Source organism: Miniopterus natalensis, chromosome X (genome assembly GCF_054644295.1).
Source record: "Miniopterus natalensis isolate mMinNat1 chromosome X, mMinNat1.hap1, whole genome shotgun sequence".
Taxonomy (NCBI): Eukaryota; Metazoa; Chordata; class Mammalia; order Chiroptera; family Miniopteridae; genus Miniopterus; species Miniopterus natalensis.
In genome coordinates, this window is record NC_142103.1 from 17143180 (window position 1) to 17215268 (window position 72089).

At 42.9% G+C, this 72089-nt stretch overlaps 1 protein-coding gene and 1 pseudogene across 3 annotated transcripts; one reads left to right on the forward strand and one right to left on the reverse strand.

Moving 5' to 3' along the window:
- Positions 1-210: 210 nt before the first annotated feature.
- Positions 211-33124, reverse strand: LONRF3 (LON peptidase N-terminal domain and ring finger 3). Of its 3 annotated transcripts, XM_087813599.1 has the most exons (12): positions 32280-33124; positions 29542-29660; positions 26547-26669; positions 22343-22498; positions 20013-20274; positions 19146-19236; positions 10163-10277; positions 7808-7929; positions 5506-5664; positions 4681-4843; positions 3252-3401; positions 211-366 (listed from the first exon to the last, which is right to left on the reverse strand). In XM_087813599.1, exons 1-12 carry the CDS (start codon positions 33103-33105, stop codon positions 211-213), a joined length of 2442 nt encoding a protein of 813 aa, XP_087669725.1. In that variant the 5' UTR covers positions 33106-33124. The 3 variants fall into 3 exon arrangements, with proteins under 3 accessions (XP_087669725.1, XP_087669726.1, XP_087669727.1); XM_087813600.1 differs by lacking the exon at positions 22343-22498; XM_087813601.1 differs by lacking the exons at positions 22343-22498; positions 26547-26669.
- Positions 33125-66386: 33262 nt separating this feature from the next.
- Positions 66387-68322, forward strand: LOC107529326 (polyadenylate-binding protein 2 pseudogene; annotated as a pseudogene).
- The last annotated feature ends 3767 nt before the right edge of the window (positions 68323-72089 follow it).

Here is a 72089-nt window from a genome sequence, read left to right on the forward strand (position 1 = left end):
GTTGTGTAGCATGTCAAGAAGTATTTTAACACAGTTTCTAACAGGTCACATTCTTTGGTCTTTTTACTCAATTTCTCTCTGTAATCAACAGTAGGGTAATGCCTCCGATACTTCCTTCTGTTAAGATGTTATTGCAATTAGATATATTTACAAGATGACTCCCCTAGGCAGTGGGGAGGGTGGTTGCTCCTCTTCATCAATCCCCTCTCACTAGTTTTGGTTTCTGGAAATAAAGGCCAGGATTCGCCGAATACCGTTCAATCTATCCTTTAAGGACCTCATCGCTAGGAACGGGAGCTGAGCTCGGCTTTCCAGGGGAAGAACCGCTAATGTCCACCAGCACCAGGCTGGACCATTAGGGTTAATCTGCAACAGAGAAACAAAATGGGTTCATGCTACTCTCACAGGAAGTGATATCAGTGTGTGCAGGTTTCTAAAGTAGCAAGGTCAATATCTCAGGTGAAACTGTGTGTGTGGCAGAGACTGATAATTGCCCCTGTATCTATTTCCCCTTATCTTAACTGGGTATATAGCCACCCAGAAGATTATATTCCTGAGCCTCCCTTGCAGCTAGGTGAGGCCAGGAGACAAAGTTTTGGCTAATGAGATGTAAAGGGAAGTGATATGTGCCCTCTTCCTTCCTCTTTCTCTCTCTTTCCCCTAGCTAGAACGTGGACATGATGATCAGGAGGACCAGGGCAACATTCAAAGGATGGTAGAGCTTTGTGAGGAAGAAACCTGGGTCTATGAATGATCTCATGGAACAAAGCTGCCCTAGCCCTCCAGGACACATATGCCCGCTATCTTGTTTAAAGCTAGTTATTTTTGGTAGTTGTTAAAGGAAGCAAATCAATATCCTAAAAGATTCACTATACTTCCTACCTAGCCAGTGTGATTTTACGAGCTGGAATATACACTACTCTGTCTCTTCCACTTCTAAGATTCTACTTAAGGTCCTCCGGACTGATGCATACAACTTGTGGGCCTTCAATTCCCCATGTCCCCTTAGGCTTTTCATGTCTCTTAACTCCCCCTTCATTTCCCTGCTGCTGGCTGAAGACACTATAGTCCCCATATGCTATGTCACTATATAGGGCCACAGCTAGCTTTTCCTCTGAAACTAAGCCTATGATGCACAGCCCCAAAGCCCAGCAGTCCCACTTTGCAAAAATTCCAATTAGAAAACACATTCACATGAGAAATGTATTCCAGCCTCAGGTTTCCTTTCACCAAAGAGCTTTCTTATCCCACACAAATCCTTCACCAAAATTATATTTGTCAGCAACTGCCCAGGCACACATTTTAAACATTGGTGACTTATTTCCTACTAAGCCTGAAATGAGCTTTCTGCCCCCAATTTCTTAAAGGTTGGTTTTAGGTCTATAGGGAACCACATTCTGGTCAAACCACCTACACATGTGATTATTTGCCTCCAAATTGGTTCACTTAATTCTTCCCCAAACCTCAGTGCCCTCCTGGCTTCCCTGTGTCTCCAGCTTCATCTGGGTTCATTTTTATCCCTCACTGCAGTCTACAATATGTTCTCCCCCCTGTTATCAGTCTTGAATATTAGATTGACATATTCTGAACTTTCTTTCCCAGGCTGATTAATGAAGATATTTAAGCTGATGTTAATATCTGTGGCTATTTCTAAGAAGCCTCCTCCCGAAGCTTAGAACATTCTTATTAATGGAACCACGGGGGCTGCAGCATTGAATGGATCAAACTGGATGGAATTTCGGCTTTTTGTCTGCTTGTTTGCTAGTGCTGCTGCTACCATGGCAACATGATAACAGTCCTAATAAGAAAGGAAATGAAACCCCAAATTTCGGCTTTGTGTCACTGAGCCCTTATGAATCATTCTGTGGCATCTGTGTTTTTTCTTGTGGAAGATGCTGTTACCGCTGCTGATCACTATCTTCTGCCTGACTGGGGGAGAGTGCTTTCCAGAAGGTGAAGGGGAACATTAAGCTCGATCATGAGCTTGCTCAGGGTTCTGCAGTAGTCCTGAGTCATAGTGGCGCAGAGCCAGGAGCTGGGTTATTGGGAAGCACTACTTGGCCCTCTCCCCTTCAACATTCATGACGCTTTTGCATGAGGAAAGGCAGCCACCTTTGTGGTCTGGAGAGAGCAAGACATTTCAGCCCAGTAGGAACAGACTGGTGTTTTAAAGCCTCAGAATGCAAGAGGAAGAGACTTTAGAGATCTCTTCGTCTACCTGCCTTAATTCAAAGATGGGAGAAAAGCGCAAAAAGGGGAAGGAACTTACCCAAGGTCATACAGCTAGAGAGGTAAGCAGGACTCATCTTTTGGCAGAGAAGTCGGAATATATATATTCTATTTTACTATTGTGACAGGGTCAGGAATAAGTGTGAGTAAAGAATCCAGGAAGTTCTGGAGGTGGTGAGGTAGGAGAGCCAGCTCAGAACGTGGGAAAACTGATTGTGGGGAAATATTTGGCGAGGATATCTCCAGCCTTGTCCTAGAAAGAGAGTGTCCTCTGATTTATACCAGGCAAGCAAAGCTTGCTCAAACTTAACTATCTCCACTTTCCTGGAGAGTTTCTGATCTACAGCTTGATCTTTCAAAGGGACCTGTCCCCCTAGGAAATAGACTGACCCAGTAGAACCCAATGAACTGCTTTTTAGTATAACTCAGCCAATGGCCAATGGCAAATTTAACTATTGGATCAGTTTGCTCAGGTCCTGCTCACCCGGACGACAATGACAAGGGTCTAGACGTTCAGGATTAAACATGGAGGGACCCAGGAGTGAAAAGTTTCTGTGGTCTTGTAGTTGGAATCCTTTAAGGTAGCTGGCCCTATTTCCTAGTTCCTGTAGCAATGGGGGAGAAAATTATGAAGCTCCTTGGAAGCAGGAGCCTTTGGTCTCAGCTCCCAGGATACCCTTTCTCTTAAGCCTGGCCTTTGTATGAATCTTATCACCCTAACACATGACCACAGTGTGAATCTGGACTGTCGATGGTGTCTGTGTTCCCATCTCTCACCTGACTTATCTCTCAAAACCTGTCTTGGATCCAAGTTCCTACTGCTGTGCTTTAGTTCCTCCAGTTCTGACCTGGAGTCCTTTTCCTCTTACCCTGATGCCCATTGCCCAGCCACACAATACCAGATCAGATCCATCTTGCTCTCTGCATTTGATTTACTAGATGACCACACATCCATATAATCACAAACCCTAGGCTCTCTTGTCTGCTGCGGGCAACCAATTACAAAGAGACATTTTATATACCTGGGGATCCGCATCTTTTTCTGGCATTGGACCAAAGTGATTGACTATCCGATTCTTCAGAGATGATTTGAGCGAATGAAACCACAATGATGCTTGCTCATAGACACAGTTATGTAAGCCCATGAGCTCAGCACAATCCTCTCCTTCAACCTGAAATATAAAAGTGAAGTGAAACGTTCTGTACCTTCTCCGTCACCCTTAGACCCACTGTTGGTACCTGACTCTCTGAGCATCCATCCTGTCCCCCTATGGGAAGGCTCACCCACCTAGCTTTCTTTTGTGTGGTATATGAAAGGCTCCTCAGCCAGATGATGGACTGTATGCAAATACTGCTGAGGGCGGAGGAAGGAGAAAGATTCAGCTGGGTAAACTGGCTGAAACAGCAACACATATAGAAAACCAGGAATGCAAACTGGCCTGAGTGGAGGAGTGCTCTTAAACTAGGTTATGCTGGTTTATGCCTCTCCCCTTTTCATTTTTATATCTGCTTTCTCATTGCTCACTGGGAAGAGACACGAATGTGTCTGTGTCTCATTTTATAACTCTACCTTCCAAGTGGAATACATTTTCTCGTTGATCAAATACTTATTAATAGTGTTCCATGTAGTGAACGTAAACATAAGTAAACATGAGATTATTTACCTCTTCAGCCTCTTAGTCCAGAAAACAAAGGATTAACTGGGCATGCCATCTTTCTGCCTTATGGGATGATGTATTATTGGGAAGGGCTCTTAATTAGGTTCCCATTTAAAAATACAAATGCTGCCTTGGCTGGCTGGCTCAGTGGTTAGAGTGTTGCTGTGCACACCACAGGGTTGCAGGTTTGATTTCCGGTCAAGGGCAGTACTTGGGCTGCAAGTTCATCCTCACCCCAGTGGGGATGCATGCGGGTGGCAACCAATCGATAAGTCTCTCTCACATCGATGTCTCTCTCTCTCTCCCCTCCCTCCCTTCCACTCTCTCTAAAAAAAAAAAAAGCAATAAAAAAAATTATCCTTGGTGAGGATTAACAACAACAAAAAGTACAAATGCCCATGTGAATCTCCAATTATCTCAAAAGGAAATGTTTTAAAATCTAAATTAATCAATAAAAACAATACATATGTGTAAACCCCGCTCCAGATCTATCCCTTGGTAACCCTGGCAGAGACGTAACTCTTAGCTGAATGGGCCCGAGGGTTGGTCTGGCTTGGCATTTCTTATCCATAAATATAACTCAGAAACTAAGCAGGGAGAACCAGGACAGGGAGTGCTCTCCCTGCCGTTCTAGAATCCAATAATAATCTGGTACCATTCAATGTTACTGTATCAATTCCATGAGAAGTCCCAAGGCCCCCAGTGGTGCTGAGAAATCTTTTTGCAACCATCTCCATCTGCCAAGCCACAAGAATAACCTGGCTTTGGGATTCTTGGCACTAGCCACCCTTACCTTTTGGTCTTCTATGTATTCAATATCGGCTGTGTTGTAACCATCCCGCTGGCCCTGATTGAGGACCCTGAAGCGCCTCTTGCCTACGCTGTCAATCACCGAACGGCCGTCGGCAAAGAACTGAAGATTCCTGATCTCCAGGATGCAGCCATATTCTGCAAACCTGCTTATTGGAAATAAAGTCAAGAAATTTAAATCTTCACGAGTTGTTTCCCTGGCCTTGCCAAGCTATTTCTATAACACCATGCTATGCCTCGAGAGACTTCTGCCTGTTCACCAGTCCCAAGGTCTACAGCTATAGCTATACAACAGGCAGTGCATGTGTGAAAAAAATCTTGATGTATTACTATAACTGCTACCATTTATTGAGCACATACTATGTGCTAGATACTGTGCTCAGTGCTTTGTGTGCATTAACTCATCAGTCCTCCCAACAAACCCAATGATGTAGGCATTCTTATTGTACCTACTTTACAGATAAGGAAACTGAGTCACAGAAAGGTTAAGGAACTTGCCCAAAGTCAAACTTGTTCCAAAGCTGAAGCCAGAATGTGTCAGGCAGTTTGACTCCAGGGCCCAAACTCAAAAGAAGTTTTATAGTATACACCACCCATTTAACAAAAGAGTAATCCTGGGGTTCCTTTAAATAGGCAGCCTCTCACATGCTAAACTAGGGGCTAGAGACACCCTGATCCTTATAAATGCTTACGGTTACGACCTGGCTAAGTCTCATGAGCTGTACCTCCCAACCTCCTGGGAAAGCCCCAAGGTAAAACAAAAACCTTCTCCACCCACCTTCCTTGACTAGCACAGCTCCTCACTTACCCTTTGACGGGATCTCCAAGGCACATGCCAAACTGTCTTGTGCCTGTCTCAATGCACCTTCGAATCATCAGACGGTAACAAGGCTCAAATATGTGCAGGGGACAAGGAACGGTGGGATAAGCCATAGTACATACAAAAATAGGCACGTTCTTATTTAAGCTGTCAGGAAGAAGAAATGACACGGTTCTCAGTGCAACGGAGCACAACACAGAAAGGCTGGTCAGACATCACCATGTGGTCCCCCTCCCCACCAGGAAGGCAAGGAGACATCAAGTTTTGATGGCTGATAAAAAATTACTGAAATGCAAGTGATGCTGTGGACTAAGTCCCACAGTGGAGCTAGCCTAAGGGCTCCAAGGTGAAACAGACATTGTACGCAATCTAATTTGGCTAAAGTGTTCTAGTACATTAACATGTTAGGTGACAGTTATGTTTCATATTTTTTTCTTTCTTTCATTCTCTCCACTCAGACAATCTCTGTCGGTGTCTTGCTGGCAGTATGGGGAAGGGTACTCGTGGTGTAAGTGGATCCAGATCTCCAGAGGAATGGTGGGAAATTCTCTGCAGTCACCATGAGCATCTCAAGTTTGCAAAGCCCCTAAAAGTCCTGCATGGCAGGTCCAGCTGGGAGGAGGAGGGAGCAATGGAGAGGCAAGAGTAATTTAGCCTAGTGATGCTCAAATACACCTGTGCATCAGAATCACCGGGGGCCCTTCAATCCAGACAAGCAGGCTGCAGCACCTCAGAGACCTTGGTGTACTAGCTCTGAAGTCAGGACCCAGGAGTCTGCCCTTCAACAAAGGCCCATGAAGATTCACACAGTTTGAGTGGGTACCAACAACTGGGCCAGCTCCTCCTGGATCCCTGTTCTCTTATGTGTCTAGTAAATCCAATACAGGAACAGCTGAACCTATCAATAGATATAAGGCCATTTGCCCCAAATCGCCAAAGGATTAAGTTTAGGATGCTTTAAAATAGAAACCCTTCTAGTATATTCCAGTTTTTGTTAATAAGACATTAAATAATATTTGAGATGAGGGCTCAGAGAGATTCAAGACAAACTTAAGAATCAGAAATAAAGAGAAAGCCCTGGCCAGTGTGACTCAGTGGTTAGAGTGTCGGTCTGCAGATCAAAGGGTCACGGGTTCAATTCCCAGTCAAGGGCACATACCTCAGTTTCAGGTTTGATCACCAGCCCTGGCCGGGGTATATGTGGAAGGCAACCCATCAGTGTGTCTCCCTCATGTCGATGTTTCTCTCCCTCCCCCTTCCTCTTTCTTAAAAAAAAAAAATCAATGGGGAAAAAATATCCTCTGGTGAGGAGTTAAAAAAAAGAGAGAGAGAAAAAAGGAAAAAGATAAAAGTGCCCTGAGTAGATCTAATATAAGTCAATGAGGAAAAAAAGGATTTCATTTCTAGCTTCCCAGGAAAAACATGTTCAAAGTGAGAGGGATATTCAGACAAGCTGGTGGCAGTTTAGAAATGGTTCCCTACAGGGCAGGCATAAAACCAGGACAGCTTTTGCCATCAGGAACCTCGCTCCCAGAAAGCTGTGAGGATCCCACTGGGGATGAGACCGGAGGGCAGCAATGTGAGAGGCAGAAATTAGTGATCACCTTCTGCTTTGTCCGCTAAGTGAGCTGTTCTTCCAGCCAGGCAGAGAGCCTAGAGCCCTACTTGCACCCCCATCCCTACCTTTCACCTCTCACAACACCTGTGCATGGCAGGGGAAGCAGCACTCTTCCTATTACTGTTTATTAAGTGCTTACTAGCCACTAGCTCATTTGATCTTCACAAGTCCATGAGGTAAGGACGACTATCATCCCCAAACTACAGATGAGGAAACTAAGGGCCAGAGAGGTGAAGTGGCTTGCCTAGAGTCATGAAGCACATTCACTTTGTGGCAAAACTGGGTCATAAGCCCAGGTCCGGCCAACACCAAAGTTCTTAACCTCATAGCAACTCCTTATGTATTTGAAAACAGCATTCTGGACACTTGAGCTACTCCAACCTACTCCAGGCCAGTGACACCCAGTTACTAGTGCCTAGATCTGACCTGGTCAGTGGTTTGGCTTAAGCTTCTTCAGCAGTGTGCTGAAAAACTGACTTGCTTGGGCAGGGCGGAGGGGGGATTCCCTGGTTTACGGCATTTGCCAGTTTCCATGGTGTAAATACTCTCACCATGGCCAATTCCAAGCTACCGACATGATATCACTGAACAAGGAGTTAGGAAGAAATGTGCACATTCAGCTCTATGAGCTGGTATGAGTGAAACTGAAAACAGAAACATGCATATACATACTTAGAAAGTTCTTCCATTTCTTCTTCATAAAGCCTCCTTCGTTCTTTGAATTCTTCTGGAAGGAATTTAGCTATTAGTTCTTCCATTATGATATTTTTGCTGTACTTTTTTGATGCCAAGCACTATATGAGGAATGAGGCAATTAGATGTTATGCAGTCATCAGAAAAACACAAAGCACTTCTTATGCAACCAGCAGAACAGTCAAATGACCCACATAGTGGAGTAATTTGGGCCCACACATTAGCAGCTGATACTATCATAATGTATGTATTCTCTGGATGTTAGAGTTTTTTTAAAAAACAGACAACAGTCTGGTGATTCCCAGAGGGGAAGAGGGGTTGGGTGCAGGTAGAAGAGGGTAAAGGGGGGATAAATGGTGACACAAGGAGACTTGACTTTGGGTGGTGAACACAATACAATATACAGATAGTGTATTACAGAATTATACATTGAAACATATAATTTTATTAACCAATGTCACCCCAATAAATTCAGTAAAAATGGAAAACACATGCAGTTGATTATTCTTACAATTAGAAAAAATATTCTAACAAGGGGAAAAGTCCTGTATTTATGTTTTTAAAATCTCATTGTTTTCCCAGAACACTGAAATCGAGACCATGGTCTTGTCCAAGAAGGGGAGAAATCCTTCCCTGTCCCTTTTCTGATTATCATATTTACAAGTTCACAGAAACGGTCTCCATCTGGGACATGCTGAGTGTCCATGGTCAAAAGGTTCAGGGAACTAAAAAGTAATTTTCAATCATTTATCTTTTCCTGCCCTGCCCCAACCTCACCCCATCCCAATATTTGGCTTCTGGATATTTCAAGTGCAAGTATTTTTTTCTTCTCTTAGAAAAAAACCAGCTAAATCTGGGTGATTTTGTTCGTCTATTTGCTATTTTAATATACCATTTAGTTATCACTGAAATTATGTTATAAACCATGACTTCAGAACTGAACTCAGGCTCAGTTGTCACTATTACTCTCCTCCCAAACACCTCCACCCCATGCATATCCAGGCATCTGTAAGTAGGGGGCATTAAACTGTGTGGACCAGGCAATAAGGCATCTGTGGAGAATTGCTCACTATGGAAGCTACCCACATGGGCCCAGCAGGGGGAGCTCCTGAGTATAAAATTGCTACCTTCAGACAGTTTTTCCTTTCCCAGTATGGGGCTATGTCTGTCTATTCTGCAGTGAATATGATTGGAATAAGATATTTATCTCTCTGGGAAAAGGTGTAAGTGTGACCCTGTGTGAAAACAAAGACATCGATAAGAGTGTCTTCTAGCCTGTAAGCTGGGACCCCACAGCACCTGCCTCCAGGATGCCTTATCACCCTCCGCACTGCAGGAGAACCAACTGCTTTGCCCAGTCCCAGTCTTGGGAAAAAGCAATGGCTCAGGAGGTAGTCAATCCAAGAAGGAGGTGACTCCTCTGCTGACGCTCAAACAAAAACCCAGGAAAGGCACATACTAAACCACTAGCGGTGGTTTTCTCCAGGGAATGAGCATAATGATAGACTTTTGTTTTTCTGTTTATCTGAGTGTTGCAGTGTTACCATAACACAAATATATTATTGAAATATAAAGGATCATGGGCATCTTGCCGACAATCAGGCCAGCAAATCCCACCCCTTTACCTAGGCAAGGTATGATGCTGACCCCCCCCCCCCAATTCACACCCTCAGGATTACCACGCATGATTATTTCACTCCATTCCCTTAGTTTAAATGTTAGGGTGCTGGGAAAGCTCAACATGTGACTCCTCTAGACGTACATTCACCTACGATAGTCTCCTGGATGTTCTTGTGCTAAAGAAAATTCTATCAGGTGTGATTCATTTTAGAGGATCTGGAAGCCCCAGAGCTTTTCAAGTAGCCAAGGATCTGCTGATAAATAGAGTGGCTTCTGAGGGGCGGAACAAGGACCCCACTGAAGGTCCGTGAGGTTTCTGCAGCCTTGGGAATGATCTCTTCAAACCACAGGATAAACACTGACATCAGAGCTCGTCTAGTCCAAGCCCATAGAGGACACAAAATTCACCCAACATTACAGTGAATTGGGTGCCATGATGGGATTAGAACCAGGATCCATGTTTCTCATCAATCTAATGCTTTTGTTTTCAACAGGAATTTTCATTGGCAACAGTTCATAAAAAGCTAGATGTTGCCTCATTTTTCTGAAGGACTTTGTGCAGAGGGGAGGGGTAGCTATGAGAGGAGAAAGAGATAGATGGTTTGAGGGGGTATTTTGCCCTAGCACAGTGCAGTGGCTTGGGATCCAGCAGGAACACCCTCCTAAGTACCCAATAGCAAATAAGCAACCCAACCAAGAAAGAAACTGTTTTACCTGCGAAAGGGCGTCTTTGCACAGTGGACACTTCGCATTGTGATCTAGGCATCTTTCGAGACATTTTAAGCAAAAGGTGTGCCCACAAGGTGTTGTAACTGGCTCATAGAACAGTCTGAAATTTAGGAATCAAAATGGAAGAAAACTGCAATAAGACCAAAAATAAAAGACAGAGCTACTGAAGGTTAAGATTTTATAGTATTATTTGGAAATTCTGCGTGTTGGGGGGAGTTCTTTTTTAAAAATCTATGCTGCTGTTGCACTTCAGGAAGGCATTTGCTTTTTATTTCTGAGCTGAATTGTAAAATAAAGCATTTATTAAAGTTGAGGACATAGGCAGTTCATTTTGTAACAGTAGTTCTAGTCAGTCTCTTCTGGAACATCCGGATTTTTTCACTGTTTAGAGATAAATACCCAGAGTGTCTGAATAGATTCTATTCTAAAATATTTAGCCAACTTATTTACCTGGGTATATGTAAACATGCAGAGAGATAAACACACACACATTTATATGTTTACTCATTTAAGTACTTTGTATCACATTACAATTTTAACCTAAGCAATGTCTACTCCCTGAAGGATTTTGAAATTGCACCTGTAAGAAACATATAAATGCCTGTGTCTACGGATGAATCATTTTCCTAGGGGTGGTATAATAATATTGTTAATGTGTTTACTGATAGGTACATACATATATATGTATGCATATACTTCAATTAAATCCTATTTTAATTGTTTTGTGGGGGCTGGATATTTTCAAAGTGATCTGGGGGTCTTTTAAAAAGCTATTCTGTACAATAGCTAAGATCTGGAAACAGCCCAAGTGCCCATCAGCAGATGAGTGGATAAAAAAGCTGTGGTACATTTACACCATGAAATACTATGCAGCTGTAAAAAAGGGTCTCTTACCCTTTGGGACAGCATGGATGGAACTGGAGAGTATTATGCTAAGCTAAATAAGCTAGTCAGAGAAAGACAAGTATCACATGATCTCACTCATATGTGGAGTATAATGAACAAAATAAACTGATGAACAAAACAGATCCAGAGACATAGAAGCATGGAAGGGACTGAGGGATCTCAGAGGGAAGGTGGGAGTGGGAGAGTGGGTGGGGAAAGATTAATCAAAGAACTTATATGTATATATGCATAACCCACGGACACAGACAATGGTATGGGGAAGGCCTGGGGGGGGAAGATGTGGGGTGCAGGGGATCAATGGGGGGGAAAGGGGGACATCTGTAATACTTTCAACAATAAAGATAAATTTTTAAAAAAAGCTATTGATGAACAGAATAGATTCAATGACATGGAAGCATAGATGAGACTCATGAATGTCAGAGGGATGGAGGAGGGCGGGTGGGTGGAGGGAGAGAGAGTAACCAAAGAATTTATGTGCATATATACACAACCCAAGGACACGGACAATGGTGGGGAGAGGGACTGGGGAGGGGGAAGGAACGGGGTGGAACAGGTCATTGGGGAGAAAAAGGGACACCTGTAATATTTTAAACAATAATAAAATTAAAAAAAAAAAAAAAGCTATTCTGTACATTGAGAGATTCATGGATTTACTTTGCTTAAAGAAAGGCTCACCTGCAGCAGAACCAGTATGTTGGGGCAGCTGAAAACGATGGTTCAGAAGTGGGGATCCCACTCACCAAGAAGACAGAAAGAAGGGAAAGGCCCTGACCTGGCTATTTTGACCTCTCAGGAGTGTCAGCTGAGAGCAAAGGGCGGCCATTTGCGCAGCCCCCTCGTGTGGCCGTGGCCGGGAAGTGCATCAGCAGCCTGGCCCGCGCTGCCGGGCTGAGCAGGAGAATCAAAATATCCGAGCTGAAAAGTACTTGGGGGAAAATGAAACGCACCAACCGGAATGACGCTGAGATCTAGGGGGGATTCAGTTGCTTATCTACGTGAACACAACCAACTCTTGGCAGATGACAGGCCCTCCAGCTTCCACTCCCAGTCGTGTGCTCTTTCTAGGAGGAACGGTGATTCTCAAACGGTTGCTGTGCGCGAGAATCACCTGGGGAGCTGTTTCTTTACACGGCTTCACTGATGTGTAATTGACGTGCAATAAACCGCACGTGCTTAAAGAGTACAATTTGATAAGTTGTAACATCTGTACACACCTGTGAAATCATTTCCACAGTCAAGATTGTGAACATACCCGTCACCCCCAAATATCTCCTCATGCCCCTTTGTGAACCCTGCCTCCTGCTCCTCCCATACCCCCATTACCTGGGGGACTTTCAAAAACTACAGATGCCTGGCACCAGGGCTCTTTAAAGCTCCTCGGGTGGTTTTAATGTGCAACTAGGGTTGACAATCACTGTACTACACACTCCTACTAATCTCTGCAGAGATTAGTCTCCAAACTTAATTGTCAATGTCACCTGTGGAGCTTTAAAAACACAGATGTGGGGAACCCCGAGGGATAAGGGGAGGGGCAGAGATATTTTTAACAAGCCAATGAAGGTCTGGAGTAGAAGACTTTTCCTACATTCACTTTTTTCTACTTTTTGAATGTTACAAGCCTGTTTTAAAAGTAGCTAACTTAACAAGGAATACATTTTAGTTGTTAAATTGGCCAAAAAGTAAAATTAATTTTCAAAAAACCCTCTTTACTGGTGCACTAAGGCAAGAAGAAAAATAAAAGTTGGAGGGTTCGGAAGAAAAAACCTAAACCTGCCATTACTCACAAATGGTATGATGGTGAACTTAGAAAAATCTAAAACAATCTACATGATGATGATTAGAATTAATAAGAATTAATAGAATTAGCAAGGATGCTAGATAAATACACATACACAATTGTGTTCTACATACCAGCAACAAACCTGAGAAAATAAATTTTTAAAGATGACCCTTACAATTGCTTTAAAAAATCAAGTACCCAAGAATAAATCTAACCAAAGTTGTATGTCTGAGACTTCTATTGGAAAATACTATAAACACTTCATTGAAAGAAAGTACAGAAGACCTAAATAAGCACCAATACAAATCCCAACAGGTTATTTCACTTGCTCGTTTGTTTTTGTGCAACTTGACAAGTTGATTTCTACACTTTATAAGGCAAGGCAAAGGGCCAAGAAGAGCCGAGACACTTCTGAATAGCAACAATGTGGGAGGACTTGCTCTACCAGACATCAAAACTTATAAAAGTGCAGTGATTAAAACAGTATAGGATTAGCACAAAGACACACAAATAGAATAGAAAGCCTAGAAATAGACCCAGACGCAGATTCTGATTTATGACAAATGTGGCATTTCAAACCGGAAGGGGGATTTTCAGTACATAAATAGCATTCTCAATCAATGCTATTTGGGATAGCTGGTGATCCATAGGGGGAAATGAAGTTAAACCACCTCTCATACCATACATAAAAGTCAATTCCATGTGGGCTGTAAAAATAAATGTGAAAGGCAAACAGTAAAGCTTTTAGAAGATAAACAGAATATCTTTGACCTCGAGGTTAAAAAATAAAGATTTCTTAGACAAGACACATACAATAAAGACACTAACTATAAATGAAAAGATTGGTAATTTTTACTTCATTAAATTAAGAACTTGTAAGTTCATCAAAAGATGCCATTAAGAGAGCAAAAAGGTGAGCCACAGAGTAGGAGAGGGTGCCTGCAGCATACATGACTAAGGACTTGTATCTAGAACATACACAGAATTCCTGCAAGTCAGTAAGAAAAAGAGACAACCCAATCAAAACTGGACAAAGACTTACTTGCCCAGTATACATCAAAACTGGTCAGAGCAATGTTCTTCATAATAGCCCCAAACTAGAAACTACCCAAATATCCATCTATAATAAACTAATAAATTGTGGTAGATTCATTCATACAATGGGGCACTATATGGACACTAATGAAAATAAACAAACTTCACCTACCTGCAGTAACATGAATAAATCTTAATACTGAGGGAAGGAAGCCAGAACAAAAGAATACATTCTAGATCATTCCATTAATATGAAGGTGTTTTTAAAAATAGGCAAAACTAAATCACACTGTTTAGGGATGCATACATGCTGGTAAAACTATTTTTTAGAAAAGAAGAGCCCTAGCCAGTTTAGCTCAGTGGTTAGAGAGTCGGCACTCGGACTGAAGGGTCACGGGTTCGATTCCAGTCAAGGGCACATACCTTGGTTGCATCGATGTTTCTCTCTCTCTCCCCGCCCCCACTCTCTCTGAAAAGCAATGGAAAAAATATCCTTGGGTGAAGATTTAAAAAAAACAAAAAACAATTCAGTAAAGGAAATTTTAAAAAAAGGAGATAAAAGTCGAGATAGTGATTTCAGGAGGAGGAGGGAATTGTGATTTAGAAGTGGCATCTGGGCAGCTTCTGGGGTTCCAACGCTGTTTTATTTCTTGAGCTGAGAGGGGTTGCATGAGTATCCTCTTTAAAGTATTTTAAGAATATACATTTATATTTTTATGTACCTTCCCACTGTGTATATTTCACAATTAAAATGTTTTTCAAAAGTGTGATTTGCAGGCTGACTGGGGAACCATGCTATAATCTAACTATTAGAACAGCCAAACCGGAATATCTCACTTCCTCAGTAATGTCAGCCTCGTGAAGCTGAATGCTTTTTACACATCATTCAATGACGCTAATGATGAGGAGGATTCATGAATCTGCATCTGCAAAACTATTTTTCCTGAGAATTTCAAAGCTGGGCCCTTAGTTCATTTAACAATGTAATCCATATAAACTAACAATGATATAGCCAGTCAATTAATTGCAATAAATACTGACATCTAATCAGCAGATGAGTAAAACAGACTCAAAAGGATACAGCAACTCTTTCTAAGAGCTACGATTAAAATGCCCCTGATCTGAGTGGTCACAAACAAAAATGCTGCCACAGATGGTGCACAATTATTGCTTTGAAATAATTCAAGGTTCAAATGCTTAGAATATATCACCTTTCAATACTCAATTCACTTCTGTATTCAGGGTGACTCTACTACAGAGGTTGACTGAGTGAAGTGATTAGGAACAGATAAAATACATTTCTCTTGCTATTCTAATGTGTGTAATACTTTTTCACATAAATTAAGTTTCGATATTAACAGGAGGTAATTATGATTAGCTCCATTTTCCTAGTGAGGAAATTAAGACCCAGACAGGTTAAATAACTTGCCCAAGGTCACACAGCTAGTTAGGACTTGGATGTGAATTCACATCTGATTCCTGACAGACAGATAACTCACCTGAGGATATGCTTTTATTGATTTTAGAGAGAGAAACATCAATGTGAGAGTGAAACACCGATCAGTTGCCTCTCATATGCGCCCCAACCTGGGATTGGACCGGAAATTTGGGTATGTGCCCTGACCAGGAATTGAACCTGCAACCTTTTGGTGTACGGGACGATGCTCCAACCAATTGAGCTACCCAGCCAGGGCTATTTACCACTTTTGATAATGATTTCAGAAAAAAACTTCAGGGAGACATTTATAAATCAGAGTAGGGCCAGATTTTTTTTCACAAGAAAGCATTTTACATTGTCACATGAGGGATTAAACAATAGTAAGAATAAATGTTTTCAGTTAGATGTCAGCCTGGATAAAATGTTTGGCTTATCTGAAAATAGCTATCTTTTCCCACCAGTTACATCCTTGTATTGTGTTCTTTTGCCGCTATCAAATGAGAGCAGAGGGACCCAAGAAGGGGGGGGGAGATAGAGAGAGGGAGAGAGGCTAGACTAGACTAGACTAGAATGAACTGATTCCCTAAAACCCAGGTAGTTGAGTAGCGAAATCTAGGTTAAATATAAAGTTTTTTGTTTCAATTGACAAAGAGGTCACTAGGCCATTAGGTAACTGGTTCAAATATCAAGCATTCTTTGCTCCACATCTCAAAATATCCTTGTTACCCCCAAAGGTGCTTCTCCATATCAGCCCCAGAGGTGGCCCCCAATATCTAGGATATCGGTATAGGTAAATCTTGAGGGAGGACTTTCAGTCACTAAAGACTGAGGGGGCAGAGGTCTGAGGTGTTGGAATTAGGAGGAAACCTCCCTCAGCAGAGCTCCCCCAATCCAGCAAGGGAGCCTTGGAGCCTGGAAAGCTCCTCATGAATGCAGCCGCCAATTATTGCTCCATTCACTTTCCACCCTTTCCCTTGGAATTTATAAACTGCTCCTTATTTTCTTCCTAGAATCGGAACAGATAAATTCACATTCTGTCTTCTATCAATGGAGCACCACAGGACTGAAATTCATTCTAGAAACTCACATAGGAGATACAGATGTTTAGTTTATGACCCAGCAGATTGTTTAAAAATATCTGTACCCTTGCCCTGGCCAGTTTGAATCAGTGGTTAGAGCGCTGGCCCGCGGACTGAAGGGTCCCAGGTTTGATTCCAGCCAAGGGCACGTACCTTGGTTCCAGGCTCGTCCCTGGCCCCGATCAGGGTGTGAGTGGGAGGCAACCAATCAATGTCTCTCTCTCTCTCTCTCTCTCCCTCCTTCCCTCCCTTCCACTCTCTTTGAAAAGCTATGGAAAAATATCCTCAGGTGAGAATAAAAATGTCTGTACCCTTAGACCCTCTCCCCCAAAGACACATTAGGGTCATAATACAACCTAATAATAATCCTACCAACACTAAAGAGAAGAAAAAACACTAAAGAGAAGTGAAAACAGGAACTTTTTCAAGACTACAATAATTCCAGCTAAAGCCTGTATATGAAATAGCCCGTCAACATCTGATTTCTGACTTAAGAGACAAACCTTGTCGGAAGGGGAACTACATGCTTCTGACCAAGGGCTACAGTTTTAAGAGCCTTGAGATCAGAAGTGCTCTCTGGACTTGGCAGCTGTCCTTTTGCCAGAAAGCAGCTCGATTCCCCTTCAAACTTCCCGGCCTGTACAATAGCTACTCCAGGCAAAGATGGCTTTTTGTTTTGAAGTCTCCCTCATAACAGAGGGGCAGGATAAGGAAATAATGGCTTTTAAAGTCAGAGCAAGCAAACTAAAAGGGGTCTTATCCTCTTGGTGTTTATTTCTTGGACGAGATTTCTAACCCTGCTCTGAAGCCCCCTGTTGAGATCAGGGACAAACAAGATGAAAGGGAGAAAGCAGAGGAAAGGCGACAAAAGAACTTCAACCTCAGGGCTCTTAGTCCTCAGGGAAAACACAAACAGGATGAGTCTGTGTGTTTGATTTTGAATCCCCTGGATGTCAAGAGAAGCGATTAAGTACACCAAGGAGCTGGGCTTTCCGAGCAAGCTGAATCAAAACTCTTAAAGTTGCCATCTGAAAGACCAAGCTCATCTCCCAGGCTGAGAGCCACTGTGGTGTTCCCTGCGGAGGCCCATTTCTCTGTTGGGAAGCGGTTTCTCTGTCCCTTTGGCTCTGGCATGACCCACCTGCCATTCTGTTGTGGAGGAGATGGTGGTGCAAGGAAACAGACTCCTGACAGTGTATGGAAGGCCTGCCTTGAGTGCTCCTACATTCCATCTATTGAAGTGTTCATTATCAGGTCTGCCTGAGCTTCTGAGCAAATCTGCTAACTCTCCCTTTTTTTAAGGGAAAGAAAGGTACATGTTCAGGTAATGGCTGCCTCACTTTTATTCGGATGACAGGAAAAGTCATTCTGAACACAAATGCATGGGATTGATACGGAAGGCATATGCACTTGTAAGGGGCAAGACAACCTCTGAGGACCCTCTGCTGGCTGGATCCCACTGTGTGGTGGACCAGAAGACTTTTCTTCACATATCTTCTTTTTGCTCAACCATCTAAACAACTTTTGTGCAACTATCTCAGCTTCCTTTTAATGATCTTTTGGAAGAAAGACTCACCTGAGAATGTACTGAAAGCAGGGGACCTGGTCCCGGAAACACACACACACACACACACACACGCGCGCGCGCGCGCGAGACACTTTTACATACAATGTCAGGGAATTCATAGGTCTGTTAGAATGTATACATGGAACCTCCTTATGGACCTAAAGTAAAGAACCTCTGGTTTAGGAGAAAAAATAATTAACATTGATCAGGTACTTGCTATATGTCAGGCACTATTCTAAGTGTTTTAAGTAGATTTTCTCAATTAATCATAACCACCCCATAGGGTAGGGACTACTATTTTCTATTTTACTGATGAGAAAACAATGACAAAGTCACTTGATCTAGGTCAAGCAGCCAGTAAGTGGCAGAGTCAGGGTTCAAGCCCAGGCCATTTGGCTTTGGAGTTCCTCCTCTTAGCTACAAAGTCACAGCTGTGAAATAAAACAAATGAAAGTAATTTTTTTTCACACAGACCATGATTGTAGCAGCTTCTGTTTTTGCTTTTTGTGGGGGGTTGGGGAGGAGACATGGATAATTTGCCTCTCTAGAGATCTGAGAAAGCGGATAAGGCACTGGGTGAAGGAAAGATGCTTGACCAACTAGTACAGGCCCACTACTGATCCTCTTCATGGCACAAAACACTAGGCAGGCCCTCTACTTTGCTTCCAAATAGACCTGTGGCACTGATGTTAGCCCTTGAGCTCTGAGATCTTGATCCAGTAGTTGGCATTCGTTTCAGGGTCACAAACCTAGATACCTACAAAGGCCAGGAAAGTGATGCAAATGTGAGATGCAGGCTAATGTAAGACAGTGAGGGGCAGAGGGGCCATGACCAACTGGAGAGTGCATGTCCTGTGTAAAGACATTCACATTGAACAACAAAAACTCCCATGAAGACCAAACACAAGACATTCAGACTGTGGGTCACCAGTTTGTGGCCTCTGAGTAGACCATTTCCTTCCCACTGTGTAGGTATTTCCAAGTCAGGAGCAATCTGTAAACAGGGGACACAAGCTAGCCCGTGTGACAATCAACATAATTTCCATCTCGCTAGAGCCATGCTTTTATGTGCTGACCAATGGAACAGTAGGTCACTAGCAGAAAGATCCACGCACTGGAGAGGAAGACCCTTCAGGCAGTAAGTGAATGCACACATCACATACCTCATACACAGGGCGCACTCCAGGTCCGCTGCATCGAAAGATGGAAGGGGAACACTGGGAGCAGGCTTGGCCTCCAGATCAACGGGAGCATCTGCAATTTAGAAAACAGTAAGTCAGAGCTGGACCAATCTTGGTTTCACAGGCAGAACTTGTAAGGCAACAGGGCTGAATTACTTTTTCAGTTTGCCACTCTCACCCCTTTCCAGAGAGTTGATTTAGTTGCCACCACACTCACAGACAATGGGATACCCTGAAATAGTCTCTCGAGGTGTCCAGGAGCCCCAGACAAAGAGAAGTGCAAGGCAGGGAATGTCCAGCAGCCCTAGGGACTTCATTCAAGTTCAACAAGCACCTCGTGTAGCAGGAGCAGCAGCGGCAACTCCAGGGACTGAGCCAGGCCTTCAAAGCTGATACTGAATCCTGGCACTGCTCACCTCTCTTGGAAAGCTATTGGGCTGCAGCTGCTGCTTCTCAGATGCCTACCTACAGAAACACAACTGGGAAGGAGCAGAGTGTGGCCTGATCACACGGCTCTGGTCCTCTGTTCCTGGAATAGGGATGGGGGTAGGGAGAGGTTGGCCTGGCAGGAAGTGACACCATCAAGGGCATTGGATATCATCACTTGAGACTCTGCTTGACCTTATGCCTTGGCTTTCCATTATAATTATTCTTGAGCACTGGCAGTGCGCTGGGAACTATGCATGCTCACAGAAACTTCATAGCAGCCCCTGAGGTGCCACAGTTCAGTGCCAGAGCTGGGCCACACACCCCGAGCCCGAGGAGCCCTCAGGTGGAGAGCAAGCAACCTGCACACACTGGGGAGCCCAGGCATCTCCAAGCCCCTTTCCCGCTGGGTAGAGTCAGTACCTGGCTTAGAGACTTTATGAGGCACCTCTGGGTCTTGGGGTTCAACTTGACAATGTTTCCTTTTCTTTTCCTGGCATTTGCCAGTCTTGGAGGCAGCTTCAGGAGAGGCAGCGCACCGGCTGTCCTCCTCTTCCCCTTCCTGGTCGTCGGCGCTGCCGTCCTGCTCGCCCTCCTTTGCCTTCTCTGGGTTCCTCGGGATGGCGCAGTCCCCGCTGGCTGCTGCTTCCTCCCGTCTAGAACAATGTGGGAGCTCCTCGTTTTCCTGGGGGAACAAAGAGCTAAAACGTTGGAATCTACTAGGGACCAGTACTGTCCTCTGATATTCCCACCACAGGGGACAGAGAGAGAACTGCACAGCTCTGATCATTTAGTGGACACATGGCTTCACCAGGGGGTGGAGGGCAGTCATAAGACATTATTTCCCATTTCTGTCCACACAGCATCAGTAACAAAGGCATGCCCAGCTTGGGCAGAGTGGGGGGACTTCCCCAGGCAAGGACAGAAGGGCACGTAGGGGAGAGATTCCTTGGGAAGTGGTGAAGGGGAGAAATGTAAAATGTTGCACCAGTCCCCTCTCCTATCCAGGTTGTTCCCCAGTTACTCCATTAGGGAAACCAAGGCTAGATCCTGCCCCTCAGTGCTTCCTCTCACCTCGCTGCCATTCCAGGCCAGCGCATGCCCCACAGCCCAGCTCCGAAAGGACTTTCAGTAACGCTTTGGCACAGGTGCGTCCACAGGCCTGCGAGTTACCTCATGCTCCAGAGCTAGGACAGTGCTCCACTGAATTAGGGCCAAACCGGTCCCTTTACTAGATTTGGGAGAGGGGGGTGTCTGAAAAGGAGACAAACTCATTTGGCAAAACAACCAATAATATCTCTAGCTTTTTAAAGAATGTTCGTCCAGGAGAGGGATATTTGAAAACAGATCTAGAAATAAATCCAATGACAAGGTGTTTATGCAGATTTGCCTGGAGAACCCCTTTCTATTCTAACCCCATAGCCTACAGATCAAAATGCCCATGTTCTTGTTTCCCCTCCAACCCCTACCAAAAATACCTGGTAGACGGATGAAAAATGAGTGCCATACAGTTGGGAGAAAACAACTAGTTGAGGAGAAAAAGGAAGTGGGTTTTCTCCATCTTCAACCTGGGGATTCAGTTTTTCAGCACCTTAACAATGCTGTGTCCTCACCTTTCCACGAGCCCCAGGTGCTGCCTACATGGGAGTACACTGCTTTGCAAAGCCAGGTTTGGATGGAAACCCTATCCCTGCTCTTCCCCAGCCGGCTCTCACTGGGAAACCAGGGGTGCTCTTTTTCTTCATTTTTGGAATGAGCTGCAATTTGGAGTCACTCCAGGCATTCAGTTCAGTGTTAGGGTTCTCAATCATGTAATCGTGATCTCAAACAATTATTGAAATGCACTAGGGGCTCTCTGATTTCAGGAGATACTCTTTGAGTTCTGCCTCTCCCCCCTTTCTGAGTTGAACACACCTGCATTTTCTTCCTTTTCCTGAGCAGGGAGAGAAGCTGGGCAAATGTAAGATTTCCACCTGCCAGAGAATCCAGGAAACTACAGGGATCCCAGGGCTTACATATGGGGAAGAACACAGGGGGAACAGCAGCCCCCCCAGGGGCTGAGGTAGCCAGCTCTAAATTCTGCCTTCAGGGCTGGACTTCTGAACCTCAGCTGCTGCCCACTTGCCCTCTGCTGGGAAAGCCAGGGCCTGGAGCCCATCTCTCCATGGTTCTGTTCCCTGGTTTTCAAAGAAAGGCACAAATACCTATCTTCCTCCCAGGATTTTAACCCCTCCCCAATTGCTTCCCTCTTCTCAGCCTCCAATAGGTACGGAAAGTCTACTTCTGTGTAAGACACGGTGCAGGAGTAGGAAATTACCTCCACTTGGGGATCAAATGGAGTTGTCTTTACACAGGGAACTCAGCTGGTGCTCAAAGACCAGCAGCTTCAACAAAGGGCAGGAAAGGACGAGCTGTCAGGCCCTCTTCCCAGGCCCCACCCCTGGGCTGCTAAAGCCACTTCATTGAATGGCTCCAGTGGAAGTGGGCTGATTCCTTTCCAGTTCTGTCAAATCTCCCTCAGCTGGATTTGACCAGGCACTGAAAAATGAATGTGACAGATCATAAACCCCAGGACTATGCCTGAAACCCAGTTTTTATCATTAAGAAAGAACTTACTAATAGAACATAAGCACTTCATTTCTTCTTTCTCAGGAACTGAATGAAGCAGGAAGGAGAGGGCTCACTCCCCAGATTTGCCCACAAAACAGCCAAACTTGAAGCATCACAAACAAGCTGGGTGAGTTGAGTTTTACCTGTGACAACTTGGGTAGATTATGGCTGGTGACTTCAGAAGCCATTGACTCTACGTGTTCCTTTAATCTAGGGTGAGGTGCCAACAGCTTCAGGATATCAGGAGAATATTCCTGAGACTCCCCTGGGACTGATGGTGTAAAGAAACTAAGGAGAAGCTGTGACATAAAACAGAAGACTTCACTACTTAAGTTTCTACAGGTGCTCAGGTGAAGGGGGAGGGGGAGGAAGGGGCACAGGGCAAAGCTTTTGGGACAAAACTCCAGGGAGGAAGCCTGGAACCGGGCAGACCAAGGCAGACAATGGCAGGAGGCCTCACTTCAATGTGCATCAGAATCACCTGGGAGCTTATTCAAAGTCCAGGTTCCCAGTTCCCATGCCTGGCTCCCCAGGTCTAAGTGTGGCCCAGGAATCTGCATTTTGAAAATGCCTCTGTCATTCTAGTCAAACTTAAGATCTATCACTCCAGTGCTATCATCCCATAGAAATACCTGCAGTAGGATTTACAAACCTATGTAGGAAGGAAGAGACAAAGAGGTGAAGGCAGGAGACAAAAACATCAGCTGGGGGACCTGGAGCCATGTCCGTAACACCCCAGTGGGTAGACATCTACAATTGTTTTTTAAGTTCTGATATTTCTTTCCTCTGCCTGCCTATTTCGCTCCCTCTTTCCCCAACCATCATTGCAGAAGCCAACCTTCCTCCCTTTTCCCAGCCTCTCCTCCCCCATCTGACCTTCACTTTCCAGAGAAAAGTAACTTCAAGTACTAGTACTACTACTGGGGCAGGCAGGTTCCAGTGTATGGCTGGTTCCCTTGCAGATGCACATGCCCATTGAGTGAGAGGATCCAGAAAGGACTGGAGTCAACGATGGGTGTTCTAGTGCAGGCTGCACCACTGGCTGCCCACCTTCTTTCCTCAATTCACCCTGTGCCAGCAGGGATTGTGAATACATATGTGTATATGTTGTATGTAACGTGTAACGCAGGACAGGTCACTTGGCTTCTAAAACATTCAAGATTTTACACTAAGAGACCCCTGCAGTGTTTGGAGACCCACTAAAGTATGTCCCACCCCTTTGCTCAGTAGGGCTGCATAGTCAGGGTATTAATTGATCAAGAGAGCCTGCCAGAAACTCTGACCAAACTCTCTCCAGTTTGATTTGTTCCCTGCTGGCTCCCCACCAGTTCCTTCCCAGTGTTCCTTCAGATGTTGGCACTTGCCACATAGCCAAACTCTGCTCGGCCTTCAAGGCTCAGCTCCGGTGCTGCCTTCCCCTACTGCTCCAGGCTCCCTGATGTCACCTGTCCTTTCATGTTCTCCACTGCACCATAATATAGTGCCTCACACTACACCATCTTGTGTTAGCCTCAAATTGTATTGCAGATGTAAGTCTTTCTCTCTAACCAGATGATCAGCTTCTGGAGAGCACATGACAGATGTCCAATAGATACTCATCATGCTGGATGGAGCTGAATTAACACACTTATCCACCCCAGGGCCCAGGCAGAGGCCTTGGGTTCAGGCCCAAAGTCCTCAGACAGAACCCCGTTTCCTGGAAACCTACTTCTCAGGTCTAAGTTGGTAAGAGAGTGGGGTGGGAAGGCACTCACAATTGCCCAGGGTCATAAATTCCAATTTTCAGAGGCCTCTTCTCCACAGAAGCCAAAGTTGGCTCTCTGAAGCCCAATAGGACCAACCCATTTCTGAAGCAATCTCCCTTGCATTCTCCTAAAAACAGTGGATTCACACAACATCCTAAGGTGTGAGGATAAAAGTGTAGAGCGTGGCAAGAGGTAGCAGAGGCAGAAAGGGGAAATCGAAGGAAGCAAGGCAGAAACAACAGCAGAGCTTCACTTCTTCCCTTTACTGCCTAAAATCCCCTTCTAGGCCTTCCCAATGACTTTGGAAAACAGAAGGTCGTGTCCACTTTCAGTGAGAGTAATCATTCCACGTAAATGAAAGTCAAACCCACTTCAGTGTTAGCCTTTAAAAGGCCCAAATGGGTCAAGAAGGGAAAAAATAATCTGAGGTCTGTGAGTGTCTAAGGTAACTAATTAATGCCAAGTGAACCTGGACCATCTCTGTCACATCTGAAAATGGAACAATCCAGCACTCATTTAAGCACTCAGTGTCCCTAAATGGCCACCATGTCCTTGTTACACTTAGTGGAAATTTGCCTCTAAATTCTTGCGTCAACTTCTAAACTCCAAAACACTTATTACAGGCATAGGCTCCTACTGTCTGCCATTTATACTGCCTCATGTAACACATGCAGGGCTGTAAGGTCCTTGAGGACTCACACTGTGGCTTATGCCCCTTCGGGTCTCCAGAGCTTAGCACAGTGCCCTGCCCCATTCACTTAGGCAGCTATGATAAAAGCAGCTGGAAGGAAAGGTCAACCCAACTGCTGATACCAGAGCTTCTCAGGCCATCTGAGAAATGGGCAAACGAGAGTAAAGAAACCACTCACGACCCCGGCCAAGTAGCTCAGTTGGTTAGAGTGTCATCCCAATATGTCAAGGTTGCGGGTTCAATACACCCAACCAGGGCACATACAAGAATCAACCAATGAATGCATAAATAAGTGGAACAACAAATCTCTCTCTCTTTCTCTCTCTCACCCTCTCTTCCTGTCTCTAAAAATCAATCAATAATAATAATAAAAAATCTTCCAGAAACCACTCATCCTTAGGACCTGACACCTGCCTCTGTTCGCCTTTGCACTCTGTCCACAAAATCAAGGTTCTTTTAACCGCCTTTGTCCATCCACTGCAGAACTGGATGGTCCCAGAGCTACTCGCTACCCAGCCCCAGCAATGAGTGCTGAGACTCCTAGCATGTCCTCACAGGACAGCAGGATGGTGAGCCAGCTAGAAGGCCAACTCCAGAAGCAGGTAGAGTTGGGTTTGAATGCTCTTCCACCAATCACTAGCTGCGTGACCTCAGGAAAGTCACCAAGCCTCAGCATCTTTATCCATCTCATCTGTGACATGGAGACAAATTAATAATACCTACTTCCATAGAGATGTTGTGGGGATTAAATTATATCTTCCACAGAGAGCCCTAGCACAGTGCCTGGTGTGCATAAGAAATGCTCAATCAGTGTTAGTAGCTTTTATTATTATTATTATTATTCATGCTACGGACTACACTTAAGATTTGGGGGAGGGTCCACAGCTTGGAGGATCCACCAGTGCTTCTCTCAAGGACACCTTGTCCACATTCCCACACCAGGTCAAAGCAACTCCCCAAAAAAGAAATGTCAGAAGCAGACTATCCAGAGCTCTGCTTCCCCTAGTTCGTTGATTTTTCTAAACATTCATTTCTGAGCCGTCAGAAACCAGTCCTGTCTCGTTCCCTTTATTCATCTCCTGTTCTGCTAACCACACTGGAACAGAAGCACTTGGGGTGTGGTGGTGAATGAGGGGGCAGGGCACAAAGCAAGCAGAGGCCACCACTGACGGTCAGCAACCAACTTCAGGCCAATTAGCCAGGCACGCTGAGAGCCCATTGCAGAAGAGTGAGCAACAAAGTCTGGGAAGCGAGGATGCTTGAGCCTTCACCAATACTCTCAGCACATCATGCAGCTTTTAAAACTAACCACATTCTCCTGGGACTCAGGAGCTGGAATGATTGCTTGGATTATGTTGTAATGGTCACTGACTTCTATTTGAGAGACAGTCTGTTTTATTTCTAGCAAAGGAGCTGAAGGTTGGAGTTGTACATATGGCAAGTGGGCTGGGGACCAAGCATCCTTTGAGGAGCTGGCTTCCTGATGTGGCTGGTGAGGCTGTGACTTGGTCCAAGTCAAATTCTACAACTGTAGGCAGCCCCACACCCCTGACCTCTTGTCAGCAGTCAGAATCTCCTCAGTGCACCTCCATCCCAATGTTAACTTGTTTGCATTTATTTTGTCTTGTTTTTTGTCTGATTGACAACCCAGACCCTGTGTCAAAGCAGCAAGAACATTCCTCACAGGTTCCCACGGAAATGCAGCAACTGCTCAATCTGATTGTACACACCAAGAAGATGGTGATTTGGGGGCAGCTGGAACTTGTGTCTCCCTCCAGTCCCCTTAGCCCAGGGAGTCACCCACTCAAGACCCCAAATGCCCTGGAAGGCAGTTCCTCCACTCCCCTCGCTGGAGAAGAGAGCAAGGCGGGAGCCCACTGGGCAGCTGGACCTGATGTCATCTCAACTCACCCTTTGGGCTTCAGATCTTGCTCTTTTGTTCTTTCCATCCAGTGACACGCAGTACAGAAACTCTCTTAGTGCTTCCTCCACCTTGCCTAGTGTGGCTAAGGCTTGCGCCTTTCTGAAGTGCGCCTGGAAGAAAACATTAGCAGTCAATCCCACTCTTACCTACCTTCCTGACAATGCTTTTCCCAACACTAGCTGAACACTTCATGGATATTCACTGTCACCTGAAGTGTTTCAAAGAATTATCTTTTTTTAAAGTATGTTTTTATTGATTTCAGAGAGAGGAAGGAAGAGGGATAGATAAACATCGATGAGAGAGAGTCATTGATCAGCTGCCTCCTGCACGCCCCCTACTGGGGATCAAGCCTGCAACCCGGGCATGTGTCCTGACCAAGAGTCAAACCGTGACCTCCTGGTTCATAGGTCGATGCTCAACCACTGAGCCACACCAACCAGGCAAGGATTATCTTATATACAGCCCTATAATGTAGGCAACTTTTCTGAAACCCAGTTTAAAGAAAACACAACTAAGACTCAGAAAAGTGATTTGCCCAAAGTAACACAGCTGATAAGTTCTGAAATCAGGGTTTGAGCCTGGGACTGACTGATACCAAAGTTCAAGTTCTTAACCACTGGGCAGTACTACCTCCTCCTCCCCACTGCTCCACCATTGTTTTGGAGGGATCACCAAGTAGCAAGAAATCCCACTTGAACACATACTCACCAGCTTTTAGGACCTGCCTTCCTACTAATTAGTCTGTCAAGCAGAGGCCTAGTCCACATTACTGGCTTGAGTGACCACTTGCACTTACTGATCATTTTTCAGAAGAGGCCCAAGAGGAGGGATGTGACCTCTCCAGGACCTTGACAGCAAAACTAGAACTAGAACTTTGGTCTAGTCTAAGATCTCCAGAAAGTTCTTTCCCACAAAGCAGACTGCCTCTCCACTTACCTGTGGGGAATGGAAACTCCTATATAATTCTCCCATCAACCCTTTGTTCACTGGGGAAGACACTTTTCCCATTTCATCCAAAAGGGTCCACTGCTTACTCAGGCCTGTGTCCCACTGCACTATCAAGGCCCCCAGTCTTAGGCCTTAGGTTAAGGGTGGGAGCAGAAAAAGTTGCAAGAGAGGCCCTCCTACCCCCCAGGGCAGCTCCCTGACTTGCACTGCTACAAGGCCTGAAATGCTACCACTGGAGCTCCTTTGGGTTGACACTGGTGACTTTCATTTTTTATTTATCTTTATTGTTGAAAGTATTACAGACCCCCCCATTGATCCCCCCAACTGCCCCACCCTCAGGCCTTCCCCATTCTATTGTCTGTGGACACTGGTGACTTTTAATAAACTGTAAATGTGTTCCTTGGGAAAGAGAACATACTAACCCATCATCACCCATGGAAACCTTCTCATGAAAGAACACATAAGATTCACTTCAACATCAGTGGCCCAGTATGCAGGTCCACAATGCTTTATCTGAAGTTCCCAGATAAAAAAAAAAAAAAGTCTGATAATCCGATATTTTCATAAGCCTGAAATCAAAAGTCATGAGGTGGCAAAACCTGACCTAAAATGATATAAAGTGTATCATTGTCTTTATCTCAGTGTGAATTTTCATGTAATACAGTGCAGAAATATTAGTGTTTGATTATGGGACACTGTCCAAAACTCACTGACAGTGTTACTTCATATAAGGTCTTTTTGAAATTGAAAACATTCTGGATTCTGATCACATCTGGCCCAATGAAATTCATAAAGGGATCATGGACCTGGACTTGGGTAAGTTGGGTGTCCGAGGACGGCATCCTGGGGTTGTGTAGAGTGAGCACTACACCAAGTCCCAGCAAGTGTTAGAGCTCACAGAACGGCTTTGCTCACCTGTGACCCTCACTGCATCCCTGTGAGGTGATCAGGACAGATAGCAATAGCTTGATTTTACAAACAAGGACACTTGGGGTCCAGAAAGTGAAGTCACTTCCCCATGGTTACTTAGTTGGCAAGTAGTAGAGCCCAGGCTCAAATCTAATCTTCTAAACCAAATATTGACATGTGGCTGAGGGCCAGTCCTGAGGCCAGAGATGCACAAAGTGACACTTTGCATCCTAGCATCCTGAGAGATGCCTAGCCTGTCTTTCTCCCCACCCCTCTGTGTGACCTAGATGTTTGTGGACACTGGCAGGCTGACTGATGACTATATTAAATACTTGAAATGGCAAAACAAGCCAGCAATCCTTCTCCTACCCTCCCTTTTCTACTGTCCCTGGAAAATAATGGTGATGATGATGGCAGCAAACACTTATACAATGCTATGTGCCCAGGCATTGTTCTAAGCATCTTACATGTTTTAACTGATGTAATCCCCACAAAAAACCCTATTTGAATATCCCCACTTTATAGATGAGAAGATAAAGCACAGGGAGGTTAAGTAATTTGCCCAAGGTCACACAGATTCTAAAAGTCGAAGAGCTGGGCACGGCCGGGCATGGCTCAGCGGTTGAGCATCGACCTGGGATCCAGGCGATCAGGGTTCGATTCCTGGTCATGGCACATGCCGGGGTTGCGGGCTCGATCCCCAGTCGGCGGCGTGCAGGAGGCAGCCAATCAATGACTCTCTCATCATTGATGTTTCTGTCTCTCTTTCCCTCTCTCCTTTCCTCTCTCTGAAATCAATAAAGATATATTAAATAAATAAATAAATAAATAAATAAATAAATAAATAAGTAGAAGAGCTGGGACATATACTCAGGCAGTTCAAGCTTCCAAGTCCATGTTCTGGAGTGACAAAGCCCAGGCTGCTGTTCAGGTCATCAACGGAAGATCAAATTGGGGAAGAATCCAATTCCCTTGAAGACCCCTAAGTCACCCTTTGTCAAGGGACCCCAGCTCCTTTGCAAAGCCTGCTTGAGCTCTAGTGCCCCTACCCCCCCACCCCAGGCAGCAGCCCTTCAGTTCCTTCTACAGTATAACTCCTGCCCATACCTCCCATCCCATACTCACCTTAAAACCCATTGGGCGGAGCTTACATGCTATTTCTGCATCATGCAGTGCGTCCTCATGAAACTCCAAGGTGAAATAAATTTGAGACCGGTTGCTATAAAGCAAGTGGTCATTTGGAGCTGCCAAAATGAGGAAAAAAAAAGCCCTCATTAATGACCCCCAGCAGAACACGGGATAAGTCCTGTATGAGGATGGATCTTGAGCAGATGGCAAGTTTTCTAGGACTTTTCTCCTGGGGACCCAAAAGGTCAGGCTCAAATTCTAGCCCTAATATTGCCTTACTGACCACAACCTCCCCCCCCCCCCACCCCAGCTGTAAAGAAGGAGTTTTTGCCTCTCTCTCAAGCAGTTCCTTAGAGGGCCTGTGGTGTCAGTGGTGCATCAGTGACTCTGACAAAGAAAACCTTGGCACCCTGCATCGTAGCTATGCAGGGACAGTAACTGGCACCTGGCTTCTGAGTGAGGTATCACCCTCAAGGAAACAGGCCAGAGAGTGGGGAGAGGGAGCTGGCCAGGTGTGACCCCCATCCTGGCCACCGGGAAGACAAGTTTAAGTTATTCTTCTGATGGCAACAGCAACATCTGTTTAGAAATCCAGCACGTATGAAGTTTCTCTAAGAAAATGGAAATGTATTAGCAATGCTCCAGCCTCTCATTACAGAGGGCCAAGTGGGAATGAACCCAGACAAGGCTTCTGAGGATAGTGAGGCTGGTTCTCACTAACACTCTGAATCACTAGATGCCAGGGATGGACAGACCTTCAGAAATCATCTGGCTCAACCAAACAACCCATTCTTCAGATGAGGAAAATCAAGCCCAGAAAAGGGAAGGCATCTGCTGAAAGTCACACAGCTAGCTGGTCAGACTCTTTGTTAACTAGCTAGACTTTGTATCTGGGGTGAGGGGCAGGTTTCTTTTTTCTGAAGGAGGGTAAAGTATTTACAATAATGAGGAAGAGAGCCTGGCCATCTTCCAGCACAAAGATAGTGTTTGCTGGGGAGGCTCCTTTCCTCCTAGAATGGTGAAATATTGACATTTTCACCCTGGCTGTTCTGACTGTGAAAGGAAAAACCCCCAGGGAAAACTGGCCCTCCTGGGATGGTTGAAAGGAATGGAACCTCCTTTGGAGAACTGGGTTTAAGTGGCCTCCATCTCTCTCCTTCATATTGCCCTGCTCCTCCCCAGGGACCCAGCTCCAGCTTGCGTTGAGGAAACAGGCTTTTTTTTTTCCCCCCTGGGGGGTGTGCCAAGGGTTTGCCTGGGTGCCCATTACTTGCTCTTAAGACATTAGCGAAGAGTTTAGTCTTCTGTCCCTTCTTTTCTGCAGCACATGCCAGCCCAGTGGCAGTTCAGTGTGTTTGTGTAAGCACAGGGTGTGTGGAGGGAGTCCCCACCTCCTTGAAGTGCCAGTCTTGCCCAGTCCTCCCTAGTTCCTCCCCTTTCCCCAACACCTGTTGCCAGTTCTGGTTCAGGTTCAACTCCTGGAGCCTCCAGGCCCCTCCCCCCTCCACCCATTAGAGTCAGGCTCGGGGCACCCTAGAGTTCCAGAGCCCTGTCTGCCCAGCTCTGCTGCCTCCCTCCCCTGCACGCTTTGTCAGACACTGCGCCCCACCGGCCGAGCTCCTGGCAGTCAGCCAGACTGGGCGACACAGGCCAGTGGGTCTGCGGTCACTTCCTGGGTCCAGATGTGGGGAGGAGAGGTTAGGGGAGCTTTTCTTGCGGGAACTCCGGCACCCTAGTAGGTCCGCAGGCACGGTGCTGCCCACGTTGCCCTTGAACCCACCAAGCCCACCCATCGTGTCCAGGCAACAGAGAAAGCGGGACAGAGGCTTGTTCCCTTCGCAGCCAGCCCACAGCCCCTGGGATCCCGGAGCAGTCTCTAGGCCAGGGCGCATGCAGCAGGCTGGATGGGGGGGGGGGGGCATCTATTTCAGCCGCGGATCCTGTGATAGGAAGCGGTGACAATGAGTCACAGGGCAGCGGGGCGCGAGCGCTCCCCCCCCCCCCCCCCCCCCCCCCCCGCCCAGGCTCTCGGGATGGTTTCCGAGGCGAGCGTGGCCCACTTCGGTTACCTCAGCCGTTACACAATCCCGCCCGCCCGCCGGCCCGCCCGTGCGAGGGAGGGGCCGCCCGGCCCGGGCCGCTCGCGGCCCTTATGCAACCAGTGCTCTCCTGACCTAATTCCACGCCGGACCCACCCCACCCACAGCCGCGGCCCCGGAAGGGACACCTCCCGGCCGCAACAGCGGCCCGGGCCGGGCGGGACAGCAGACGCAGGCGCCTAGGGAACACACCTCGGGCTGGCAGGAACCCAGCGGAGCCGGTGCGAGGGTGGGAAGGGTGCGAAGTTCCCCTCCCGGCAGGGAAGCTGCAGGCAGGTGTAAGAGGGAGCCCAGGCGTGCAGAGGCAGAAAGAGGGGGAGACAGAGGGAAAGAGAGTCGGTGACACCGAGCAACAAACGGAGTGACAAAGGTGCGAAAGACAGAAAAGGAGAGAAACACGAGTGCCACAAACAGAAACAGATGCACAAACACAGAAAAACGCAAAGAGCAATAGAGACAGAAAAGCACAGACAGAGAAAGAAAAATTGGTAGGGGCAGAGAAAAAGTCAGACTGAACTCCAGAAACCCCTCCCCCACTCTGGTCCTGGTCCGCCCCACGGTCCCCCGCGCGCTCCTCGCCCCGGTCCATCCCCCACCTCCCTGCGGGTTCATTGCCCGGAGGTGCGGTGGGCTCACCTAGTTTGACTGCCTCGTTGTATTTGAGCAGCGCTGCCTCCACCTGGCGCTCTCGGTACAGCCGGTTGCCCTCGTGCCGGAGTTGCGACGCCCGTGCCGGACCAGGGAACAACTTGCTGAGGAGACCGCTGAGCACCACGTTGACACGCAGCGGCGGCGGCGCCTGCTGCCCAGCCCGCCGGGCTCCGCGTGCCCGCCCGGCGGCCACCATCAACGCGGAGAGCTTGACTCCGCACAACGCACAGCGCCGGTCGGCTGCCCTCCCGCGTTCCAGGCACAGTTTACAAAAAGTGTGGCCGCACGATAGGGACACGGGGTCCGACAGAAACCCATGGCACTTCCGGCACTTGAAGCCATCCCACACCTCCGTGGCCTCGGCGGCTGTTGCCACCCCTACCTCTTCCGCCGCCACCACGCAGCTCGTCGCGCTGCTCCGGTCCGCAGGCACTGGCGCCAGCGCCTCTCCTCGCGGGATGTTCTCGGCCAGGCAGCGCACCAGCTGCTCCAGTTGCTCGGCCACCAGCTGCTGCCGCTCCGACAGCTGCCTATACATCTCAAGGGCTTCCCGGAGGCGCCCCTCGGACGCCAGGGCGTCGGCCTGCGTGAGCAGGACTTTGCACTCCGGCGTCGAGGCCGTGGGAGGCTGCTGCTGCTCCGGCTCTGGCTGCGACTCCGGCGTCGGTAGAGGTGCCGGACCTTCTGTAGTCGCCTCCGGATTATCCGTATCTACTCGGGTCACTGATGCCTCCGGCTCCGCCAGCTCTAAGTTGTTGCTGGCGAGCTCGGCAGGCAAGCTCAGCATCTGCCTAATTTGTAAAGAATCCATTGAGGGAGGGACAAGCGCGGGAAGAGGCGTCTAGGGGCCGGGGACCCGGAGCAGGGAGCGGCAGCTGGAGAGAATTGGGGCTGCCACCGTGGCCGTGCGGCCGCACACCGGTCCCAGCCGCGCCTCCAAAAGCTCCATGCCGGCTGCTCCGCGCCGCCTAATAACTGTCTTGTCTCAGCAAAGCGTTATATAAAACGGCACCACGTGACACACCGCCACACTGCTCATTGGCCGGTGGCGGGGAAATTGTTACAAAACCAGACAGTTTTGTAACAGTGTTGCGCTTACTTCTTAGGGCTTAGCTTTTCTTGGCTTCTTTTTGAGGTTGTTTGTGTTTACTCTCTGTCTTATTTCCCCCAGGAAATGTGGTTCCATTTCGGACGAGGGGGAGAGAAAAAAACCCCAGTGTTCGCTCTTCGGGCTCTTCCGTCTCTAAACCCAACCCCATCCCACCTCCAAACTCGGCAGCAAACAGGTCTGTTCGCTACTTGCCCTCTCCCCCCCACCCCCCACCCCCCGGGGAGGCTGGTACCTCGAGGAGCAGTCCGACGGGTCTTTTGGGAAGCCCAAGTCTCATCCTTCTAGGGGCGACTACAGCTGTTTGCGAAGGGAAGTGGGTTGGGAGGATCTCGGCGAAGCCCTCTCACCCCGGTCCCGGCCTCTGCCCGCCTTCCTCCAGGAGTCCTCCAAAAGTAGCGAACACAGTTATCCAAAGGCGTGCGTTTGGTCTCCCAGGAAGCCACGTAGAACGCGGGTGGTGTAAAAGTTCGGCGGAGCCAGTTGAGTGGTGGGGGTCGCGCGAAGATGCGCTCACCAGCTCGGCCCGGGGGAGGAGCCCCGCCTGCCCCATTCTTCACCTCTCCCTCCCCCAACGCGGGAACCTGCCCGGGGCGGGCGCCGCACTGGAGACGCACCCTGCCCTGGGGGCCACCGGCTGGATGGGCGCAGCCAAGAGAACTTGGCCTGAGGGGGTCAGTGGGTACTGGGAGGGGGGGAGCGTGGGAGAATGGCTAGGGGAGAAGGACCTGAGAGCTCTACTCTGGAGAAAGCCTGCGAATCCCCGCGCACTCCAGCGGCCGGCCAAGCTGCCTCCAGGTGCACCACTTCAGAGCCCTGAGTTCAGACATCCTCGAGTCACAAACGGCGGTTGTGCGGGAGGGGTAGGGTTGCGCACAAGCTGCGAGGGCTTGGCTAGCGATGGCTAGGGGCCCTCAAGGGTGCCTGGATTATATACAGAAGGCCAGTGTGAACCGCCTACACTGTCTTTCCAACTCCCACACTTTAGACGGGAGCCACACGCACAAGTAAGCAGGCGATGCTTAGAGACCTAAAGGAATAACGCACTTCCCCCGGCGTCAAGCTGCGTGGCTCCCGGCAGTACCTGGAGCAGTGCCCAGGGCAGAGCGCCGCCCCTGGGGCCTGAGGACCTGCAGTTGGCTCCTGCTGTGGCCACTTCTTAACCGAGTGACCTTGGGCAAGTGACCTAAATTCTGGGAGCCAACATTTGGGCTTCCGAACCAATGTCAAGGATGGTCTTAGTTGGGATCGAGTCATGTTTCAGAGCCGGGGACCACAGCCTCTGTCTGGGCTCTTTGTTGTTTAGATCGTTAATTCCTCCTTGAGTCAACACTAAGGTCACAAAGAACAAGTACTGTGCAGCAAAGGGGAAAGAGACCAAGAAAAAGAGGAACTCAGGATGTAGCCAGGAAGGCATAAGGGACACATAGGAAAACTTGTGGGTTTTTTTCTTAACCTTGGGCAAGACCTCTGGGGAGGCCTTAGTTTCCCCTAATCTCCACTGTTCCCTCCAGTTCTAACCTTGAGTGGCTTCTATAGGAAGACCAGATTTAATGATTCGAACTCAACTACTTAAGTACGAAAGACTAGGCTATATGTTGTGGGTGGGGGCTTGGACAAGGGGTGAAGTCTGCAGTAGTATTGGAAGGGCAGGGGTGGATAGATGGCTGTCACGCCCGGGCCAGATTTTGAAGAGAAGAAAGTCATGGGGCTGGCCAAGACGTGGAAGAGATGGCTATGCCTGGCATAGAGGAGAAGCTGAGGGTCCTGGTGACTTGCTGTCTAAAGTGAGCTCCTTTCACCCTTCAGTTTCCCCTGCTGTTGAGTGAGGTGTCTTAGTTTATTTAGGCTGCTATAGCAAAATAACATAGACTGAATGGATTGTAAAAAGCCCAGAAATTTATTTCTCAGAGAAATTTATTTCTGGATGTTGGGAAGTCCAAGATCATTGCTCTGACCGATTCAGTGTCTGGCCTGAACCTGCTTCCTGGCTCAGATGGCTGTCTTTTTGATATAACTTCACGTGGCAGAAAAGGGCAAGGGATGTCTCCGGGGTCTCTTTTATAAGGACACAGATGTCATTTGTGACGGAGCCCTCATAACCTAATCACCTCCCAAAAGTCCCACCTCCAAATAACATCTCATTGGGGATTAGCTTTCAATTTATGAATTTAGGGGGACACATTCAGTCTATAGCAGGGTCCCCAGCATTATCTGCCTGCCCCTTCTGGCACCTGTATGGAGGGATAGTCTATGGCACAGTTAAAGAGATTTATATGAAAGAGCCATGAGATGGATAATTATGAAAATCTCTTAATTCAAGAGCCTTTTCCATTTGACAAGTTTTTAAAAATAGATGTCAGTTACCCAAAACTGTCTTCTAGATGCAGATCTGGGATGTGCCTTCCTCCCCGGATCACCCTGACAGATATGCATCCCCTGGGTTGATTTCCCTCCCTTGCTGGTCAGAGGTGGATAGGCAAGGGGAAGGCCAAGTTGGGCAGTGGGTCTCAGTCCTGCAAGCATAGAGTAGAGATTTCTCATCAGGTAGCCTCTCTAGCAGCTGCATATGCCCTAGGGTTACCATGAACTTGGTCAGGAATGTTAGTAGCTGCCAGGGTGATGCAGGGTGCGCTGTGCAAAAGACAGCACCATCTATTCACTGAACAGACTTCATGAGAGTTTTACATTGTACTTTCAAACCATTTGGAAGACAACACCAAATGGCTTTCTGTTGAATACTGGCAAACATTACCACAGTGGTTTTCTTTCCTTCTTTCTTTATTTTTTAAAACACATTTTTATTGATTTCAGAGAGAGGAAGGAAGAGGGAGAGATAGAAACATCAATGATGAAAGAATCATTGATTGGCTGTCTCCTGCACACCCCCTGCTGGGGACTGAGCCTGCCCGAAACCCAGGCATGTGCCCTGACCTGGAATTGAACCACAATCTCCTGGATCATAGGTCAATGCTCAGCTGCTGAGCCATGTCAGCCGGGCTTTTCTTCTTTATTTAAAGTTAACAGACATTACATTGATATACATTCGTAGACCAACTCAGAAGTCTCCTACTCAAAACTTCTTCCCCTTGGCCTTACTAATTGGAGCTCCCCAGAAGGAGAGGAGAGAAGAGATTGACAACACTTTTTCAGATGGCAGATATTCCCTTTGGAGGGCCAGGTTCTTCAGACCTCCATTTATTTTGCTAAGGTTAACCAGGAAAAACAGCAAGTTGATCTCTGACTCCTTTCCAACTGAGCGCAGTAAGTGACTGGGCTCTGAAGAACCTCTCTGGTGCCCAGAGGAGACCTGAGCAGGCAGGCTCCACCTAGCTCCTCTTAACAGAGCAGCCTTACATCCATCTGTTTCATTGAAGAAAAGCTTTCCCTTCTTTGAACTAAAAGGTTTGAAAACCAATGCAATTTCACCTATTTTTAATGTATCTGTTGAGCATTTTCTATGTATCAGGCACTGTTCTAGGTACTGGCACTGTATCAAAGCAGCACTTAACTCCTAGATCCTCCCTTCCATATGGTAACACATCTTTTCCCATATGTTCTTGCCCCCACTTCCCAGGCAGACTAGAAGTTACATGAGGGCAAAGATTAGTGTCTTGTGTCTTTCATCTCCTTCTCAGAGGATAGTATGTGAACAGATTGTACTGAACATGGAAGTGGACATTATGGCCTTGGGCGGGAAAGTGCAGAGGGACAAGACGAAACCCAGCTGGAATGTCATACCTTTATCTTGTGTCATTCACAGAGCAGAGGGGCATGCATATAATTAAGGGTTTACAGTCCTATACTTGGGAAGGGCTACTAAACAGCTCTGGGCTTGAAGAATCCAGTCAAAGCCAGGGGCCTGGGATGAGGAGTGAGCAACCCCCCCCCCCACATACACACATGCATGCATGCTAGGCATGGAAGCCTGACCAAAGCACTTACTATCTCTCGAGTTTTAATATACACTGCAGGTGACCCATCAATTAGGCAGTCCTTACAGGGAGAAAGAAGTCACTTTCTGCATTAATAGCACTGACATGAAAAAGGCTGCCCCTTGTTGTCTAGAGCACCTCAAACCCAGAGCTAAAAGAAACTTTACAGATCAACCCTGGTTTCCCAAATGAGGGAAGTGACAGCAAGAGAAGGAAAGTGATTGGCTGTAGGTCACAGTGGGAGTTTGTAACACAGTCACGATTGGAAGCAGAGGCTCCTGTCTCTTTGTTTAATGTTCTTTCCATGTGATCAGAAAGTTTCCAAAGGACACAGAACACCTCCCTCAATGAGTAACAAATTATTCCAGATTTCCTAATCCCAAGATTTGCAAGTCAACAAATATTCATTAAACATATTTTAGGGGCTAATGGAGCTGGCATTTGTGGGAGCAATATGAGAAGGATATGACGTAGTTCTTAGCCTCCAGTAGCTAACTGAGGACACTAGAGGCAAAGATTTGAAAGAGTTAAGTAAAAATAACAGGCAGTATGTGAGAAATGCCAAAAGTGGGGATGAGTGAGTCCAAGGGGGAGCTCAAAGGAGACAGACTGCATTGCTTCCCATCTCATAGAGAAGGCACCTTTAAAGTAGGTTGGAAAGGATTTAAATAGAAAAGTTAAAGACTACCCCAATTGTCAACTCAAGGGGCTTCCTTTCACATTGGGGGCCACATGGCTGGGAGAATGGAGGAGGAGTCCAAGTGAGCTAGGCTGATCAAGGCCCAGGAATTTGTATTTTTTAAGGCTACTCATGTGATGATGATGTTCTGCCAAGTTTGGGGTTCATCCGTGTAAGGGATAATGCAGAATAGATTGAATAAGAGCTTCCTAGCTCATCCACAGTTTCTCTGGGGGTAGGCATCAGTAATTCTTGTCCACATTTTCCTGAAGGGACAACTGATCCAGAGACTCTTAATGATGTATTCAAGGTCATTCGGCGAGGTGTGGGGACTCTGGTTTACTGCCAACCAGTAGAAACAGAAAGATCAGAAGATATGATCCCAAGGAAGATTTTTGCTTATTTCTCTGCAAGACAAGTCAGACCCGCTTGGTTAGCCAGAGAGTTTGTTGCCCAGAGTACAAAAAGCAAGTCTCTGGAGCTGCCAGGTGTGTGGGACAGAGCCCAGGGCGAGGTTAGTGGCTGGGAGCTTGGAGTTCTAACTTTGCTGTGTGACTCAGCCCAAGCCACTTCCCCTCTCTTTTTGTGTGTCCTTAGCCTATTAATAACGATGCCCAGCGTCACTGTTGGGATTAGCTACCAGTGATGGAAAATGCACAGTGCAATTAGTCCCGATGTGATTCCTGGGAACAGAAGGGATCCACAGCCATCTGCCAACTGTTTTGAGTAAAATATGTGCTGGCTGCTTTGGGAGTGGAGGCATTTTCTTCCCAGGAGGAGAGTGAGCTAGAGCCTGAGGCTGGGTCCTGCCCTCATCAGGGGCTTTGAGCAATGTGAAGGCTCTAATGATCCTGGCAGAGAGCAAGTCTGGTCCAAGGAGGAAAAAGAAATAAAGGACAGGTTATCTGGAGGGAAAGCAACAAAATTTCATCAAAGGAAATTATCTGAAGACTTTAGCAGGACTGGGAAATGGTTAAAACCTTGGATCTTTAGTAAATTGTAATAAAATACACAAAACATAAAATTTACCATTTTAACCATTTTTAGGTGTAAGGTTTAGTGGTATTAAGTACATTCACATTATTATGCAATCACTACCACCATTCATCTCCAGAACTTTTTTTCATCTTACAAAACCAAAACTCTGGCCCTGGCCAATTTGGCTCAGTGGTTAGAGTGTCAGCCCTTGGACCAGAGGGTCCCAAGTTCAAAATACATTTAGGATAAAATGAAGCAGGTATGGGGACTGATTGGATGATCTCAGTTGACTCTATGGGAATAACTCAGGTACTGGAATCATTCTATCATTTCAGATGAGCAATGGAGGCTGAAGAAGGTTAAATGATTTGTATGATTTCAGAGCCAGAAAGAATCCAATCAAGAGTCTGACTTTCCACCCTGACATCTCTTGTTCACTCCTCCATAATATGCTGTTAGATGAGTTTCTAGGTCTTTATGTGTAAATCCTCTTTAAGGAACTGAAGTGCTATCTCCCCTTCAACTGCTTTGCAGCATATAATCATTTCAGAGGTACTTTACCTTATTTTAGTTGGTTGTTAATATATTATGGCTTCACATCCTTGATCTTCAAGACATTTTTTTCCTTCCAGTGTACTTGGTGTTTAATGAATAGCCTGGATGCAAACCCTTCCATCACAGGGAGGCTCAAATGATGAGTCTGGGGCTCAGAGAGAGTGACCCCAAGTCCTAGGCTTGGCCACTAGTTAGCTATCGGGTAAAATGAATCTCTTTCTTTCTATAAACTAGCTGAAAACCCAGAGAAATAGAATAAATGCATACGCACTCAAATTCGGTAACTTTATGAATGTCTTTTAAAATAAGTATACCTTCATGATCTGTTGGTAAATTGGGTTTCTGACCCCATAATACACTCATAGATGTTAGAGATTTTCCCTGAAACTCTACTATTGACTCACTAGGGAGTATGTTCTTGCTCAGTAATTGCTGAGTATGGTGTTATCAGACAAACTGTCAACCAAGATGCATGGCTTATGTTTGTTTTCTTTCTCAGACACTTTCACTGCTAAGAAATTTTTTGGGTGGGGGTATTACAATTCACTGAGTTATAAAACCAGCAGGACAAGAAAAATGGAGGAGGAAGAAAGTGAATTTACAGTTTATGAAACTCCCCCTAATACGGCTGTCCTGAGGCATCAGTGAAATGATGAAGTAATGGCAAGCAGAGGGTGATACAGTGATATTATACTTGCTTCAAACTCCATAAGCAAGGGAGGTGAGCTTGTGAGTGAAAAAGGGTTTTTGTCAGTCCCAACTCGCTCAGGACCACAGCCCAGCAGGGCTGCAGCTCCTGCTCAATAGGAAGTATGGAGCCCTGACATTGCACCCCACTCCCAGGGGCTGGGTTCCAGGTAATGGGGCATGTGCAGTGACCCCTTGAGATGTGGGAGGCAAGGTCAAGTCCTGAGAGATGACCCCCTGCCCCATCCATGGCTTCCACAAACAGTAGGAGGTGCTCAGCTTGAGGACCCTGTGCTCGTTACCCCAGGGCTTTCAGTTCCTATAAGGAGATGGCATCCCTTTTTGGGGAGCAACCACAACCCAGCCAGCAACAAGCCTAATCACTCCCAGTGGTTGGGGGGCAGGGTAGGGTCTCACAGGAGGTGGGGCAGGGGTGCAATCCTTTATCATCCCAGCATCCCAGAACCACAAGCATCACAACCAACCACAAGAGCAGAAAGCTCCCATCCAGAGGATCCAAAGAGAGAAAGAAGGAGGGAATGGGAAAGCCCTTTGTAGACAGTGTGCCCTAGACAAGCAGAAGAGGAAATCCAAGTCTGGATGTCATACCTCGAAGGCCTGTGCTTTCATAGGGGAGCTAAACAATGTCCACACCTATTACTGTAATTTAGGAGGGTCAGTGGGGGTGGAGGGAGCTGATACAGAAAAGGTTTCCCAGAGACTTTGCATTGGGGGTCAGGCTGTAAAGGAAAGTTCTGGATTAGTCTTCAAGGAGTGTTCCCTGCCATACTTACATTAAATGAAAGCCCTCTTCAAGTTGCTGTGGCCTTGCATCCTCCCTCCTGTATATAGCAGAGGCTCAATACATGTTCAGTGAATGATCAAATGGCTAGGATCTGAAATACTTATCCTGTAACTTCAAATTGACAATCTAGCTTTTCATAACCTGGGAAGACATTTTTTTCCTATAAAAAATTGTCTGCCTTGGAGCATTTTATTTTGCAGTGGGAAAGGAGCTGCCTTAATAGTCATCCCCTCACCACAGGACTCTGAGGCCTTGTGTGCATTTTAACACACACCCTGTGGACACAATGTCCTGCCTTTACTGCCCCACCCAGTCAGGGGATGCTGCCATCTTTTGAAGCCCCAGTTCTCCCTCTTCAGAAACCCTTCCTAAGAAACACCCACACACTATGATCCCTCTGGACTCTCTGGGCTGCACAGTTGAGTAAGTCATTCATTATATTACAGGTAAACATGCTGAAGTCATAGAGATGTTTCATGTGCAGCCTTTTCTCACAAATAGATGATGAGCCCCTTGTTGCCAAAAATGGAAGCACCTGCTTCTCTGTCCCTAGGGATGTGTCCCTAAAGGCATTGCACACATGCCAGCACTCATTTGAGTTAAAAATAAAAGTTTGTTTCAAATGAATAAGCTTGAGTGGGGACAGATTTCTTCTTAGGTAAATAACACTGAATGAAATCTTCCTTTATATTACTTTTTTTTGCTTTGGTTCATATTACCTTCTTCGAAAGCCATTACTTTCCATCATTGGGTAAGCCTATGAGTTCCTTTATTGGTATCCAATCTAAATTAAGATGTCAAGTTAAAACAACTTTTGTAAAGGGAGAAATGGACATCTAACCTCTGGAACCTTGCAACTAAATAGGTGGTCCATGTATCAACAGCATCAGCAACACTTGAAAGCTTTGTAGAAATGCAGAATCTCAGGCACTCCTTGGACCTCCACAGTCACATTTTAACAAGATTTCCAGGTTTTCACATTAAAATTTTAAATGCATATTGCTCTAGAAAGTGCCATTATCAAAGGAAACCCAAGTAATGGTCCAGGTTTACCTAGAGACCCACGTAATTTTGAAGAACCTAGGCCTAGATTTTAGTTTAGAGAGCAATATTGGAAGAAGCTGGGCTTCACTGAACCAGGCTTAATTCACTGGTTTGGGACTGTTGCAGGTAAACTGAACAGGACAGAAAAGGTCAGGCTGGGGAGAGACTAGAACTCACAGGGACTGAGACATAGAGAAAGACTTTCTAGAGAAGCAAAGATTGAGTGGTAGCAATGGAAAAATAAATAAGGGAAAAGCTAATTTCAGAAAAATGCAAATATAATATTATTTATATGGGTTTAAGAACATGTAATAAAATTACTGTATGTGTGTATATATAAGATCTACTTATGTAGTATATGTATACTATGTATATATGTGTGTGTGTGTCTGTGTGTGTGTAGGCATGCATGGGAATGATGCATACAAAGGCACGTAAAAAAATGATAGCACATTTGGGGTAATGGTTACCTGTCGGAAGGTGTATTAGTTATCATATGGTATAACAAATTACCACAAAAATTAGCTGCTCAAAACATTTATTTTCAGGAACTCAATCATGGCTTACCTGTGTCCTCTGCTTCAGGGTCTCTCTCAAAGCTACAATCAAGGTGTAGGCCAGGGATGCAGTCTCATGTGAAGGCTCTACTGGAGAGGATCTACTTCCAAATTCAATCCTATAGTTGTTGGTAAGATCCAGTTCTTCATCTGGAAGCCTCCCTTGAGTCTTTGCCATGTAGGTCTCCCCATACATCTTACAACATGGCAACAGGCTTCATCAGAGCAAGTAAGGGGGCAAGAGAAAGTGCCAGTGGGACGGAAGTCACAATCTTTTGGGACCTAATCACAAAAGTGACATCCCATCACCTTTGTCATACTCTTTTTTTTTTATTTTTAAATATATCTTTATTGATTTCAGAGAGAGGAAAGGAGAGGGAGAGAGAGAGATAGAAACATCAATGATGAGAGAGTCATTGATCAAGCCCGCAACCAGGCCTGTGCCCTGACCGGGAATCAAACCCCGATCTCCTGGATCCTAGGCTGATGCTCAACCGCTGTGCCACGCCTAGCCGGGCACCTTTGTCATATTCTGTTCATTAGAATCAAGTCACTAAACCCAGCCCACACCCCAACGGGAAGGCATGGATACCAGAAGATGGGGTTCATTGAGGGCTATCTTTGAAGGCCAGTAGTGAAAAGCAGGGTGTGTGTGTTAGTAAAACAGGAGAGCTCTAGTGTGTACATGCACAGGAGGCTTCAACTATATTTGTAATGTTATATTTCTTAAGCTGAGTGGTGGGCAAGTGGGTATGTAATGTTTTATATACAATTTTTAGGTCTGAAATATTTCCTAATCAAGAAGACAGAAAAAAGTTTCAAGTTAAATGGGCCTAATTTCTGAATCTGTTTAAGACAGAAAGGATGGAGGAGTAGTTGTTTGGAAAGGGGGATGAGAAGAGAGGGCAGCCCAAGGGTTTGGTGGTAGATAGCCTTGTTTCTACTTTTAGTTACGTCTTCCTAGATGCTCTCTAGTTAGCATTAATGCCTTCTTCTCCCACATTATATAGTAGCACATCTCATACTCTGTCTTACATTAATATCGTGTGTGTGTGTCTATTTATTCCTTCTCCCATAATGACTGCCAGGTTCTGGAAGTTTTGTACCTAATAGGATTTTATTTCTCTTCCTATCCTATATCATCTAGCACTGTGCTTTACACATAATAGGTGCCCAATAAATGTTTGCCAAACCAAAGTGTACTTAATGCTTCCCCACCCCATTTTGGCATGTTAACATTTTAAAATGTATTATATAATCTTAGTATTCATTAAGGCCATAACCACAGGGTGAAACAGAAGGCATAAATCCCTTTGTCACCATTATTAAACTGATAGAGAGAAAAAACGTTACCCATATAAAGTGGTGAGGCATCACAAAAATCATCTCCCAAATGACATATTCCCCACCATGGAGCCTGCTTTTCCATTATTACAAAACCCTTTCTTTATGTTAAGGGATTAATTCCAGGTCATCTCTTAAAACATAAATAATCTTCAAATGGAAACTATAACTGTATACCTTAGTGCAATACTTTTTAATTTTTCACAAGAACACTGACCTCTTTGAGAATTTGAAGAAATATGTAGATACTTCCCACTCCAAATATATAACATTTTACAGTTTCAAGTAAGGATTCATAAACTTCTGCCTTTGCCCTTCAAAAGATTGAATTAGGACATTGGGGGAACAAATCACTATTCATGGATAGTTTAAGGTTGAGGGGCCATAAAGGATGGATCATGATTGGAATGTGGGAGCAGTGCCTGGAAAGGGGAGACTTAGGTGTGGCATTGCAACACAGAAAGGACCTGGGCAGCCCTGAGGTAGGTAGCATTGTGACTGAAAATGCCTGGTTTCAGGGGACCTTTGGGAAAGTAAGGAGGGAGGCAAGAGGCTCACAAGGATAGGGGGTCAGAATGCCCTGAACTATTATTGAAGGACAACATAATTCAAATTGCCATTGAAGTCTATTTTGGAACTTTTAAAAAGATCTTTATGTTAGAAATGCAATACAGATTATTGTCTCTATAGTTGGTATAAATTTCGTTTTCAGAATCCTTAGGAAGTTTCAGATGAAGTTGGAAACTCTAGGAGCCATTATTACTGTACAGAAAGAGTGTTAATCATACACATGCACAGAATGCAGATTTCCTTCCCAATATTGATATACTTTATGATTGCTCTACTCATGATCCAAGTAGCAGAATAAAATCCTTCACTTTAGGACAAACTGTTAATAGCCTTTGGGGGAAAATGAAGATGACAGCTGTGTGCTCATTCTGTACAACTCAGAATGGTATGTTGCCCATCCCCAAAATAGTAATTATGAACTTTTAGCAGAAAATTCAGCTCAACTAAGCAAATTTGGAACAAATGCCAAATATAGCACGTGGCTCTAGTTACCACTACCATATTCTCTCTCCCTTTCTTAAAAAAACACACATCTGTGGCGCCTTCACTGATCTCTTCTTTAAAATTGTCATAGTAAACTCACTTTCTTCTCTTGTGAAGGAGAAACCTTTCAATACATACCCCACCCCCACTTGCCCTTGCTCTTAGGCCCAGAAGCACAGAAAATGCCATATTGGAAGGGTTACAGACCCAGGCTGTTTCTCTTTGCAATTATGTTAATTCCCCCAAATCATCCCTTGACTTCCTTGAACTCCTCAGAAGAGAAATTGAAAAGATGAAGAGAGGGCAGGAACACATATATAACCCATTGTCTCATACTATCCTTATTATCTCAAGCCCATTTTCTACACAAAGTGAAACTTTTGCAGAATTACTAAAGAAGTTCTAAAAGGATTTTAAAATACTTAAGAGTTCACAGAAATAGGATTTATCAAATGTTCAAAAATAATTATGATGAATCACAATCGTGAATAAACAGTTTTCTCTCCTCATTACGAAGTTATTTTTAAAGTGTTTCTCCATGAATCATACAAAATAACTGGTTGTGACATAAATTTTCATTTTCATAACTATTTTTGAGACAGGGGAACTCTATTTTAAAAAGGCAACCACTATTTTAATTGAAAATTCTATTTTCTGTCCAGTAAAAAAAAAAAGATACAGTAATGAAACAATATATTCCACAAAGGTAAATCATATCATAATTTAATATTATTATTCTTAAATTTTGATGCAATTTTAATCCACAGTGAAGCTCTAAATTATCTCAGCAAAATGGCAAGTCCTTCTAGATTATTTCACTCATTCAGGATCAGAGCAATCTCATATCTTAGTTTTTGAAATTGGAACTAATTTTTTAAAAGGGAGAAACAAATTGATGATAGAGTCTATGAATTCTCCATCCAGACTGGCTTGCATTCAAGTGAAGTGAGGAACACTGAATACTTTCCCAAGCATTAACACCACATACCATTCCTTTGTTTAAAAAATAGAAATATTTTAGTACAAGAGTGTTATCTCTAGTCTCAGTTCCTCCTGTCTCATCACTACCATGAATATTAAGCATCTTCTTGTATTGACACTCATGTTCTCAAGACACAATGTTCTGAACTGAGTGGAAGCCATTCAGTGCTCATAGAACTGTACTGAGATGTTTTTGCTACTAGACCCCCTCCTCATATTATGTGTTTCTCCAAAAATGACAGTTGGTATTTATTTCTGAGGGCACCCATCAAGTTGTATTATAACATAAATACATGTCTATGTTTCCAATTAGACTGTAAACTTCCTGAGGATAAGAACATGCCTTTTTTGTATGTTTAGTATTACCTAACCCAGTGCTTCAAACATCATTATGATGATAAAGATAATAATGATAATAACTCTTATTGAACACTTACTATGTACTAGTTCTTATTTTCTAAGCACTTTAGGTGATTAACCCAATTAATCTTTACAGTGACCCCATTTGGGAGATACTATTTATCCCCATTTTACAAATGAAGAAACTAAGGTACCAACAGGTTGAATAACTTGTCCAAGACTATACAGCTAAGGTAGCTGCAGAGCCAGGATTTGAACACAGCAATCCAGCTCGAGAGTAATGCTCTTCACCTCTAAAAAGTTTGCTCTGCTCCACAGGGAATGTGTTCCATAATTTTCAAGACAAATATTTATTTGTTTTATTTTTCTCTAAACACATATTGAACCTCAAACAAAAAATGAATGCAGTCTTTCAAAGATATTGCCCTGGGAAGCTTCTATTGCTCAAAACCTTTTGTAATTCCTTCTTTGGAATTGTTTTCAGAGCCAGTTTATGAATCACAGAAGAAAAGTAGTCAATACAGTGTAATAGCTCATTTTAAAATAAAGAGTTATTCAGTTTGATGAATAACTCATTTGTCCAACATGTTTCTGAATACCATCTGTTCTCCAAAATATCACCTTCTCCATTAAAAAAACAAACAAAAATGATATGCTATCATTGAAGGTGGTCCAAAAATATGATGCGGAGATATTTTTTCAATCAAGTAACAAATCCACTTTCTGAGTATGTGCTTGGCCCCAGGGATACAAAATCACACAACATCCCTTCCTCCAGGGGGCATTCAGCCAGGTGAGGGAGACAGACAATGCAGTGTGACAAGTTCTTTGACAGATGCAAACACAGGATGCCTGGGGATCCCAGAGAGGAGCATCACACTCCAACTAAAACTAATTTTAGTCTGCAAAGATGAATAGTGGCCACACCAATAGACAAAGGCACAGGCTCTCGAGGTAGCTACACTAACAGGGAGAGTACATCTTTGGATGGGTACACCCTCTCAGGTTTATTTTTAGAAGATAATAATCTTATTATTTTATGTTTGAACCTAGTACTCAAGCTGTTTTTGCCTTTAAATGAAACCTGGAAACATTTGCCCACGGTGGTATAAAAGTTTAATTTTAAGTATGTTTGCTTGTTGTTTGCTTTTGTTACTGAACCATTTATAATTCTTCATGTTTCCCTGAAGAATTTTGCTGATGAAGGAAACAGAAAACAAACCAATATACTAAGGGGGTCATTGTTATCAGAATATACTTGTACACAGTGGGCACATGATGACTATTACAGAAGAAAAGTAGTCAATACATTGTAATAACAGCTTATTTTAAAATAAAGACAGAGTTATTAATAAGCAAAGGAACGAGTAAATCCTTAATAGTGATTCTCTGTAATTGAAGTTTGTTTTCTTCATTTCCTGTGAGCCAAGGTAAGACAGACTAACCCACACATGGAGAGAAATGGCTGCTTTGGCAGAGGCTTATACATTTCTCCATATATCAATTTGGAGGACAGTAATTTTGAACCATGAGCAGTGGGAGATACGGTGATCCAAGAAGGGGTTGCTCTGTTTCTGTGACTTACTTTTTCTTAAAAAACAAAACAAACAAACAAAAAACACCCTTGCATCACACAGAACTGCCCTTAGAGAACAGAAAAAGTGGTTGGCAGGTGGGTAAGTATTGTCCAACATAGGTGGGCTTAGTGCTTAGATATGATAAGAGATAGTGGGAAGTGTTTATACCTTAGTTGTATGCTGAGGCAAGAGCTTTAAGGCTGTCTTCTCTGTAACCCTCATCCCTAGGTGGCCTGCCCCAATCTTGTAAAATTGTTATAGAGAGCAAGAAATAGGACATATAATGAGGAAGCTTAGATGAGTCTTTGGAGAGATCTCCAGCATGGGATGCTACCTGGGAAAAACAAGCCTTTGGGGTATTTAAGACTGAAATGTTCTTGGGTAGGAGGAAATGTTACTGGCAGACAATGAGATTTCAGTTCTTATCTCCTTGAAGGAAAGATTTCAATCAGAAGACAACATGCAACAAAGCAAGCAAGAATTTATTGACTGCAGCAAAAAAACCACTTTGGACAGTGAAACAGGAAGGGCATGGAAGAAGCAACAGGAGAGCCTAGGCTGGGCTGCTTTAGTCAGGGAAAAGGGGGCGTTGGAGACAGGTTCAGGGGGTTAGCTCAGGACGAGCTGCTGTTGTCACTGCTCCCCTGGTTGCAAGTTTCCTGAGGTCCCTTAGAGTTTAGGGGATATATGTCTGTGGGGGAAAGAAAAGGGGGAAGGGAACAGCAGGGGTGTGCTCCCTTCGGGGGAGAGCGCATGCTGGGTCCTTCATCCTGAGCATATTTATCTCTCTCTTGCAGGTGGGACTCTTAGGGAAGGTCTCAGGGGAGGGTCTCAATAGAATATTCATCAACTTTCCAGGTGTGCTCTTTCAGGTCATGGTCTCTACTGACTGGTTGGTGCCAGGGCAGAGGGTCATTAGTCAATGCAGCTGGTCCTGAGGAAGCCACAGTGGAGTTACTTGTCTGGTTTTGCTGCTTTTCTGGGCCTGGAGCTGAAATACAATGGAGGCCTAGACGTTATCTTTAGAGAGGAAAACATCAGGGGGTCTAAACTGCATGACCAATGGTATGTTAGGGGAGGGAAGGTCACGCTGGGGACAAGGTTCTTGTTTTCCCAGTTTTGCCCCTTGCTAGGCAGGGGCTTTCCACCCTGGTGACCTTCTGTACCTGGCCCATCATCCTTGCTCTGCTCATGTCTGTCTAACTGCCTGTAAGAGAAACACTGGGCACTTGCGTGAAGGGAACACCTGGTAAGCAAAGGGCACCTAGGACAAACTGGATCTACTTCACAAGTCTGTCTAGAGCCAGGCTCAGTGAACTCAAAGTGTAAGGAGCAAGAGATAGTAGAAGGGAAAAGATACCTGCCCTCCTACCATTTATTTACTCACTTAGCACATGGAATGTTTAAAGAACTGTGCTAGGGAGCTAAAGGAACTGCAGAAAAGAAAGTAATATAGTTTCTCCCCGGCTGGACGTGGCTCAGCTATTGAGTATTGACATAAGATCCAGGAGATTGCAGTTCAACCCCTGGTCAGGGCACATGCCCGGGTTGCGGACTCCATCCCCGGTGGGGGGTGTGCAGGAGGCAGCCAATCGGTGACTCTCTCATCATTGATATTTCTATCTCTCTCTCTCTCTCCCTTCCTCTCTCTGAATTCAATAAAAAATATATATATATTTAAAAGTAATATAGTTTCTGCCCTCAAGCAGTTTGTGATTTTGTATAGATGTTATTTCTCATTGCTAAGACAGAACAGTGAAATAGTAGAATGTCCTTCTTCAGCCCTACCACACCTCTTCTCCAGCACTACCATCTCTAGGGATGTGACGTGAGATTACTCTTCTCCCAAAGGTTCCTTTTCAGTCTTTTAACTCTACTTCTTTTGAGAGGTTGCAGAATCATAGTTTTCAAGCACTAGTCTGGGAATACTTTCATTCTAGAGTCATCTTCAAGGACTGGGAGACATGTGATGAATGAACGCTTCCCCAAATCTTGAAGTCGATAGGCCCTAAAAGGCTATTAATTCCATCCACCCTTAATTATCCCAGACTCGTGAAAATCTATAGGTGCAGATTTTATAAAGAATGCAGGAATATTCTTTCAAAAGATTACCTTATGTGTTCCTAGTACATAAGAAAAAACAAATTTAAATTTAAATTTTCAATAACTTAATGTGATAGTTAATTTCATGTGTCAATTTAACTGGGCCAAGGGGTGCACAGATTAAATTTATCTAAGTGTGTCTGTGAGCCTGCTTTAAGATGAGATTAGCATTTGAATCACTGGACCCAGTAAAGTAGATCACCCTCCCCAACATGGGTGGGTGTCACACAATCCATTTAGAGCCTGAATAGAACACAAAGGCAGAGGAAGGAGAAATTTTTCCCTTTGCTTCCCATCTGCCTGCTTGAGCTGGGACATTGATATTCTGCCCTTGGACTGGAATTAAACCACTGGCTCTACTGAGTCTCCAGTAGAGACTCATATACATATATCCCCACACTGACTAATACACTTACCTACTATATACAGTGTTATTCAGGCTTTTTAGGAGTTGAATTCTTTTTTCAAACAAATTTCAGAGAATACTGAAAGGTTAAGGTTGGTGGTGCTCTGGCAGGCTAAATAGCCATCTCAGACAGATGAATAAAGAAAAATTAAATTTATTAAAAGGGGATGGAGATATCCAAAGGGAAGGGCCACACAGCACTGAGCCAAAGGATATTGGGTCCATAATGGCAGCAAAATATACTTGGGACAGTGAAACATGAAGAGCATAGAAGAAGCAAAAGAAGTCAGAGGGAGAGAAAGGGACAGGTTTGGGGACCTTGAAAATAGTTTCAGGGGGTAAGCTTGGGACGAGCTGCTGCTGCAAGTCTCATGGGGTCCCCTCAGAGGGATGGAGATGGCGTTAGGTCCTTTATCCCAAGGGTATTTATCTCTTTCTTGCAGGTGGGAATCTTAGGGGAGGTCTGAGGGGAGTATCTCAATAGAATATTCATCAGCTTTCCAGGTGTGCTTTTTCAGGGTCGTGGTCTTCATTGATTGGTCAGTGCCAGGGCAGAGGGTCATTAGTCAATGTATCTGATCCTGAGGCAGCCATGGTGTCACTTGTCTGGTTTTGCTGCTTTTCTGGGCCTGGAGCTGAAATACAACTGAGGCCTAGATGTTCTCTTGACGGAGGAATGCTCAGGGAATCTAAACCGCATGACCAGTGATATGCTAAGGAAGGATAGATTACCTTGGGGACAAGGTTCTTGTTTTCCCAGTTTTGCCCCTTGCTAGGCATCTGGGGCTTCCTGCCCTGGTAAGTCTCTGTACCCTAGTTTCTGTACCTGGCCCATCTAACAAATATACAAAATATAAAACAGAGCAACTCTGACTGAGGCAAGGTGAGGGCCAAAGCTTTGACTTCTCAGCTTGCTTTCATTCATTCTCTAAGGAGACCCATGGAACACCTCATTCTGCAAAACACAGTTAAAAATTGCTAATGTAAAAACATTTTGTATAAAATAACTGATTTATCAGATTAGCAGAAAACAAAAGTAGGAACCTAAAAATACCCTGCTGCTCTGAGTAACATATAAGGGTATTTACGTGGCATAGTCAATCTTCAATTTTCTACTCCCCAAAAGAGGAAACAAAAGCACATGGGTCTGGCTGGTGTGGCTCAGTGGTTGAGCATCAACCTATGAACCATGAGGTCACGGTTCAATTCCTGGTCAGGGCACATGCCAAGTGAGGGGTGTGCAGGAAGTAGCCAATCAATGATTCTCTCTCATTGTTGATGTTTCTATCTCTCTGTTCCTCTCCCTCTCTCTGAGATAAATTTTTAAAAAAGCACATGAAATCCAAAAATCAATAGTATCGAGTTATGGACAGGATGGTATTATGTTCTGGGGCAGCACAACAGATTTACATTTATATTCACGCTCAGATTAGGCCAGGGATTCTCAATCTCAGCACTATTTACAATTTAGGACAGATTCTTCTTTGTTGTCGGGGATTGTCATGTGCACTGTAGGATGTTTAGTAACATCCTTGGCCTCTATCCACCAGATGCCAATAGCACACTCCTTCCAGTTGAGACAACCAAGAATATCTCCAGACATGGTCAAATGTCCTCTGGAAACAAAACTGCCCCAGGTTGAGAACCACTGATAAAAACTGACTAAGTAAACAAAAGTTTCTAGTATTATAGGTGACATAAGTAATACAGCTGGTATTTAAAAGGTGATAAGGTTAATTTATACCCAGATAATTGAAAGTTTGCCATATTAAGAATTAGATCTGATAATGGGTTTCCTGACACCAAGAGGGTCAATTTAGACATCCTTCAACTTGGTTCCATGCAGAGATCACTCTGTGGGCTAGGTTGAGGCAAACAAAAGTTGTCCTCCCTCACTAATATCTTCTCTATTGACCCTGCCATGGAACCTAAAATATATCAGTTACTTTTTCTCCTCGGGAACACTCTAAGCTACCATAATTCATTAACATTGAGCTTTGATTACTTTTTAAGATAAGCATTTGCTGAAAAAGAATCCCAATAAAAAGTGCCACATCACAGTGTGGTATTGACAGGGAGACAGAGGAAGAAGTACTGTGGGAGCTATTGCTGAGATAGATAGTTCTACATGCTTAGGATGATGATGAAGAAATGAATAAAAGGAAATAATAGCTATTAAACACCTATTATGTGTCAGGTGTTCTCATATGTCCTCACAAGAAACTCTGGCAAGTAGGTACCACTTTCTCAATTTTTACCCTGTAATATTGTGAGGATTAGAGTGTTTAAGTAATTTGCTTGTACTAAGGGACAGCTGAATTCATGTCATTAGGATCCAAGTACTATCACTATTCTGCCTTGATAATGAAACTGTGAAAAAAAGTGCATCAAGCAGGGTCTAATCAGGAGAAAGAAACTGCATGAGCTATTTGATCAGAGAGAATTTATATAAATACAAATACTATATGAGTCTACTTATATGAGGTACTAGACTAGTCACATGTACCTTATAAGATAGACACAGAGGGAGATTGGAAACAGACGCACAGAGAAGGCAATGTGAAGACAGAGTAGAAAAAGAGAGACAGACACAAGCCCAAGAAGGCTAACAGACACCAGAAGCTGAAGAGGCAAAGAACAGAATGCCCCCTAGAGTCTCTGGAAGAAATATGGTCTTGTCTATACCTTGATTTTGGACTTCTCTCCTCCAGAACTGTGGGAGAATAAATATTTGTTGTTTTATGGCAACAAGACTTTGGTAATTTTTTGTGTGGCAGACACAAGAAACTAATAAACCTAATTAACTCATGCTAACAGCAAGTACAGGAAAGATGAATGGCTATGTTAATAACAGAAAAGTAGATTTCAGAGCAAAGAATATTACCTGGGATGATAATAATAAAGGGATCAATTCATCAAGAAGATATAACAATCCCAAATATTTATCAACTAATAATGAAGCTTCGAAATACATGAAGCAAAAAGTGTATTCAAGTCATAAAAAGTACATACTCTGACATTAATGGAGTTAAATTAGATTCTAATACCAGAAAGATATCTGGAAAATCCCCAAATATTTGGAAACGAAATAACACATTTATAAATAACACGTGTCAAAGAAAAAATAAAAAGGGAAATTGTAAAGTATTTTTAGCTAAATGAAAATGAAAAACAACATACCAAAATATGTGCCTGGCCATTGTGGCTTAGTGGTTGCACGTCAACCTATGAATCAGGAGGTCACAGTTCGATTCCCGGTCAGGGCATATTCCCTGGGTTGTGGGCTCAGTCCCCAGTAGAGAGGTGCAGGAGATGGCCAATCAATAACTCTCTCTCATCATTGATGTTTCTATCTCTCTCTCCCTCTTCCTTCCTCTCTCTGAAATCAGTAAAAATATATATATTTTTAAAATGTCTAAGATGCCATAAAGAAGTAGAAGAAAATTTATAGCACTAAATGCACATGTAAAAAAAGAAGAAATATTTCAGGTCAATAATATCAGTTTCTACCTTAAGAAACTTGAAAAAGTAGATCAAAATTAAGCCCAAAGTAAGAAGCAGAAATCAATAAAATAGAAAACAAAAAATCAATAGAGAGCTAAAATGTTACTAATAGCTGGTTGTTTCAGATAATATGAAAAGTTGATAAAACTCTGATGATATTGATCAGGAAAAGGGAAGACAAAAATGACCAATGTCAGAAATGAGACAGAAGACAGCACTGTAGATTCTACAGATAGTAAAAGAATAATAAGGGAACATTATGAATAAATTTATGTCAATAAATTTGAGGACTTAGAGGAAATGGACTAATTGCTTGAAAGGCATGAACTACTAAAGTTCATTCAAAAATAATATATATAACATGAATATTCAGTCCTAAACCTATTATAGAAATTGAATTTTCAGTTAGAAAGCTTCTCACAAAGTAAACTTCAGGCCCAGATGTTTTCAATGGTGATTTCTACCAAAAACTTAAGAAAGAAATAGTATCAATTTTACTCAAAGTCTTCTAGAAAATGGAAGAAAGGAATAAGCCCTAACTCATTCATTCCATGAGGACAGCATTGCCCTGATGCTGAAATGGGGCAAATAAAACTATAGACCAATATCCCTCATGAATGCAGATGCAAAAATCCAAAATAAAAATTTTAGCAAATTGAATCCATCAAGATATAAAAAGAATTACATCATGTGCAAGTATGGTTATGTCAGGAATACAAAGTTGGTTTATATTAAAAAATAGATCACACAGGGGAGCACCTAGAAGGCCCAGCTCAGGTGACACAAAGCCACTCTACAAATTCCAGGAGATAAAGCAGCTCTACCTAATACATAGAAACAAACACTTGGAAGCAGCCAAAATGTGGAGGCAAATAAACATGTCACAAAGGAAAAAACAGAAGAAATCTCTAGAAGAGGAACTAAATGAAATAGAACCAAGCAAGCTACTAGATACAGAGTTCAGAATTATGGTTATAAGGATGCTCAAGCATATTAGTAAGAGTATTACGAAAACAACTGAGATCATTGATGACATAATAAAGTACCAATTTGAAATGAAGGCTACACAAACTGAAATGAATAATTTACAGGGAATCAACAGTAGAGTAGAGGACGCTGAGAATCAAATAATCAATTTGGAATATGAGGAAACAAAAAACACCCAACCAGATGAGCAAAAAGAAAAAAGAATCCAGAAATATGAAGATAGTACAAGGAGCCTCTGGGACAACTTCAAGAGGCCCAACATTTGTATTATTGGAGTGCCAGAAGGAGAAGAAAGAGAGCAAGAAATTGAAAACCTACTTGAAAAAATAATTACAGAAAACGTCCCCTACCTGGGGAAAGAAATAGACTTACAAGTCCAGGAAGTACAGAGAGTCCCAAACCAGAGGAACCCAAAGAGGCCCACAGCAAGACACATCATAATTAAAATGCTGAAGGTTAAAGACAAAGAGAGAATCTTAAAAGCAGCAAGAGAATAGCAATTAGTTACCTACAAGGGAGCACCCATATAACTGTCAGCTGATTTCTCAACAGAAACCTTGCAGGCCAGAAGGGAGTGGCAAGAAATACTCAAAGTGATGAAAAAGAAGAACCTACAATCAAGATTTCTCTACCCAGCAAAACTATCATTTAGAATTGAAGGTCAGATAAAGAGCTTCACAGCTAAGAAGCTAAAGGAGTTCATCACCGCCAGACCAGCACTACAGGAAATGTTGAAGGGTCTTCTTTAAGAAGAATCTAATGAACAAAAGAATCTGATGAACTAAATAGATTCAGAGAAATTGACGTATGCAACAGATGATCATATTCCAGAGGAAAGAGTGAAGGAAAGTGGAGAGTGGGAAGAGATTAACCAAAGAAGTTATATGCATATATGCACAACCCATGGACACAGTCAATAACGGGGTGAAGGCCTGGGGAGGGGGTGAAAGCGAGGTAGAGAGGGTCAATTAGGGGGGAAAAATGGAACATCTGTAATACTTTCAACAATAAAGATAAATTAAAAAACAAAACAAAACAAAACACAACAACAACAAAAACAATATGACAGAAACTATAAAAAAATAATAAAAATAAATCAATATAATTCACTATATTAGCAAATTAACCATAAGATCATCTATTGAGATACAGAAAAATCATTTGACAAAATCCAACATCCATTACTGATAGTAACTGAGTAAACTGGGACTAGAAGGGAATTTAATCAACCTGTAAAAGAGTGCCAGTGAAAAACCTACAACTAACATCATACTTAATGATGAAAGACTGAGTGCTTTCCATATAAGAGCAGTAACAAGTTAAGGAAGTGTGCTCTCATCCCTTATATTCAGCACTGTACCAGAGTCTCTTTCCAGAGCAATTAGGCAAAAAATTCAATGAATGGACCCAAATTGTACAATTTTCTTTACTTGCGGATAACCTGTTCATTGCAGAAAATTGTTTGTAATCTCAGAATGTTTCTATAACTAATGTGTGAGTTTAGTAAAGTTGTAGGCTACATCATTAATATATAATTTTATACAATTGAAACAATTGTAATGAACAATTGAAACAATGAACCATTGAAATTTTAAACTATCATTTGCAATAGCACCTAACATACTAAATAATTAGCAATAAATCAGACAAAAGATGTGCAAAACTTGTATGCTAAAAACTATAAAGCATTATTGGGAGAAACTAAAGAAAATCTAAGTGGGGATTTATACCTTATTGATGGATCAGCAAACTCAATATTGCTAAAATAAAAATTGTTCCCAATTTGATTTATAGATTCAATACAATATCTTTCAAATTTCCAGCACTATGATTGTAGAAATTGACAAGCTGAGTCTGAAATTCATATGGAAATGCAAATAACCTATAATTGCCAAAGCAACTTTGAAAAAAAAAACACATTTGGTAGGCTAACATTACCTGATCTTAAGATGTATTATAAAGCTACAGTATAATCAAGACAGTGTGATATTGATATCAAAACAGACAGATATATTAATGGAAGAAAATAGAGAGTCCAGAAATATAACCACACAAATATAGAGAACTGATTTTTTTACAGAGGTACAAAGGCAATTCATTGGAAAAATAATAACCCTTTTTAATAAACAGTGCTAGAACTATTGGATATTCATCTGCAAAAAAACCCCTTGAATTTATACCTTGCACCATACATAAAATTAACTCAAAATAGATCATAGAATTAAATATAAAAACTAAAACAGTAAAGCTTGTTGAAGAAAATATAAGAGAAAAATCTTCATGCCTTGGGCTAGGTAACTATTTCTTAGATCTAACACCAAAAGCACAATCCACTTAAAAAGTTGATAAATTTGTCTTCATGAAAATTAAAAATTTTGCTCTTTGAAAGACATTCTTAAGACAATGAGAAGCCAATTCATCGACTGGGGAAAAATATTTACACAACATATATCTGATAAAAGACTTGTATACAGAATATACAAAATACTCTAAAAACTCAGTAAGAAGAAAACAAACAACCCAATCAATACAAAATGGGCAAAATATTTGAACAGACACTTCACCAAAGATGACATACAGATGGCATATAAGCACATGAAAAGAGGCTCTACATCGCTGGTTATTAGGCAAATGCAAATTAAAACCATAATTAAATAACACTATACAACAATTAGAATGGCTAAAATGAAAAAGAATGGCCATAAGAGATCCTCCTTTTTCACAGCTGCATAGTATTCCATTATGTAAATATACCACAGACCTTTTATCCACTCATCTACTAATGGGCACTTGGGCTGTTTCCAGATCTTAGCTATTGTAAATAAAGCTGCTATGAACATAGGGGTACATATATCCTTTCTGATTGGTGTTTCAGGATTCTTAAGATATATTCCATGAAGTAGGATTGCTGGGTCATAAGGCAATTCCATTTTTAATTTTTTGAGGAATCTCCATACTGTTTTCCACAGTGGCTGCACCAATCTGCATTCCCACCAGCAGTGCACTAGGGTTCCCTTTCCCCCACATCCTTGACAGCACTTGTTGTTTGTTGATTTATTGATGGTAGCCATTCTGGCAGGTTTGAGGTGATACCTCATTGAAGTTTTAACTTGTATCTGTCTGATGATTAGTAACAAGCATTTTTTCATATGTCTATTGGCCTCTTTGGAGAAGTGTTTTCAGGTCTTTTGCCTATTTTTTAATTGGATTGTTTATTTTCCTTTCTTTGAGTTGTATGAGTTCTTTATATATTTTGGAAATTAGCCCCTTATTAGACTTATCATTGGCAAATGATGTATGTTTTCCCATACAGTGGGTTCCCTTTTCATTTTGAGGATGGTTTATTTTGCTGTGCAGAAGCTTTTTAGTTTAATGTAGTCCCATTTATTTATTTTTTCCTTTGTTTCTCTTGCTTTAGGAAATGTATCTGGTGAAAATTTTGCTACATGAGAAGGATCTCTTATCCTTCAGGACAGCATGGATGGACCTGGAGATTATTATGCTAAGCGAAATAAGCCAGTCAGAGAAAGACAAATATCACATGATCTCGCTTATATGTGGAATGTAATAATCAAAATAAACTGACAAATAGGTCCAGAGATATGGAAACATGCAACAGACTGACAGATCTCAGAAGGGAAGGGGGCAGGAAGAGATTAACCAAAAATTTACCTGCATATATGCATAACCCATGGACACAGGCAATAGTGCATTGAAGGCCAGGGGTGGGGCAGAAGCAGGGGAGAGCGAGGCAAAAGGGAGGAAGGAAATGGGGGACATCTGTAATACCCTCAACATTAAAAATAGTTTTTAAAAAAAGAATGGCCATACCAAGCAAATGTTAATAAACTGGAACTTTCTTACACAGCTGGTGGTAATATATATGGTACAACTTTGTAAAACAGTTTGGTAGTTTTTTAAAAAAGTTAAACATATACCTATGAAATGATTCAGCCATTTGCTCTTAGATATTTACCCAAGAGAAAAGAACCATGTATGTACAGAAAGTATTGTACACAAATGTTCATAGAAGCTTTATTTGTAATAGCTAAAAACTGGAAACAAACCCAAACATCCATCAACAGGTGGATGGATAAACAAATCGTTGTATACCCATACAGTGAAATACTAAGGAGAAAAAAAAGAAGAAACTATTGATATATGTAATAACATGGGTGAATCTCAAAATAAGTATGCTCAATGAAAAGAAGTCAGAAAAAAAGATGGGTGGTCCAGTATGTGATTCAAAATATACAAACTAACCTAAAGTGACAGAAAGCAGATCAGTGATTACCTGGAGAGAGAGGGGAATAAGTGATTACCAAGGGCACTTGGAAACTTTTGGGTATGTTCATTGTCTTGATTGTGGTGATGGTTTCATTGGTGTATACATATGTTAAAATTTAAATTGTATGCTTTAAATATGCACAGTTTATTATGTGTCAGTTATACCCCAATAAAGCTGTTAAAAAGAACTGACTCACACAAATATACCCAACTGATTTTTGATAAAGATGAAAGAGCAATTCAGCAGAGTGTGAGGAATAGCTACAGCCTGACAGATTCAGCCAAGAGACACAATGAGCCCTTTTTAGTTTCAGTTTATTACCGACATGGAGAGTAAAAGGAAGAGTAGCCAAAAGTTCCAGAAACCTGTGCTCCTTTGTCTAACATACCAAAAAGGATGACCCCAAAACAGAAAGTATCTCCCATTCTCCTGTGTTCTGAGTGGATCACAAGTTCTACTAAGACTCAGATAAACTGCAGGTCAAGTCTTTGCCTATGTGTCCTGTCACCAGATTGCCATGACAGAGCCGTTCACCTACACATAAAAGCCTCAGATCCTGAGACTTGAACAGGTTTCCCTGTGTAAACTTATTTTGCACATGTCCTTGTACTTCACTGCTAGAGAGAAAGTACATCCTGTGTAGCTTCAGATGGAGAAGTCTATGCCTGACCTCTCTAAACTCTGCCCAATGCATGTATTTTTCCTATTGCTTTCAGTCTGTATCCTTCCTTTGTTGTAATAAACCTTAGCTGTGAGTAAAGCCTGCTATTGAGTCTTGTGAGTCCATCCCGTGAACCATTGAACCTGAGTGGTAATGGGGCCCCAGAAATATCGGTTTGTTTGTTTTTTCAATAAATGGTGCTGCTGGGAAAATTGGGCATCCATAGGCAAAAAAATAATAATAATAAACTTAGATCTAAACCTCAGATCTTACATAATAATCAACTTAAATTGGATTATAGATTAAAATGTAAAATTCTAAAACTTTTAGAAGAAAACATAGGAGAATATATTCATGACCTAGGGTTAGGTGAAGAATTCTTAGACACGTTACCAAAATCAATAAATTGAACTTCAGCAAAATGAAAAATTTGCTCTGTGAAAAACCCTGTTAAGAGACTAAGAAGACAAGCCACAGACTGGGAGAACATATTTGCAAGTCATATCTCTAGCAAAGGATTTGCAATCAGAATACATGAAGAACTCTCGGAGCTCAAGTGTAAGAAAAGAACCACCCAATTTCCCCCAGAAATAAACCCACACTTATACTGTCAATTAATATTTGACAAAGGAGGCATGAACATACAATGGGGTAAAGACAGTCTATTCAATATATGGTATTGGGAAAATTGGACAGATACATGGAAAAATGAAATTAGACCACCTTCTTACACTGTATACAAGAATAAATTCAAAATGATTAAAGACTTAAATGTTAGACTCGAAACCATAAAACTCCTAGAAGGAAACAGAGTCAGCAACATCTCTGACATTTCTTTTAGCAATATTTTTTCTTGTATATCTCCAAGTACAAGGGAAACAAAAGAAAAAATGAAGAAATGGGACTACATCAAACTAAAAAGGCTTTTCACAGAAAAGGAAACCATCAACAAAATGAAAAGACAACCTACTGAACGTGAGAAGATTCTCACCAATGATATATCTGATAAGGGGTTAATATCTAAATTTTTAAAGAAGTCATACAACTCACCACCAAAAAGCAGAACAAAACCAAAACAAACAAACAAACAAACAAAAAACAATCCAATTTTTTAAAGTGGCAAAGGACCTGAATAGACCCTTCTCCAAAGAGGACATACAGATGGCCAATAGACATGTGAAAAGATGCTCAACATTTATTCATCAGATGCTAATCATCAGAGAGATGCAAATTAAAACCACAATGAAGTATCACTTCACACTTGTCAGGATGGCTATCATCAATAAATCAACAAACAACAAGTGTTGGCAAGGATGAGAAGAAACGGGAACTCTCATGCACAAAATAAACAAAATTGAAACAGATTCATAGACACAGAGAACAGACTGATGGTTGCCAGAGGGAAGGGTATTTGGAGGACTGAGTGAAAAAGGTGAAGGGATTAAGAAATACAAATTGGTAGTTACAGAATAGTCACAGGGATGTAAAGTACAGCATAGGGAATATAGTTAATAATAGTGTAATAACTATGTATGTTGCCAGGTGGGTACTGGAAATATCAGATCACTTTGTAAAGTGTATGATTGTCTAACCACTATAGTGTACAGCTGAAACTAATACAAAATGATACTGAAGGTAAACTGTAATTGAAAACTATTTTTTTTTTTAAAAAAAAAGAAACCAACCATCCAATTTTTAAATGGGCAAAGGCTTGAACAGACACTTCACCGAAGATGATACACAGATAGTAAAGAAATCCATTAAAACATCATCAGCCATTAGGCAAATGCAAATTGGAATCGCAATGAAATGCTACTACACCCCTATTTGAAAGGTTAAAATAAAAAACACTGCCAGGCAGGTGTGGCTCAGTGGTTGTGCATTGATCTATGAACCAGGAGGTCATGGTTCGATTCCTGGTCAGGGCACATGCCAGGGTTGCAGGCTCAATCCCTGGTGGAGGGACGTGCAGGAGGCAGCTGATTAATGATTCTTTCTCATCATTGATATTTCTGTCTCATCCTCCTTCTCTCTGAAATCAGTAAAAACATATTTTAAAAAATAATAATAATAAAAATAAAAAGAAACACTGATACAACAAATGCTGATGAGGATCCTGATAAATTGTATCTGCCATTCATTGTTGGTCAGAATGTAAAATGGTACAGACACTCTGGAAGTCATTCCAACAATTAAACATAGAGTTACCCTATTATCCAGCAATCAACACTCCTGGTGAAAGAGCTACAGTCAGTTATTGTATCATGCCAATTAGTTTTCTGGTTTTGACAACGCACTATAGTTATGGAAGATGTCACCAATGGGGGAGGCTGGGTGGTGGATACATAGAACCTCTCTGTAGTATTTTTTGGAACTTCTGTGGGTGCACACTTATTTCAAAATAAAAAGTTACAATTGGTACTCAATTCAGTTATTGGAAAACTTTTAAGTATGCTTGGAATAACTTCAGTACGTAAATCTACATTTTTAATGGTAAACTTTAAGAAATCTAAATACAGATCAAGTATTTCCGGTAAAAAATTATCATCCAAGTTGAAATATGCTGTAAGTTTAAAATACATACCTGATTTCAGCCCTAGCTGGTCTGGTTCAGTGGTTAGAGCATCAGCCCACAGACTGAAGTGTCCCTGGTTCAGTTCCAGTCAAGGGCACGTACCTCTGTTGCAGGCTCGATCCCCGGCCCCAGTCAAAGCATCTTGATCAAGGAGGCAACCAATCGATGTGTATTTCTTACATCAACGTTTCTCTCTCTTTCTCCCCCACTTCCATTCTCTCTGAAAAGCAATGGAAAAAATATCCTTGTGTGAGGATTAAAAAAATAATAAAAAATAAAATAAAATAAAATACATACCTGATTTCAAAGACTTCACATCAAAGTATCTCATTAATAATTTCTGTAGTGATTATATTTTGAAATGAAGCAGATCAGATATATTGGGTTTAACACAATATATTATTAAAATTTATTTCACCATTTCTTTTAACTTTTTTAATGAAGTTACTAGAAAATTAAAAATTAGTACAGGATTCACATTATAGTTCTATTAGACAGTGCTGCTCTAAGGTATCACAAAGGGAAAAACTGCAGGAAGTGCTATCACCCCTAGGCTGGGGGGAAAAAGAGAAGCTGTCATCTAAAACCAGGGGGAGGGGCTCCATGGAGCTAAAACTCAGACTTCTGAAAAGGAGACACTTGCTTACTGTAGGTTTCCTGTATGTTTGCAGTTCCTGTATCACCCCAGCCTTACTTCTTCACCCTGGAAACAGCAATGCTATCCTGCAGCACTAGCTGAATCTGGTTTGCAGTTTTTCCATCCATCCCTTGGAAGAACGAGCTTCTTCATGCCCTGCTCAGACACCAACGGTCTGTACTTCCTTCTCAGAAGTCTGGGTCCCAACACCACATGGACCCTCCTACAAGTGCCTCTTTTCCTCCTCCAGCTTTGCAGTCTCCCTCTACTGCCCCCTATTGGCAGAACCTAACATAGAGCCAACAGCAAACCTGAAAACTTAATAACTGACACAATACAACTATGATAAAGTTGCTTAGCTAGCCTCCAAAATTTGTACTATCCTTTTATCATGCTAAGTTGTGGTTGGGAAGTGTCTCTGCAGACAGGAACAACCATTTCTCAGTTTCCTTTGCATGTAGGTGGGGCCTTATGACAAGTCATCACCAGTGGAATGTTGGTAGAAGGAGTGTGTGTGCCATTCAGGCCAATCTAAGAAGCTCACCTGCCATCTCCACTCTATCTTTTCCCATCTGTTGGCTGGTTGTCAGCATCCAGGATGACCTTGGATGTCATATGTTAAAAATGACAGAGCTAGTGTTACCTTAATTGATACATAATTTTGCAGACACTATGTCCTGGCCCCTAGGTGGAAGGAGGCCTAGTATACATAGTGCCCGTAAGATCACCAAAGAAGTTGTTGAATCCACCAGCAAGGAACTCATAAATGCTTATCAAAACTCCTCTCCCACGTATATGCCACATTTTATATAAGAAGAAATATTTCTGTTACCTTTTGAAGGTACAGATTATTTAGATGAGAGAAAATGGATACTCTTAGAGAATTTATTCATTCTAAATTGGAAAGTACTTAGTATTGATAATACTTCTTGTATAATATTGCAATTATGTTATAGTAGAACACTATTAAAGTTGTAAAGAAAATATGTGTGATTTATGTAAAATACACAATTCACAGAGGTGGGAGGGATGAAAATGAATTCTAGTGCCTCTCTCTTCAGTATTTTGCTTTTTAAATAATTCATATGTCAAATGATTAACAAAGGATCATCTTCAGACTCTGATTAAAGTCATATATTAATACACAAATTTGAACTTCCACCAAATCCTTCATTCAACAAAGGTGTAAAAGGTAGGATGTTGTTAATGGAATGACTGTTGGGCACCAATGTTACACAAACTGTATTCAGAATTCTCTCAGATATGGGGGCTAGATTCGAGGAGACGAAGGAAGGAGGATTTTTCTGGGTTAGGCAAAATGAACAATTGCTTTAAAATCTAATCTTCCAGGCTTCGAATAGACAATCTTTAAGAACATGGTAAGTGGACTAGGTCTCAGAGATAATGACTTGTATAGAGTTACAGTAATTTAGACTCTGATGTAATGGCATGGTGGTAGACAGAAAGCCTAACTGAACAGATGAGAGCCCAAATCAGACCCGTGAGTGTATAGACTTCTGATGGGTGAGAGCAGTTTTGCAGATCAGTGGTCAAAATATGGACCTTATAGTAAGGTGATGTTGGAAAGAAGTAAAATGCAATCATTATCTCACACAAATTTGCAAAAATCTCTTCTACTTAGGTTAACCTAACTGGGAAAAGCAAAGCTATGTTTGAGATATTCAGAAGATAATATTTATTCACAAAGATATATGCACCCCTATGCTCATTGCATCACTATTCACAGTGGCCAAGGCATGGAAACAATGGCAGTGTCCTTTGATAAATGATTGGGTAAAGAAAATGTGTAAATATTTACCATGGAATACTACTCAGCCATAAGAAAAGATGAAATACTGCCATTTGTGACAACATGGATCCACCTTGAGAATATCATGCTAAGTGAAATAAGTCATTGAGGAAAAGCTAAGAACCATATGATTTCACTCATATGTAGGATATAAAACTGAAACTCATAGACACAGATAACAGCATGGTGGTTACCAGACAGAAGGGGATGGAGGGTAGTAAAGGGTAAAAGGTACCAAATATATGGTAACAGAAAATGATTTGACTTTGAGTGGTAGACACACAATGAAATATACAAATCAAGTATCATAGAAATGTACACTTGAGACCTATATAATCTTATTAACCAATGTCACTGAAATATATTTAATTAAAGTAAAATAAAATAAATCTTCCCTTTGTTATAAGAGGAAGGCTGGAACCTCTGCAACAAAGTCCTAAGATTTACTTAAATTCCTTTTTCAATTGTTATAAAGGTTTAAATTTCTACCTTCTAGTTTTAAAATATCATGAAGAAACTGGTCAAATATGTGTTTAGAAAGGTAACCAGTAACCTCTCATGAAGATCATGTTGAATGTTGGCTAAAGATACCAAAAAGAATGGAAGGAAGAGCTGGACTAGTGTTAGTGGAGCAGCAGAAAGGTCTTTGGGAATTTCACATGTCTACTTCCTAAGGGGGGATATGTTTTGAAAGACTGGCAAAGATATGTTAGAGAGCTATTTGGATGGTTCTTTATCATTCTCTTCCTCTTGGTCAAGTTTCTCTAGTAGCTGAGATGGGTAGTGACTGACAAAGTTACTAGGAAGAGGGCTGGAGTGACTTTGATGACCAAGTACAAGCATCAGGAGGGCACTGACACAATTACTAGCCTCCCCCTCCCCCTCTCTCCCTGCACCCAATGATATTCCCTGTTATACAAATATGAATTCCCTCCCTTCTCATTGATCCTCACTGATTCCACCAGAGTGCACATCTTTGTCATACTCCCTTTCCTTTCACTTGTTTACTCTCTCCTGAGACTTGACAGGAATATTTTCTATTTTAAAGGGACATTACCTCCTTTTACAGTGTTATCAACTCCCAGTTCCCTCTTCCAAGTTAGGCTCAAAAGGAATGTCATACAGCCTGGCATGTCCGATAACTATATTATTTCATCCATTTGACAAGTAAAATTTATAGAGGAAGGGGATCAAAGCCCTGGGATGCTGTGGAAGAAATCTGAATAAGAATTTGAGAACTAAAAAGGTCAGTGATCTGATGAGAATGGGTAGTCCTGAGGAGTTCTGAAGCCCTTGTTCTAAGAAAAGCCCTTGTTCTATTTCATTTTGAAGCATGCTGAGATGACTTAGGGATAAAAAGACTCACTTTGAAGTGATGAACTATCCCATTTGAGCTTAAAACTGATGGTTGCAAGGACCAGAATGATATGCTTATTAATTATATGACTGGAGATCTACATGGCTGTCTACCTTTTGGAGGTAAAACTCTTATGGGTGCCCCAGCAAAATGAGGTAGCACATCCTGCTTAACTACAGGGGAGCATTTCTGAAGTCATACATACTGAGATATACTTTAGATATCTATGTCAGTCTAAAGATTTCCATAATAGGTCAGTTTAACAAATGGTTCTCAAATGTCTATTTTCTAGGCACTATGCTAGTTTCCAGAGATACAGAGATAATAATAACTTGTAATAGTCAAGTATTATCAATAGTTTAGTTTTGTTTTTTTACTATGAGTCAGTGCTAGGTGCTTTAAATATATCATCTCATTTCATTCTTTCTGTTACCCTGAGGTATTCTTAGCCCCACTTTAAAAATGAAGAAAAGGGTGGGTAGAAAGGTTATATCATTTGCCTAAGGTTACACAGCTAGTACATAGCAGAGGTGGGACTCCATCCCAGGTATGCCTAATTCCAAACTTCATGATCTAACTGCTATATTTCAGAGACTATTAAGCTTTAAGGCTCTTGTGGTGAAGTGTCAGACACACAAAGAGAGAGAGTTTCAAGCCATCATGTTAAATGCTACGATACAGGCATTGTTGGTGGGGGCTCACTACAAGCAGCTTGATAATTCTAGACTAGAGTATAAGGTGCAAAAAAGGAAAAGATGGAGGCAGGTCTGGAAAGGCCTAATATGTCACTTGGAGTCTGGATTTTTTCTTATCTGGGACAAAAAACTATAGAAAAGAAGGGTTTTGTGCAGGGGAATAATATGCACAGATGTACATGGGAGGGTAGATTTGTTATATGGTCTGAAATTTACTTTACAAATATTCAGCACTGATAGTGTGAGATACACACATACCTGTACCCTAGGAACAGTTCATATCTGAAGTCCCCCAATGAGGAACTCACTCCAGCAGTGCTTAATTTGCATCTGAAAGACTCTAAGTACATACTCTAGAGGCATCTACTCTAAAGCTTTACCCAATCTACCCAAATCTACACTAGAGGGTTTGCTCATTAATATAAAGAAGGGTGGCATTCCGGGCTCTGGTCTGGGGCAGTGGTGCCATCTTGTTTCCCAGGCTGGTGGGGAGGCCTGAGAGGAGGTCCTGGGGAGCATAAGGGACTATAGAACATCCTGGAGTCTGAGGAACTGGAGCCTGAAGAGCTGCTGCTGGAGCCCCAGCTAGAGCCAGAGCCCAAAGAGGAGCAGCCCTAGCCATGCTGCCCGCCCCCAGCTCTGGGCCCTGGGCCTGGCTCAGGAGTCCCTGGCAGCCAGGAGGAGGAGGAGCTGGGACTGTTCAAGGGTGACCCAGGGGATTGCACTATTGAGGACCTGAAGGCCAAGAGCTGGAAGCAATCAAAACTTGAGTTAGACAGATGGAAGAAGTTGAGAAGCTAAAGGAGCTTCAGTATGAGGTGGAGAAGCAGATGAATATGAAACCACCTCCAGGCAATTCTGGCCCAGTGATCATATCTATTGAGGAGAAGATGGAGGGTGATGCCTGTTCCATTGATGTTGGCCATGTGGAGTATGCTGCAACAGCAGAAGAACTGGAAGCACACTTTCATGGCTGTGGTTCAGTCAACCGTGTTCCCATACTCTATGACAAATTTAGTGGCCATCCCAAAGGGTTTGCATATATAGAGTTCTCAAACAAAGAGTCAATGAGAATTTCCCTGGCCTTAGATGAGCCCTTATTTAAAGGAACACAAATCAAGGTGATCCCAAAATGACCCAAGAGACCAAGCATTAGACAACAGACCAGTGTTTCCCAGTAGCTCTACACAGTGCCTGGACCACTAACTACAACAGTTCCACCTCTAGATTCTACATTGGTCTTAACAGCAGGCCCCAGGGTTGCATCTACAGAGGCTGGACTACAGCGACTTCATGGTATCCCCCTTGCTTAAAAAAGAAAAGAAAAAAAAAGTGTGCATAAGAGGAGAGAGAGGGAAAAAAGAGAAAAGGGGAAATTTTTAAAAAAGAAAAGAAAAACAGAATATGACATTGATGGGAAAAAAATATATTTTAAATATATATATACTGTGAAAGAGGAAGAATCCCATAACTAATTGATGAGGAAGGACCTGCTTTGGGGAGTAGGGGAAGGTACAGGGAGTAGGGCAGGAGTTTGCTCATTCACTCTGGAGATTTGCCATGGACATATCTCAGCTGCACAAGCTGCTCCCCTTTTTCCCATCTAACTTCACCCCGTTGAAGGCTGCTCAAGGATAGATGGGCATGGATGGTAGGAGGGTGTTTTTTTACCCCAGGACACCAAACTGTTCTGCTTGTTATCTTCCTTCCATCTTCTCCCTGACAATCATAGTCCCCTCCTGCCTGTTCCTATCCTCTTTTCTAACTCCCTGCTCCTCCAGACTTCCTGGTGATCCATTTTGTTTCCTTTTGTGTTTCTTTTTTGTTTTGAGTGTCTTTCTTTGTAGATTTCTGTAGACAGAAGGTCTCATTTCCACTCTCAGCTGTTCCAGTGTAAATTCCCCTTCCCCCTGGGGAGATGCACTTACCTCTTGGGGAGGAGTGTTTTTTGTTTTTCAATTGTTTTTTTCCTTTGCCTTTCCTCTCTTTTATTTGGAGGGAATGAGAGGAGGTGGGCACAGGGAGGTGGAGGTGGATTTTTTTTAGCTCATTTCCAGGGGGTGGGAGGTTTTTGAAATACGTGTTATAAATAAAGTAGTTTTTGAAAATAAAAAATATATAAAGGATGTTAGAAATAAATTTTCATTGGTGAAATAAATGGTGTTCTAGATTTATGGATTGATACTTTTATTTGCCCTTGCATGAATAGGGCTTAAGAAACGGGATCCCAGAGAGGCATTCTAAGTCTAGGAATCCATTGGGCCCTGCATCCTGACACTTAATGGATGACTCTTTTGCCTGATTTGAACACAAGTTTAGCTAAAATGCTACTACTGGAGAATTGCTAAATGTACTTCAAGTGAATCTTTCCTGCATGGGCTTAATCAATCTTATGAGGACGGGTTACAAGACTATGTCTAACTGCTACTAATTGTATGCTTGGCAGAATTGGGTTGGAGTCCTATTTTCATCGAAACATACCACCTGGTAGGGAGATTGTAGGGGATGAACCCTCATTTATCTCTAGTCATTGGAAGCTACAGATGGGAAATCTACAGTGCACAGGGGCTAGAGAATACTTTAAGAGTGGATGAATCCTTAGCTACCATCATATAAAGTCAGTAGATGATGTTTAAAAAGCATTCATCCAGAAATATTAGAACATGGAAAACAACACGGTGGTTCCTCAAAAACGCAAACATAGAATTACTGCATGATCCAGAAATTCCATTTCTGGGTATATACTTAAAAGACTTGAATACAGAGCTCATTTGTGTTAATAGCAGCATGTTCATAATAGCCAAAATGTGGAAAAAGCTCAAATGTCCATCAATGAATGAATGGATAAATAAAATATAATGTGTGCCTATGCTCTATTACATATACGTATAATATCATTCATCCTTACAAAGGAATGAAATTCTCAAATATGCCATAACATGGGTGACCCTTGAAGACATTATGCCAAGTGAAATAAAGCAGACATCAAAGAACAAATACTGTATTATTCCATTTACATGACTTACCTAGAATAGTCAAATTCATAGTGACTAGAAGTAGAATAGTCATCACCAGGGCTGGAGAGGAAGGGAATGGGAAGTTATTGTTTAACAGGTATAGAATTTCAGTTTGAAATAAAGAAAAATTCTGGAGATGGATAGTGGTGATATAACTGTATATGTGAATGTGCTCAATGCCACTGAACTGTACAGTTAAAATGGTAAATTTTGTGCTATGTGTATTACCATAATAATAAAATAGATAGGATAATTATATTCTTTTAAATGACTGAGATAAACACCATAAGGAACACTTCAAAGAGTGATTGCTTCTGGGAAGTAGGAAAGAAGTAGGCATAGGGACTTTTGCTTACCATTAAAGCCGTTGGTAGTCTTTTTTTTTTTTTTAATCCTCACCTGAGGATATTATTTCTATTGATTTTCATTTATTTATTTATTTATTTTTATTTATTAAAAATTTTATTTTTGTTTAAAATATTACAGATATCCCTTTTTCTCCCCAATGACCCATTCCACCCAATCCCATCCCCCTCCCCAGTCTCTCTCCCCACCATTGTCTGTGTCCTTGGGTTGTGCATATATGCATATAAATTCTTTGATTACTCTCTCCCTCCTCCCACCCTCCCTCCTCCATCCCTCTGACATTTGTCAGTCTGATTTATTTATTTTTTAATTTATCTTTATTGTTGAAAGTATTACAGGTATCCCATTTTTCCCTCCATTGACTCTCTCCACCTTGCTCCCACCCCCTCCCCAGGCATTCACCCTGTTATTGACTGTGTCCATGAGTTATGCATATATGCATATAATTTCTTTGGTTAATCTCTTCCCACTCTCCACCCCCGTCCCTCTTCCCTCTGAGATATGACCATCTGTTGCATGATTCAATGCCCCTGGATCTATTTAGTTTGTCAGATTGTTTTGTTCATTAGCTCCCTCTTAAAGAAGGCCCTTCAACATTTTCTGCAGTGCTGGTCTGGTGGTGATAAACTCCCTTAGCTTTTTCTTATCTGAGAAGCTCTTTATCTGACCTTCAGTTCTAAATGATAGCTTTGCTGGGTAGAGAAATCTTGATTGTAGGTTCTACTTTTTCATCACTTTGAATATTTCTTGGCACGCCCTTCTGGCCTGCAAAGTTTCTGTTGAGAAATCAGCTGACAGTCATATGGGTGCTCCCTTGTAGGTAACTAATTGCTATTCTCTTGCTGCTTTTAAGATTCTCTCTTTGTCTTTAACCTTCAGCATTTTAATTATGATGTGTCTTGCTGTGGGCCTCTTTGGGTTCCTCTGGTTTGGGACTCTCTGTGCTTCCTGGACTTGTAAGTCTATTTCTTTCCTCAGGTAGGGAAAGTTTTCTGTAATTATTTTTTCAAATAGGTTTTCAATTTCTTTCTCTCTTTCTTCTCCTTCTGGCACCCCAATAACACGAATGTTGGGCCTCTTGAAGTTGTCCCAGAGACTCCTTATACTACCTTCATATTTCTGGATTCTTTTTTCTTTTTGCTCATCTGGTTGGGTGTTTTTTGTTTCCTCATATTCCAAATTGATGATTTGATTCTCAGCATCCTCTACGCTACTATTGATTCCCTGTAAATTATTCTTCATTTCAGTTTATGTAGCCTTCATTTCTGATTGGTACTTTATTATGTCATCAATGGTCTCAGTTGTTTTCGTAATACTCTTACTAATATGCTTGAGCATCCTTATAACCATAATTCTGAACTCTGTATCTAGTAGCTTGCTTGGTTCTATTTCATTTAGTTCCTCTTCTAGAGATTTCTTCTGTTTTTTCCTTTGTGACATGTTTCTTTGCCTCCACATTTTGGCTGTTTCCAGGTATTTGTTTCTATGTATTAGGTAGAGCTGCTATGTCTCCTGAAATTTGTAGAGTGGCTTTGTGTAGTAGGTGTCCTGTAGGGTCCAGTTGCTCAACCTCCTCAGTCACCTGAGCTGGGCCTTCTAGATGCTCCCCTGTGTGGGCTGTGTGCACTGTCCTGTTGTTATTGAGCCTTGGTTGCTGTTGGCATCACTGGGAGGAATTGACCCCCAGGACAATTGGCTGTGAGGACCAGCTGCAACTACAACCAAA

Coding starts and splice junctions, on each gene's coding strand:
- LONRF3 (XM_087813599.1), bottom strand. CDS start 33,105: ATGGATTCTTTACAAATTAGGCAGATGCTGAGCTTGCCTGCCGAGCTC. Junction 29,661..32,279: donor CAACGAGGCAGTCAAACTAG/GTGAGCCCACCG, acceptor TCATTTTGGCAG/CTCCAAATGACCACTTGCTT. Junction 3,402..4,680: donor AATACATAGAAGACCAAAAG/GTAAGGGTGGCT, acceptor TTTATATTTCAG/GTTGAAGGAGAGGATTGTGC.